Here is a 60,948-nt window from a genome sequence, read left to right as displayed (position 1 = left end):
CTATTTCCATTTCTTCGTGAATCACCTTGTATCTATCTATCTATCTATATATCGGGCGTATTAAAAATCTGGGTATGCGTAAAGATACGAAAATGTAGAGAGAGGAAAATTGTTGGAAATACATGGTTTTGAATTTAAATGATAGAATTTTTCCTATAGCAAAAACAAGTGAAAATACGACATTTCCCATTCAGGAGGCTGTTCGAACGGAACGCAAGGGCGTATTCTTATGTGAGAGAACTTAGAACACCTCGAGCTTCTTTGTCAACAATGGTGTATTGTTGGTATGGTGAGGGCCCAAGGGAACAATCTGCTGAACTAGCAATGTTGCTTTTTCATTTAACATGTGACACCTTACCAGTGTGGTGCCCAAATGGCTTTTTCGATTGGAAAAATTCCTCTATTTTAGACTGAAAACCACCTATTTCCAATTACTCTCCTCCTTCCATTTTTTCTTGTCTTTACCCATTAACAGAATTGGCCTACGGCCTCGGAATTTTGATACACCCGGTATTTATACATATATAATTGAAACGCCGGTTTCTCTAATTCATAAGCATTATATAAACATATTTACACTTAAGTCGATTGACTGAACTATAAGGATAACATTGCTGTTGTACTATTTCTCTTAACTGCTCGCATTTATTAATTGAGAAAGTATTTTATACAGAACTCCTTTACCAAACCAGGTAACTACCTTCTTTGCAATGAAACCTGAATACAAAATAATTTCTACTTAAGTATTAAAAAAGAAATTTCGTCTGTAAAAACACACAGAGCATATTATTTCGTAACTTCGAAGGTAGGAAGAAAAATACTTGTTTACATAGAAATATGTGACAATGTATCAATAAAAATAACAACTAGTCAACACACGTGAAGACTTTTTTTCTTGACCATGTTCAAAATTTAGATCCATTTTGATGTTCCTTTTATAAATAACTTTACTATCTTCTCTAAAGTTACAAAAAAACGCACTAAAATCAAAAAAATATTGTTAAATTTACTGGAAATGTAACAAAAATACGAAAGAACCTCTTTTCAAGATGGATAACATTATTTTTCCAGTGACACATTTCAGTTTATAATGCGAAATTATTCGTCAAAATAAACTTTTAAAAATAATTATCTAATGTTCCTCTCCTTTTTAACATTTAAAGAAAAAAAATACAAAACTCTAAAACCACCTACATAAATGCAGTCATACACCTGATAGCGTGAACAATATTATTTAAAAAAAAAAAAAAAAAAACTGTTCTACGCAGTATTGTTTCCAAGTGATAAATATATAGGGTATTTCGAAATTTCTATTACAATGTCGAGGGGATTATACTCCCTACGAAGAAAAACGAAAATACCTACGTAAAAAATAGTTGGAATCAGTTTCGTTTCTGAGTTCAAAGTAAATATGCACGAAAATAAATTTTGGGACTAATGAAACAAATGAGAAAGTCAAATTCAAATTAGCGAATAGTGAAGCTGGGAGTGATGAGGAAGGAATTTTCACACACATACATATGTTTAATATTTATAACCACATTGTTATAGGTTCTGTTGTAAATTCACAATTATTAATTACGTAAAGAGTGACTTTCTTTAGAATTTCTTCTACAGAGTTTCCTCTTAAGTTGGTAGCGTGTATTCTGTGATCTCCAATCCAATTTCTTCACATATTGACTTATAACTGAGAAAGAAAGCTAAGTTTCGTTTCTTTTTTTTTTTTTTTTTTTTTTCCACATACAATGTTTGGATTTATTGTAAGTAGAACCACCACCTAAACGTTGCAAAAGGAACTTCAAAACACCCTATACTCAGAAACCACAATATGAACATTTAAAACTAAGAGGGAGTTGGAAAAATTCACATAAGGATCATTTATACAAGTTAGGTCATATTCAGTTTTCACTTATTTTCAATCAATGAAATTTGGTGAAATAAATCAGCAAAAAACTTTGAAGTCAAGTACGAATCAATTTACATTTCTTCAACTCTACTAACGCGATATCATAATAAATCGCATCAAGTCGAAACTTTCCAAAGAAACTCCGTTTTAATAACTTACAAGTACAGTAAAGAAATCAGTTAATACATTACACTTTCTAAGAAGTTAACAGATTACTCTCTCAACGTTAGTCGACTCAAACACAGGCCAAAAGTTAATCCCGCACAGGAAACTCTTAAACTAACATCGGTAAACACAAATTTCAATAATCGTGAAAAACATGCACGATGAGACATGTAATCAGTACTTAGCTTTAAGTACTTTCAGTCATTTAATAGAAAAACAATGTTCCGATGATGCAAGTTTAGAAATTCTAAAACGACAAATTTTAAACACAATAATATTCCTAATGGTACTGGACCTACTGGTTTTGAAGAATTATCACTACAGTTCTACCAAAATTTCCAACGGCAACCTCATCAAGTCATAAAATAAAATCTTTAATGTACTTATATGTCTACAATTTTCTCACCCCTATTAATGAAGGTACGCAATCAGATTCATTTATGAAAATTCTGTCATATATATATAGTGTTAGAGATAATAGCTTGCTGAAAAAGATTATGTTTTGAATGATCAAGTGTTCCATGCATGTCTATTTAGAGTTGCTTTTGTTTAGAATATGAATATTCAGTTCAAATGTTTATACCGATGGCACAAATCTATCATATCATAATTACACAGTTAAACACATCTGTAATGGAAATCTATGCTTACCCCGATTTGTTTTTTTCTTTTTGGTTTTCATCTATATATAAACCCTGAATGACTGACTGATCAATGCCCAGACTCATTTAAAATAAGATACGCGTTTCAGCATTTCTTTTATGTTTGATTTAGAAAAGAAGAGGGTGGGTAGAAAAAAGGACAGCGATTACAATTTAATAAAATACGTAACTTGGAATCTCTTAAGCTTATGGAAATGAAATTTGGGGTTTGAATTTTTCATCTGAAAACAATTAAACGCATTTCAGCGTATTTAGATGTTTGAGCTACAATGGAAGAAAAAGCGGTGCTCCCCTAAGATGTTCACACAAGACTTTCGAATTTTATGCAAGACTTTTGAGTTCAGACGAATTCTAAATTAAAGGTATAGAAGGAAACGCGCATCCCGACTTCTATTTAGTGTATATATGAATACCGAAACAACAGTCTGTGAATAAGCACGTGTATTTAATATAAAGTGTTGAAGTAATATAAATATGCAAGTTATAGCACCAGCATCACATTTCTTTCACTCAGATACTTCGTAGGTTATATTAAATTAAAGAAGTTCTATGTAAGATTCCTTATGTGGAACGGGATTCATATAATGTCAATAAATATATATATTTTTTAAAATAATGTAAGTAAAAGGCTAATAGTCACCGCAAGAAACAAACCTTATCTCTAGGAAGTACTTTCGAAGAACGTCTTCATCGTCAGCCTAGGCACACTTCAAAAAGGATTTAAACCATAAAAAGAATTTTAAAAGTGTACGAAGTAAAAATCTTCTTGTCACTATAATTAGACATATGTTAATAGTAATTCACTTGTCACTGTTTACTGTTTTTTCTTTTTTCGTTATCTTCCAGACGACGAAAATGAGTAGCAAAAACATTGTTCCAAATGGCATTTATGTCAACTTTATCTGAATTGAGTGCCGGTTTCTCCTTATGAAAATAATAAGCCTCTTTAATTTTCCGTTCAGTTGCTGTTTTTGCTTTTTCGATCAAACATGAGTTAACAATGCTGTGGTTGTTTTCTTTGAGATGTGATGCCAATCCAGATAACTGTTGTAAGTTACGAGATATGGACGTGTGAATGTGCTCAGCGATTCTGGTATAAATATTAATTTTTGTTTGACCTATATATATATATTTGGTCACAGTGACATTTAATCCTATAGACACCACTATTCTTTTTATGGTTTAAATCCTTTTTGAAGTGTGCCTAGGCTGATGATGAAGACGATGTTCTTCGAAAGTACTTCCTAGAGATAAGGTTTGTTTCTTGCGGTGACTATTAGCCTTTTACTTACATTATTTCTAATCATTATCACCACTCGCAATATAATGATGAAACATTTTTTTTAAAGTCTAACGTCCCACAATTATGGATCGAAGCTAAGAAAAATGTTGATAAACGGATGGTTATGATGAAATAACGAAAGTGGGAGGAAATGGGAGAACTCCAATAGAACCCTGTGATTATCCACCACAAAGCCCACTTGGTGAGGGCTGGGATCGAACCAGGAACAGCTCGTACCTAAGATGAGTGCTCTACTACTAAGTACCAGTAAATATTGCTTAAGATCCGACCGTAGATGTTACTACGAGAGACATAATACAGCACATACTCAAAAACTGAATTGATACTGAATATGTAAAGCGAAGGATCAAAATGGTAAACCAAGATGATCGTTACTAACACGAATACTAAACTTCAGGATTTTATTTTCACATCTAGAACATGATTATTAAGAAGTGAATGTAAGGCACTAACAATTATGGGGATCTTATTTCAACATCTAGAATATAATTTTCAAAGTGTTGAATGTAAAGCACTGATAATTCTAACATGTTATGTTAGTGCTTACTTGCATTTACCAAAACATAACGCATCTACGCTACATTAGCCGTTAGTTTAGATCTAGAGTATTTTATATCCCAAGGTAATATTTAATATATATTGAACAAATGCTGATACTTTTTCTACTGTATCCCTGAACATCTAGTCTCCATTGTATCATTAGTTATTAATTGATAAATTATTAAACGATGGAAAACATTATGAAGTTGATAACGGTATTATATTACATTACATAAGAATATCACTTTTAATTTTATTTCATAACTAGCAGCGTTCACCCCGCTTCGCTGCGGTCACCCCGGAACGCAATAAACTTTGTTACTTAGATAATTTTTACTTTTTCGCTTTCAAGTGATATGATAAAAACCATAGAAGATTGCAGTAAATCTTAACATTATATCGCCTGTCATTTATGTTAACCCGGCCCGCTTCGCTGCGGTCATCCCGGTGCTGGCATATTGTAAAAGTGTCTGTAAAAATAAGCAAATCAATTAAAAAATTTTAAACAGAAGATTCAAGCTATTTTCCGCTGTATATCGCCTGTCATTTATGTTAACCCGCCGAGTGACACGGTCATGCGGGTTGCATATAAATACGTTTATTTTTACCTATGATGAACTAATAACAAAGGATTTGTACGTTATGGACACTTGAATGGTCAATTATCTCAAGACACTGGTAATTAAAAATTAAAGTGATATGATAAAAACCATCTAGGGTCCAAATCCTAATAACCCCCCAAAAATGAAAGAAATTGGTTCAGCCGTATTAGCGTGATGAGCGGACAAAATTTTGTACGTTCTCTTTTATATATATTTCATAATTTGAATCTTGGGATATACAGGGTAGCCCAAAAGTAGGTATACACCCCTGCATTGATCAAGTATAACATTCTAGCTTATAGGTTTATTTACTATGGCTGTTCCGAGCTTAAGATATAAGTAAAAAGACATTAAGAACAAATAATAAACTAAGTCTACCTGATGGATAACAATAAGAAATTACATAAAAAGCAATGGGTTGAGGACTGTATATACCTACTTTTGGGCCACCCTGTATATTGCACTGGGCTACAGCAATATTTTAAAATTAATTTAGTGCCAACCTAATTATTTGTTTTTGCGATCCTCAGAACAGATTGTTTTCATTCGTGAAAGTCCTATAAACATTAACTGAAAATTCTGAAGTGACCAACAGCATCTATTATCGTAGCAGATAGCGACTTTATGCAGGTGTTGATTTCTGAAATGTATTTTACCAAGTTTTGTATTCTACGAAAGCATCATTTGAGACTGTCTGCGTTTCAAATTTAGTTTCTACAAGCACCAATCAAGGAAAATAGTAGTGAATAGGCCTACCTAAATTTCGCGACCCCCTTGTAAATTATGCTGAACAGTGGACTAATATGTTTATACTACTTAATTTTCTTTACGATAGTTAAGGCCTACGAAGTTTCACTCCTTAAATGTTATACTGCTTTCCTGTTTCGTTAAATTTTCTGCTGACTGTAAGCCTGCACTGTGCTTAACTTTATTATAACTCCACTAGAATTTAATAAACTTAGAGAATTGTACCTCTGTTCATACTTGACTTCAAAATTTCACTATCATAAAAAGTATTGTTGGAATAATTCTGCATTCTTATAATCATACTATTTTTCTTTTCTCTTTTTAGGGGTAGATTTTTTATGTACAGTTTTAGGTGTAGTACTGGTAGAACTCTGTGATTCATTTTCAAGTGATTTCAAAATATTTTCAACAGCGAACTGATATAGTTCTTTATTTGCTTTCTTTAACTTATATATTTCCTCTTGAGTTCCAGCATCATTCACTGCTTCCGCTGAAGATGGAGTAGTAACGAATTTAACTGCATAGCCAAACTTATCTTCAATGTATTCTGGTATTTCCTTAACTATCACATCTATAGCATAATCTTTATCATCGTCTTCATTGGAACCCCTTTCGAAACTATGCAAACTAACAGACGGTTTAAATTCATTTAGAAACACATGTCTTGGAGCTATAGTAAAAAATGCATTAGTTATAGGCCCTTTATGTGGAATCGTTCGAATGCACTGTTGACTAGGAATATTCCACACTTTGACTTGCGCATCAGCTGATCCTGAAAGAAGTATACGATCATCGAGTGAAACTGACAAACAGGTGACGCTTTTTGAATGGCCACAAAACATTATTCCCTTGTCCTTCTTTGTCAGGTGATATTCTTGGGTGCGTGGTGCTTCATGTAAGTTAAATTGGTATATGTTCCCGTCGGAACCTCCAACGAACACACGCGATTCTCTCCTGTCCAGGGCCACTGAATGAAGAGCAACATCAAATACTAAGGAAACCAATAATGTTCCAGAACTTAGATCATACAATTTACATGTATGGTCAACTGAAACTGAAGCTAATCGACCATTCGATTGTCCATGACCAATACAGATATCAGTTACAGACAATGAATGGTCAGAGAATATATATCGAGGCTCACTTTGATCACATACGGATGTCATGAAATCGGCCGATTTCGAAATTAAATACGATAGTACCCACACAATAATCATACCATCTTCTCCTGCAGATACAAAGTACGTTCCATTATCAGTGAATCGAATACATGTTACTGGTTGATAATGCCTTCCTGCCACAGCAAGTAACTTTCCTGACGAAATATGCCATATATGAAGTCTGTCCTCAATAGCACCAACACAGTACTCACCAGTGGGAGAAACAGTTAATGCATTAACTCGCCCTGCACATACCATTCGCACTTGAAGTTGTTCATTTCTATTTAAGGCCCACACATGCAGTAAAGGTTTTAGCCTTTCTGCGGCGATTAAATAGTCGTTTCCTATAAATGACAACGTTTGGGGGGCTGAAATTCCTCCTTTGTAAGTCATTAGCATGGTACCAGTCCTGGGATTCCATACACAGGCATTCCATAATTGTCCTGAGGCATCACTGGTAACTGCAACTTCCACAGCATCTGCCATAGCTCAATTTAGTTTTCTCTCTCTCTAATTGTATCAAAGTGATATTTAAATATAATCCTGGAACAAACAAGAAAGAAGTATTTTTAGTCATGGGAAAAAAATTGGTGCTGACAACCTAAGATAACTAATGAATACGTATAAGTTTCAAACAATACCTTTGTTATTAAGATGATGTAGTGAAAGTTCCTGAGAAAATAAACTTAAGACAAATTACAAAGTAATATAATGCGAAACGAAGAAACTATCGATAATAATCTGCACGAAAATATGTAGTACGATACGACTAACGACTACATCTCAACCCAAATACGAACTGTGTTTCTTATGATTAAGTTTCAGCATAAGCTATTTTACTTCAGGATATTTAAACAGTAATACAACAAACTAGATAATTAGTGTGTGGATTATCCGTTTGCGGGTTATTCGTGTAGGATATTGCATTATTATTTACTTCGAAGAAAATGTTTGAAAGCTTGAAACAACAAAAAGTTTCGAATATATATTTCTCTTTGGTAGTTTGTTTATACTGTGAAGAACTTCAGTTACAGATGAATATACGCACAGTATGTACCAGGTAAGTCGGTACATGTGGCACATAAGTTTTCCTAGCGGTTTTATACAGATCTTATGCAAGGTAAATAATACACTGCGAAAAAAATATATAAAAAAAACGTTTTATTTTTCCACGTCTCTTCGAAAAAAAATGCGTCTTCTGCATACGGATAAATTCCATCATTACTGCTTTTCACATCATCGTTGTTTTCAAAGTGCCTTTTCCTGAAAGCTTTCTTCAATGCCGGAAGGAGATAAAGTCGATGGCGTGAGGTCAGGACTTCAGGAATGAGCAAAGCGTTCCCAATCAAAGGTAACAAGATAGTTTTGTGTTGCCCGCACCGACTGCGATCTCACATTATCATCATAAAAGAGAATTCCAGATATCAGAAGGCCAGGTCGCTTCCTGCGAATACCGCACTTCACTCTTGTAAATGTACGATACAGACTACCGTTGCGCATTCATTGTTAAAATTTTCCATACTTGCCGGGCACAAAATTGGCCACTCCTACGAACTTTTTGCTAGCACTGTGATAGCATCGCCTGCAGAATCTTGGTCGTACGTTACGAAATTAATGGCCCTCATATTAAAATAATTTCTTGTTTATCCCACTGCTTTAGGATTTCTTGTGGAAAAGGAGAAGAAATTTATTTTCTGGATTTCCTCTCGCATATGTGTTTATGATTTTCTTACGTAATATTATTGTGGAAAATCAATAAACACTTCCAATTACTTATTCATTTCTTCATTTATTTTATCAGTTTTGTCTGGCGATTGGCACGAATAATCGGGCCTTTGCTGTACACTAGGATGAAGAGGAGTTAACTTTCTAATGCAAGAAATAATTTACTTCGATAGCAAGATTAACCGGGATAATAATATTTAGTGTTGAATATACCTGCACAAACTTTTTTTTTTTTTTTTTTGTCAACTTATTATCTGTTTTCTTTGAAATGAACTGGAATTTTACTGGTTTCGTAAAATCTAGTTAAATGTCAGTTATTTCTTGAAAACTAAATATTAAAATTGTATGTCACAAGATTTAATAAGCAAATTTAAGTAATACGTTCGTTCGAAAAGTAACTATACATCTATAAAAACACTATCACATATTGAGCGAGACTGTATTCTGTGCGCTCCGAATAATATTTTCTGCAAAGTTTGATTGGTATCGCTTAGTTGTGTGCAAGTTTCTAACATGGGCCAGTCAAGCTGCCTAGTATTGGTGATCTTATTATTTTAGCCTCCACGAACGAAGTCCGATGGCTCTCGATTGAGATGTAGCACGAGCTGTCACGTGAGTGCCTCCGCCATTCAGTGTCAGTTGAGTGGGACGCAAAGAACGAAAGGGTGTTCTGTGTAATCGGAAGATTGACAAAAACCATGGTTTTTATTGAAAAAACAAAAAAATTTTTTTTTTTATATTTAAAACTTTTTTTTTGGCGGGGGGTTAAACCAGGTTTTTTGGTTTAAATAATTTGCTCTATATATTTATATCACATATGGACAGAAATAAGCTTGTTTCGCCTTGGTGTTAGTATGCAACAACCGGGTTATGCTGGAAGGGGTCGTCACGTAAGCTTAAAGCGGAATCCAAACCGCTTCTCGGCTGACATCCAAGAGAAACTGTCCTCCATTTGAACTTGAAACCAGGACTAATTGGCCACAAATACGATACGTCTACCGACTCACTCACGAAGGACTGCTGATAAAAATACGTTGTACTGATCATAACATATTTGTTAATATAATCGTCAAGAGTGATTAGGACAGAAGGACAAAAAGATAAACAATTGCACAAGTGGAACCATTATACAGAATTACATATGGACAATTTCAAAGTACTACAGAGTACAGAAGAACTAATTTAGTCCAAGTCAGTTCACTACGATTTTTGTTAGTCTAAGTTAAAGAAATATAACGACTTACTTTGCATCAGTAAGAAAAGTGAAGAACGATACGAATTATTTGAGTCCACTTTGGCTCTGACTCATTTATAGATAAATAGTTACCAAAGACTTGTTATCTCAATAATTGCCTCTCGTGGGGTTTGTATGACTTTCCTTCCCCCTCCCCTCCCAAAAAAATACGGCATTTCTATGTATTTTATCAATAGTAAACATTACTAAAACGAAACAATGTTTAGAATTTTCCTTTGGTTGCATAACAATAATAATAAATTATAAAAAATCACAAAAGAAACATCCATAAAGTTACATAAAAAGTTGCTTTTGTAATATAATATCTTTGAGTAAAGAATGGGGAATTTAGGTCTGAATATAGTACGAATAATATATGGGAGTGAAACGTGGTAACTCACAAATGTGTGTTCATTAAGAGTTTACGAATAGTTACACTGTTACTAACATTTTTTCGTTTTTCAGTTTAAACTTTTTTTTTTTTTTTTTTTTTTTTTTTTTTTTTTTGAAAAACCAGCCTGTTTAAACCACCCAACCCTGGTAATCGGCATTCGTTTTATGTTAATAAATATTTTGTGTTGTATTGTTGAGCATTATAAATGAAATGCGTTCTGTGATATTTTGATATAAAATTATCGCTGAGAGAATATAAAAGAGACAAATACTGCATAAGCAGACGCTGGAATGTCTCTCTTCGATGTAGCTAAGTGTCAAGAACGGACTGTGAAGGCTTGTGGTGAAATTTTAATGACAACTACGGGGCTAGATTATCATTGAACGAATGCAGAAATGTTAAATTCGAATCTCACGAAAAACATCATTAAAAAGGGAGACATAGATGCGTTTGATACGGATGTGCTCCGCAGAAAAGTGTTTGATATGTACGACAAAGTTGAATTTCCCACTGCCAAAAAAGCTCGTTGCTGAAATGCGACAAGCTATGGGTTATGCGAGAGGTGTACGATTCATTTTATAGGATTTCTAAAAAAAAAAAAATGGGTTTAAATATATAAAGTGCAAAAACGGAAAAAAAAAATTGTTGGAACGTAGTAATATCACCGTTGGCGGACAAAGTATCTACAGTATACTACCTAGAGACGTAGACCAACCAAAACTATAGCAGAACATCATGCTGGCAGTTAAGCAACGAGAGGAGGGATCGGGGAGGTTTCCGCTTCCAATAGGGAGAGACAGCGGCTTATTGTGTGTCACGCAGGTTCAGCGGAAACTAGCTTTATCTCAGAAAGTAAACTTTGTATTTATTTCCAAGTCAAAGTCATCAGATGACTATCATGGGTAATGCAAATACCACTCCGCTGTTTTAAATAAGTGTCCAATCACCCAGTCTAAAAAGGGTAACATACCTGAATGGTTAAAAGACAATAAAATTCCCCATGATGTAACATTAACACATGCCGAATTCCTTGAAACAATGACATTACATAAGCCACAAAAAGTACAACATGACTTAGACACAAGAGCTGCTGAATGTGGCCACAACGTTGCTCATTATACCATTCTGAATATAACCCTTGCTAGTTTAGCCTGCCCTCCCTATTTTTTCCTATCCATCCGCCATTTTTTATTCACAGAACAGTTTATTAAGGAAAAATATAAACATAAAACTAACAAGGGACATCACCCAATTGTCCGGCTCCGATTTCAATGAAATTTTTATTGCTGATAGGGGACATGTATTCATTACTTGTGATGTTAGAAATTTTTGCCATGGTGCATGTTTTCTATTTTTTAATAATTTTTAAAGGTTACGATGTGGTTAATAGAGATTACTGCAGAAGTCCCTTACTACCCTTTGTAAACGGAGTGTTAATGAAAGAACAACCATATAGATACGTATAGGGCCTAGGGGGAAGTCGTATGGTACGTATGACCTTGACGGCAGCCATCTTCAGAACCACCATTATGAATTAAGGTCAAGTTTCTTAAATGGGAATAGGGTAATATGATACATAATTTCGGGCTAGAATTTAATCAGAAAGACAATGGTGTAGTTAGTTTTAAGATGCGCCCATTTGGTGAAAAGTTACAAGCATATTAATTGTTTATACTTACTATGTGCTTAAGTCCCTTACCTCCGCTTCTAACCCCCGTATTAATGATAATAAGTGGATAAAGGTTTCGGTAATACATATTATGCGTAGAGGGAAGTGATACGATAAGGATATCATTGACGGCAGAAATTTTGAAATCCGTAATTTTGAATTAAAATGAAGTTTTGAAAACTGAAAACCATAGCATGTGGCACCACATTTTAATAGTAAATTTTCCCCAAAAGCCAATGGTATGCTTATTTTTGTTCTATAGTTAACCAATATGAATTTATGACTCTTCTAATATGCACGAAACGTCCATTATTCGATCTTAAAAATTGGTAACACTCCTAATTTTTATCGCATGTTTTAAGATTCCAACTGGCACTTTGGAATTGTTTCCATGGCTCATGTTTTCTAAATTTATTTCCTTTTTTTAAGAGTTGCGATTTGTCAGTTCATAAATAGTGTTGGGATAAGCATCCAGCAATCTTTCTGACGAAACAAACGAACGAACAAAAAAAAGAATTGTGCCGTCAGGTTATTTGCTTTGTAACCCGCAAGCTTTTTCAAAGGCAAAGACTTTCACTATTAGGTTTGTTGTTTTTTAACAAGCTCCTCTAATTTCCCTAAAGATTTTTAAATTTATTATGAATTTGTACAGGAATTTAAGCTTTACTTTAGCCTATGCAAAGTTTTGAGTTTTTTAATTATTAGACAATTTTATTTAAATTCTCAACCAGGCGAGCACTGAAGAATGTAACTGCCCAAGTTACTCTTTTAGACAGAACCAGTGCTAGCATTAAAATTTAAAGAGCAACTCTCATTATGGGTTACTTTGGCTTATGTTTTGTTTTCTTTCTTTCTTTTTTTTTAAATAATGATTTAGCCATTATTTACGAAAAGCAGATTTTATTACTTAGAAACTTGCTTAAATTATTAGGAGCAGCTTATTTTGCCCGCTCCGTTCAAAAAAATACTTAAAGTAGAAAAAAATAATACCTTATTTATTTATGACTGGACATAGCGTTAACTCTTTTAAAAGAGCAAGAGAGTCCTCGAAGAAATTCTTAAAAGAAGTGAATCCTGGAAGAAGGGGTGGGCTGACTTATATAGTTTTATGCCCTGCACTAAGTAGTTAGCTTTTAATACAATTTCCCCTTTCTTCCCTGTAAAAGAAAGAAAAAAAGCAAAAATAGAAAGCGAAGCTTCCCACGGCGTATAGGGGAGTAAAGTCCAGAGCTCTTTTTGTAACTTTTTAAAACTGTTAAATTAAAAAATATCATAGAAGCATAATAAGAATTTATTTACACAAAATTTAGAATATTTAAAAATTTATAAAAGCAAAGTAAAAAATTAGCACTATATACATAAGTACCTTGGCCAAGGATCTTTTATAACACCATAACAATACTAATATTATATTTAATACTAATTTAATTAGCAACGAAATTTATACAAATAAAATAGCTATACACCAGAGGTGCTACAGCACCCTATCGAAGTGGTGTAGTCACAGGTGAAGGGATATGTTGAACAAAGGAAGAACACATTTAAAATGTCCGATGTCGAGCGGTTGACCCACGAAGCAATAGATTCAATAAGTGCAGCTGCCTGACTGATTGTATTCGTCATGCTGAAAAGCTTCAGGAAGACGATTACCCCAATGAATGTGCTAGAGATGTTATTCTCGAGCCAATCATTAACATACAGGACTCAGACACTGATGATGACTTAAGTAATGTTGAGATTCTGGATTCAATTTCATATTAGACGATAGGTAACTAATGGCAAAACTATTATTATTCAGTTGTTTCTCTGGCTCTAATCCATTTTCTTTGATAATCACGCACATATAAGAAAATAGCCAAGTCCTTCAATGTTGACTGCTTGGCCTACATCAATTCCGACAACACTGCAACCAGTGTGTCTACCTCCCTATCTACTCGGCCATCGGACTTCGTTCGTGGTAACTACTTTAATACATTACGGGTATATAGTTACTTTTCGAACGCAGTGTATTAAATACATATATATACGTAAAAGTTTGAAAAAACCAAGCACATTTAACCGAACTTAAAGAAATCAGTGAAGTCACATTGTTAAAGTTCCTCTTCATTTCAGAGGAAGCAGAAAAATAATTCCAGACATAAACCAGTGTGCTAAAATAATAAAGCTAGAGTACGTGATCAACACAGTTAAAGCATGTTTGCTCCAATATTAGTTACTGACAGAGCTCGAAATGTTCTCATTTCACCTAGGAGCCAAATCAGAATCATTGGTAGGTAAAAATTGGAAATACCAACGTCAATAAATCTACGCCTAGTTGGCGACCTGGCGCCTGAGATTTTTCGAACCCTGGTTATAGAATTCCTATTACAATGCTTAGCAGGTAGTCATATTCACAAACGTACACAAACAAATCTAACTTATGTGCTGAAATCGGCTTCACTTCTGTATGACTAAAGGCTTCAAAAACTATGAAAAAACCAACTCTGAAACTACACAGCACTAACTCCAAAGATTATGGATTGATGATGCTGTAGTGCGTTCCCCCAGGAGATACGAAAAATCGAATAATAGTAATATGCCCAGCAAAAGCATGTTCGCAACATATCAAATGTTCTGAGCTGCATAATTTCAGCGTAGGTTACTCTAAGGTTGTCTAGACATGTTCCGCTAAAGCAATTAGTCTTTTCTATGTAGTGTCAAGATTTGTATTTTCCAATACAGTAAAGAATATCTAACTCAGAGTACATTTCGACTCTTGGCAGGAATATTCTGGCTTACTTTTCTGATGTTAATATCATCTTCCAATCGTTATAACAGGAATCCGGAAATATTCCATATGTTCCACAATAATAATGGACTCTTACTAACTTTTATAACTTTCGACAGGAGTATATATACACAAGTGGTTTCATAGAGTTTCAACATCCTTCTCCAACCCAGCAACTTCTCAAGACAGTCACACCTTATTCAATTACAAAGAAAAGTAGTATATTCTTCTATTAACATACTTTATGCTCAACTTTCTGACGAAATCTCTGCGTAGCCTCATTTTGAGAATAGATTACGGACAAGATTGTTTGATACTAACGCAAAAACGTCCTCATCACTAGTCTAGTGGCTAGCGCATGCACCTCCAATGCATGAGAACACGGCTTCGATTCTTGGTGACAGAGCATTGAACGCATTACGGTGTTTCGGATTCTACCTTAAACTTTAGTAGCCTCGATGCTCAACAGTGACGCTAAACTTCAATAAACAGACAATCAAACAATGCTATCGCGTCACAAAGCCTTTAATAAAAAAATAAAAAAGACGACGATGATGAGTAATGAATGAAATGGTGGAATGAAAAAGTGGGAGGAAACGGGAGAACCCGAGAAAACCCACGCACACGGTGTTTATCCACCACAAAGTTCACTTGGCGGGGCCTGGAATTGAACCCGGGACCCCAAGCACCAGAGGTGAACGCTCTACCACTGAGCCACCGCGGCAACTTAGAAAAATAAAAATTCAACACGAAATAATACATGACCACTCTAAACAACTTTTCAATTTCAGCATTCCCAGTAAGTTATCAACTTTATTTTGTTGATTTTTCTTAAAATAAATTATCATGTCTATTCTTACACACGACTCTACATTTGTGAAGATAATTAAAAAATATTCAGTTCAAAGAAGGAATTCAAACTCAGTTTAGATGTCATGTTCATAATACAAATCATATCGAACTCCACTTGTATGTAAGCCAGCATTATACTACACTGGACACGGAAGTGTTCATTCTAAATTTTTGATTAAATTATTTACTAAATTAACTGAATAGGTAGTAATGAATAATACAAAACAATGTATTCGGAGTTTAATTTTTTCACAGAAAATCAGGGGCAATTTTTGAAAAGTCCTTTAACGACAGGAAAGCAAAGCAGTCGTTCTCGATAATGAAGGAAACTCAAATAATGAAGTCATTTGAAATTTAGAGATCAACTATAGAATAATAGATTACAGAGTGATGTAACACCTTGATGCATTAAGTTGTATCAAGATGTTTTATACCATGATCTGTGGTTAGGTTTTTAACTCTGAAATCAGTTGAGCTATAGCATCTTGAACCCCTTAGCGTGGACAGTGTGGTGTGTTTGACTTTCTGAGCTCAGATTAAGTATAGTAAAATCTCTGTTTAAAAGCTGTAAGTGTTTCACGATAAACTGTTCGCCCAGTAATGCTATAGTAGGGTGGGCGATATTTTTTATGATGGCTACCTACTACCACTTGGCGTAATAGCCCGCTTTGTGGGCCTGAGCCGCTCCACGCCATCTGTTAGCGACTGGTGGAACTATGTTCAACCTAGCGACGAACGCATAGTGACCGCGCCACATCGTCCTACCGCTAACCAGTATCGGGAACTTTCTAGATCTAGTTGCCGTCATGTCTTTTATTCACGCGACTACCCGGTTTTGCCTCACGACACTGGGTGGATGCCAAAAATTGAGGAAGCACCGTCCGAGAATCGAAACCGGGACCACGCGGATATGAATCCAACGCTCTACGGTGTCCTTTTTTGATGATGACTAGTGCGGAAAAAATGACTATTGGTGGCACTAAGTTTACCAAAATAATAATAATACTTGAGACAGTTCTTTGATTTACCTAAAATATCTTAAAGTTCCGCTTAAACAGTTAGTTTTGAAAATTTTTACTCTTTTATTTTATATGTACACATATATTCTTTCATATTTAGTATTCCAAATTAAGTGATTTTTTTATCGCAAAAGTTGTAAGTTTTGTTTCAATCTTCCGCCGGTTTCTTTCTTCTGACTATTTATGTTAATTAGAAGTACATACTAGAGTGGGCCAAAAGAAAAATTCGACTTTCCATAATGGACTGTGCGGAAAAGTGGTCCTTAGTGGCACTAAATTCATTCTCTCTCTCTCTCTCCCCCCCCCCCACACATATATATATATATATATATATATGAGATTTTTAGAACTCCTTGATTTGCTGAAAATGCCTGTAAGTTTCCCTAAAATGCTGATTTCTGAAATTTTTAAACAGTATGTTATATCCTTCTTTCATTTTTGGCTGTATCTACTTGTATATTCAAGTTTAGTGTGCTAAATGTAAGTATTATTTACGTTTATTTACTTTGTTCAGTTTTTACCTTGTTTTGCGTTCGGCAACTGTAAAACAACTCATGACAAGGAGGTAGGTGTACGGACAGTTCCGACCACTCTTTCAACCACTGAATCACTGAATGTTGTTTTGTCTTTTCTTATGTACAAGTCCTTCTTCGAGGTGAGTTTTGGCATTTTTTTTTCTTTCTTTCTTTTTTTTTTTTTTTTTTTTCGTGATTGCAGCTATGATCAAGGCGTCTCTTCCTTCATTTCCACATATCTTTGAATCAACCTCCATTACCATTTTAACAGTTCCTTCTTCAACGCTCACTGAGTGATTTGGAAAGCAAACTAAAATTTCTTTCAACATCGACCCTGAATTTATGTTGTGTTCAATTTCTTTAGAAGACAGACTCCTAATGAAATGACATGCTATATGAGCAGTGTACAAAGTGATCATGAGTAACCGCAGAAGAGTAGCAAAGTTGTACCACGAGCCGTTTTAGGTTAAATCAACACAATTTGAAAACAAAATTTACCTTGCCATCTTAGATTGTCATCAAATTTTGAACAGGGGCACTATTCATATAGACTAAGAACAATACCAAATTTCAACTTTATATATCGACTGATACTGAAGATACGGCTATGTAAAGTTCGGAAAAAATGCCCAAAATAGCATGTTCAATGTATTTTGAAATTGGAACTGCAGCTCTCCTAATTGAGCTATAGAGCTAGTTTGAAGTGTCATTTTACAGCATTTTTCATGCCCTTTTCTGTGGTATGCAACATCATACAGACTATAGAATTTGTTTTCAAAATCAAAATTTTACTTCAAAATTTTTCAAAAAGTACATATTTTAAAATTTTGAAATTCATTTCATGAATAGATACTATTGCTGTAAAGCACTTGGCAAAATATGAATTTGGGATGATAATGGGTTCATCTTTAAAAAAAAAAATTTAAAACTAACACTAAAGTTTTCATTAATACCCTGTACTTCACTGAAAAATACATTTTTTTAACTTGTGGGAATAAATATGAACACTAACATGAAGAGTACAGTAATGGGTCTAAAACATATCATAGTGACTTGTAAACTGCTGGTAATACTCATACTTTAAAAACTAAGTTAAACTGCTGAACTTTAAAATAATATTAATACAAATTTCACAATTTAAAATGTTACTGTAAATAAACGTGGTTTGTAAGAAGTATACATATAGCACTGGTAAAACAGCAGGGGTTGGCTGGTTTGAATCAAGGTGGTTTAATAAACCAGGTGTATTTTTATATAAAAAAAACAACTGGTGTAAAAAAATGCAAAAATGCCACACATCGTGTGAATTTCATAGTAACGTTTTCATATATGTCGAACCATCTGTGTTAGTTGAATCTAATTTTCGCCTTGTAATTAAGGTGTCCCGATGAGCCCACAAAATTTCTCCTAACTGGAAACCGAGTAGTGGTTCAGATGCCACTTCAAGTAATATGTCCAATCCTTCATTACCTCGTTGTTATAAAAGAACGTCAAGCCTAAACCAAACGAACTGAAGCAGCGTTAGCGGGTAGGCATGAGTTCACTGCCAAGCAACAGGGAACCTTCCTTAACTACACAAAAGAAAATCTCGAGAAATCAAAATTTGCTGTCATCTGTGAATTTTCTGAAAATTCTAGCATAGTGCTACAAGATAAAGCACAAGCCTTCCACTAGACAAGCCAACGGGTCACAATCCATCCTTTTGTTATATATTTGAAACAGGAAAACATGTTAGTTATGTAATTGTTTCTGACTGTCTAAAGTACAAAACAGTTGCTGTTTACACCTTTCAAAAAAAGACTCATATCATTTCTGACATTCAAATTTCAAAAACTCCCAAACACGATTTTTATTTTATTTTATTGCCGCGCAATACAAAAATAAGAAAGCTTTTTGAACCTCTGCGTTCATGAAGCAGATTTTAAAGTGAAAGGAGGGTGGCACTTTTCGGCTATAGCACACATGGAAAAGAGCCTTCCGATGGAATATGGGTTCAGTAAAGAGATTAGCAGCTCGTGCTAGTTTGCAAAGACCTATGACAATTAAATTTCCGAGTGGTTAGTAGAAAACATTTCCGAGGTAAATTTTGCCTACTCAACTCAAGAGGAATATACTGAATCTGAAATGCTCCAGGAATGTCGCTTCGATCAAGCATTGACTATCAGAGAAACACAGCAATTATTATGCATTCATTCCAAACCTACATCAACATTACTGGTGAAACACTTTTCAGATGATTTGCAGGGTTGGGAAAAGGTTTGTCAAAATATCCAAATAAATTTCAATTAGAAGACATATCAGGCTATGTCGCCGCTATCTATGAAGGAAATTGGTGGCTCAAGTATGGTTTACTGAAAAATTAACCTGATGAAGTAAAAATAACTTTTTCATTTACCTGGACCATCTCCGTGATTCTCATATCCAAGAAACGCTGATGTTCTGTGGATGTCTGTAGTGGACATTCTGACAAAAGTGAATCCTAAAACTCCCACTGGAAGAAGTTATGTTCTCCTTAAAAGTGACGTATGCCGAACAAATGTGGCTTCTTGAAACTTCAAATTAAAACATGTCCTACTACTTATTCAAAGTTAGAATATGGACTCATCTATACTCTTTCCTCAAGTGTTGATTTTAATTTTCACCAAGTGTAAAACTTAGCATCCTTGTGTTATTACCCTACGTACTGAGTATTCTTGAAAAATCAGGTGTTAGTTTTGAATTTTTTAAATAATGAACCCATTATTACCCCAAATTCATTTTTTTCCAGGTGCTTTACAACAATACTATCTATTCATGCAATTAATTTCAAAATTTTAAAATAAGTACTTTTTGAAAAATTTTGATTTTGCTTTTAAAAACAAATTCTATATTAGCCTATATGATGTTGTATACCACTGAAAAGGGCATGAAAAATGTTGTAAAATGACACCTCAACCACATCCCTAGCTCAATTAGGATGAGCTTGAATTCCAATTTCAAACCTCATTGAACATGCTATTTCGGGCATGTTTTCCAAACTTTACATAGCCCTAACTTTAACACCCACTGATATACCTAGTTATATCATAAATACTGTCACAAAGTTTGGAGCGGCGCTGTAGGCATCCAGAGTGGCAGTGATGCCATCTGTGTATAAAGCGGAAGATGCATGTAGTGTGTGTTTGACTGTTCATGACACACGTCACCATTGTACTGAGTTCTGATTGAATGGGGCGATTACGAAAATCGTGTAGAAGTAATTTCACTACACAAGGTCGGGAAGACAGCAGGTGAGATTTTCAACCTCCTGAAAATCCTACAAATCACCAAGAGATTCGTGTATCACGCCATACAGCGATACACCGAGACTGGAATGGCAGCTGACCACGAACGGTACGAACCCCGCAGGTCCAGAAAGCACTCGCAGCAAGAATTGGAAGAAATCCTGTTCGAACACAAAGTGTAATGGCTGCTGAGATGAACTTAAGCAGAAATTCCATGTCTCGTGTGCTCAGGAGTGACCTACATGTACGGGTGACGGACTGGTCACTTTCTGACCCAAACATTAATGCCGCAGAGGGTCCTTGAATCAAAGAGACTGTTGCGGCGTTACGCCAACAATCTGCACAGAAAGGTTCTGTTCACTGACGAAAAGGTGTTCAAAATTGAGCAGGCCTACAACGCCCAAAATGACCGTGTGTATGCCACGTCATCTACTGCAGCTGCTGTGGCAGCTCCAAGGGTTCAGAGGGCACACCATCCTGCCTCAGTGATGGTTTGGTGGGGAGTGAGCTACTTAGGCACAACCCAACTACATTTTTGCGAACAAGTTGATAAAACATTTGCCAACGTGTACCAGGACACAGTGCTAACACCTATAGTGAAACCACTGTCTGCTACCATGTTCCCTGGAGAAAGGTTGACCTTCCAGCAGGATTCCGCTCCAGGCCACAAAGCAAAACCAACCGAGGAGTGGCTGGCACGGAACGTCCCCGACTTCATTTCTACCGCTGATTGGCCTTCTAGCAGCCCGGACCTTAACCCGTTGGACTACAAAGTTTGAGCAGTCCTTCAGGCAAAGGTCTGCCATAAAGGGCATCCATCTGCCGACAGTCTGAAACAATCCTTGACCCGAGCAGTGAACAATTTTCCCATGGACGTGGTGCGTAATGCCATTGACCAGTGGCCGAACAGACTTCGTGCCTGCATCAAGGCCAAGGAGGCACATTTCGAAAAAATGATTGGTGCGTCAGGTGTAAAATATCAATGTAAAACATGAAAAAAAAAATAAATTGCCGTGGTGTTAATACTCTCTGTGTTATCCACATTCAAACTTGTGACAGTATTTATGATATAACTAGGTATAAAGTTGAAATTAGATATTTTTCTTAGTCTATCTAGAGGGCATCTATGTACCAAATTTCATTAAAATCTAAGGTGGTGAGATTAAAAAATGAAATGAAATGAAATGAAATCTTTGAGTTTTACGTCCCACGTTTATGCCGGTTAGGCTAAAGGAGACGGTGATCATGAGTAATGAATGAAATGGTGGAATGAAGAATGTGGGAGGAAACGGGAGAACCCGAGAAAACCCACGCACACGGTGTTTGTCCACCACAAAGTTCACTTTGCGGGGGCTGGGATCGAACCCGAGACCCCAAGCACCAGAGGTGAACGCTCTACCACTGAGCCACCGCGGCCCCATGGTGAGATTAAGTCACTGTGTTGAAGTGATATGGAATGACCCTTTCATGGAAAGCATATGTTTTTATAGGACTACTATATGAATTTACTTCAACTATCGGTAAAAGTGCACTTTATGCCGAACATTCATTGGAACAGATTCACCTGAACCGATTCCTCGGAACAGTTCAGAGATGAATTCCCAAAAATGATCCAATCAATCAAAGCAATCGAAAAATAAATTTTGGACAAGTTTTGCAGACCACCTAACATTGTGGCATTGAAGGAACGGTGCTAATGCCTAACAACTAATCATAATCTAACTTCGCACCAGCAAACTAAGATGTATGACAACAACGGCAATAGATTCCGATCACTAACAAAATGATCTACCCACTCACCAAGAATTTACTCTTTAATGGGGCAAGGTTCTAGAACACAGGCACAGAAAACAACGTACCCTGCGGGGCTCTAACACGCCTTCGCTCGCTCGACAATATTATTTGAATTCAATATTAACCTCTGGTATAGAAATGAACCAACCTATCTACTAACCTCTATGAGGGGACCTGTGCTCTAGAAATTTCCCCTTCAATTGCTACAAATAATGGAAATATCCTTGAGAACTGACCCTAAACTATTCTGAGAAATCAATTCAGGTGAAACGGTGACTATCAATATTGAGATTTAAATGGGAGAAGGAGGGGGGCTACCGCCCCACAACCGGTAAAAACAACATCCAAAACAACAATAAATAATAAAACCACTACTATAAATCTAACGAAAAACGCAGATAACGATAATAATAACACTCACCAATGGAACAACCAGCGGCAAACCTTCTCTTCCATAAACAGTAAGCGATATGACGCATCAAATTATCAGAACGGTAAGTTAAATTCCTCTCTTAATTAGACCACATTCTACAAACGCGCTATCCTTTATATTACGTATCTACGTACGCTGCATTTATACCTATAACGGGTACGCCCTCCTAAAGAGAATCTTCACTCAGTATTCTCCCTTAAGAAATACTTCTTAGGTAGTCGGAATGAAATTCCTAATGAAAGAAGTAATAATAACAAAAATATGTGTGTGATCGATCCCGGGTTCGATTCTTGGTTAGAAAGGCGCAACAGCGTCTTCAGGCCGGCCATTCTGAGTAAAGTATTGCTTATTTATACCAGACAAATGCCGAAATGATAGCTAACATAATGTACTCCTTTCTTCCTCCACAATTTCCCGGGAGGCATATACACCGAGGAACGTCATTCCTCATACCTGACGGGCTAACATGGACATACATTCTAAAAAAGCCCAGGACTCTAATACTAATCATAACTGTATATATGTTTAACTAAACTGGGACTCCTTATATATGGATCAGTATTGTAAATCTACACTATTTGGTCCTATGACATTTTATGAAGAAATTTGAAGTCTGGTTTCGAAAAAGGAATATAAGAAATTTTAATATATATGTAGATCTTATCTGCAGCATGCACAAAACAGGAGAACATCTCATACAAAGTCTGAACTTGTAAGCACACAAGATTCAGTTATACATGAAAGCCACAATAAACAGTACTATAATTCGTGATTCCTAATGATCGAAGTATCCAAAAGATGTGCAGAAAGTGTCTGACTCGTTCCTGTGAGCGGTATGGAATACGGTACCGGTAATCATGATAGTGTCTGTGAACGGTATAAGGTTTGATTTTTTGGGTAAACTTTACAATACACGCTCCAGCTGCGCATCCATAAGTAGAGCCGCTTTAAAAGGGTAGAGTAAAATAGGGTTAAGTAAGGCTATTTTAGGTTAGGTACATTTCGAACAATTTAAAAAATAGAGAATATTTTTTTGTTTCTAGAGTGAGTATATCAGCTGGAGCGGGCATTGTAAAGTTAACGCGATTTTACATTTCTGTTTAGTGACCCTATAAGCAACGAGATTATATGAGACGTGGACCTACACCTTCACTAGAATCTGAATCAATATGAGCTCCCGCCGGGATTAACAGTGTAAAGGTATGGTGGAAGTGACTGATGTATTCAAATATCACAGGAAATTAAAACAGCAGTTTGAATTACTTAACGTAGGAAAGGTTGAAGCATTAGGATTTCATTCAATTCCTAAAATTCAACTCCTGACATTTCTAAGAAATATTGACGAAAATTACCCTCGCAGGTAAGTTAACCTTGTTACAATAATTTATTTACGCGCAAACCCACCATTGCTAACGCGCATGCTCCCTATGGATGCAGCCCCGTGCTGTCCCCTGCCTTCTATTACATAGCATTCGTGCTTTCCACTAGCTATCTAGCACAAATTGATTCATGATTCGTGTACTGTATATATTCAACCCTTCTTATAACGTAAAACTGCCTCTATTAATGCATTTCCTGCAAAGAGAAGTCGACATTTTATGAATATATGTTATCATATGGTATTATCTCTTCAAGTTTTACGTCCCACGTTTAAGCCGGTTAGACTAAAAAAGGCGGTGATTATGATAAATGAATGCAATGGTGGAATGAAGAAAGTGGAAGGAAACGGGAGAAAACCCACGAGCACGGTGTTTGTCCACCACAGTTCACACAGCGCGAGCTGGCATCGAACAAGGGACCCCAAGCACCGGAGGTGAACGCTCTACCACTGAGCCACCGCGCCCCCTTCCCTTATCAAATGGGGAAGCTCATTTAAAAGTATTTGCTGTAAAATTTAACAGGCTTGAAGAGGATGACGACTCAGTAGCAGACAGTCACCTGATACGAGGAAGACGTGGTTCGATTTCATATCATGAGCTTGTTGACAACATTGTGTCCGTCGGCTTTTTCTAAGTTCTCTATTTTCCTTCTATGTTCTTACTTCTCCAATCCTTTCACAATTATTAAACATCAGCGATCATCCGCCTGCTTTGGCTTAGAGTATTAAATTATGGTAACATTCCTGGCCAAGCGAATACAATTTCTGTTTTTGGAAAAAATGTCAACCGAACAACTTATAATTTACTGGGAAAACGTTCATTACCAAACTTAATCCTTACTGTCTCATAGAAAAGTCCTCGAACAACCTTAATATCATAATTCCAGAAAACCCACGTGCATGTACTCACATGTCCCTCTGTGGCTGTTCCGCATAACTACAACCGGCAGTGTTGCCAAGTTCACTGGAATAATTACGTATTGTAACATTTCGATAGTACTTAAACGTGTTTTATTATTTGCACGGATTTACTTTATAAATACCTTCAAGCGTATTACTATTATCGTAAATAGTTTTATTTTTATTTGTTAAGTAAATAAAACGCCAAACCAGAATCCTTCTTATTAAGGATTCTGCTAGTGATTTGTTCGAATTGAAGAAGAAGAAGATGCATGCTATGTTTCCAACCGCGCTGATTTTTTCGGTGGATTTACTAAAAAGCCTTTTGCTCAAGGTGATGCCTTTTGATCAAGGTGACCAGACGTCCCGTATTAGCCGGGACAGTCCCTTTTTTTCAATCACTGTCCCGTTTTTATCTTATTCACAAACGGGACGCCTAAATGTCCCGTTTTTAAGCAAAAGTGACCCAGCTATCCCGTAATTATTATTCAAAATATAAATGGTCAATGCAGATTCTACACTCTTCCGTACCAACACTCATTGGGAAGGTTCAGCTGTGTCTGGAACTTCTGAATGTTCCAAGCATTGCTTTTGCTTCATCAGCCATCAACTTTCCATTCCACAGTAGCAAAATACAAGGTCAAACATTTACAGTTTTTGAGGTAAGGCGGATTTTCATGCCCGCGTTAGAACGGAAGCATCACATGTAGCGTATTCACCGTAAATGATTTTCGTTTTCATACATCCGTGCGTGTATTGCGCCAAATTACTACTCCCTAGCTAATGCGCATGCGTAAAATAGAAAGTTTGCGACTTCCGCCATGTTAGTCAGTGAATACAATAGTGTACGCGCGCTACTTCCGTCAGAATTGAACAAATTTCTACTCTGACGCGAGTGTAGCGCGCCATCTCCGATGCGTGATTTCATTGGCTGTTTAGCACAATCGCTCGCAACTCACGGAGGTAAAGGACACATGAAAATCCGCCTTAAAGGCGGATTTTCATGCCCGCGTTAGAACGGAAGCATCACATGTAGCGTATTCACCGTAAATTATTTTCGTTTTCATACATCCGTGCGTGTATTGCGCCAAATTACTACTCCCTAGCTAATGCGCATGCGTAAAATAGAAAGTTTGCGACTTCCGCCATGTTAGTCAGTGAATACAATAGTGTACGCGCGCTACTTCCGTCAGAATTGAACAAATTTCTACTCTGACGCGAGTGTAGCGCGCCATCTCCGATGCGTGATTTCATTGGCTGTTTAGCACAATCGCTCGCAACTCACGGAGGTAAAGGACACATGAAAATCCGCCTTTAGAGAAAAATTAGCTTCAAATTTCAAGGTTGCTTCATTTCAGTAGCTGCGAGGAAAACTTGAGAATTTGAGTAGGGGGAGTTTTATTTCTGAAGGAGCTAAGATTCGCCAGTATGTTTATACTTTCTATCAAACTGCAGTTGAATATTTAGATAAGTGAAAAAGCCCTTGAAACTTTTGAAGCAATTTAGTTAGATTACGCTTAAAGGTGTACCATGTTGGCAGAATATACAAAAACTGTAGACTTTATTCAGGAAAATAATCCTTTCGTTCAGATTGATGATACTGCTCTTTACGACGACTGCGTGTATTTAAAAGAATACTTGACACCAGAAATATTGACTAAGTGGATCTCAAATAGAGTATCTCCTGACAAGTTATGGGTAGAAGTATTTTCTCATTTCTGTTCTAACGTACCGTACTCAAATCTTCTAAAAGTCGTGGAGTTCCTTCTCTGTTTACCCGGGACTAATGATCCAACTGATCGTGTATTTTCGCACATGAATGTTTTGTGGACAAATGAGAAAATCCAACTGTTTATAGATACTTTCAAAGCTGTGCTGTTCAGTAAGATTAATTTTGATCAGTCTTGTATTAATTTCTACAAGCGGTTGAATGCAAACAAAGAACTGTTAAAGAGGATCCAGTCATCCGAAAAATACCAGTGAAAGTTACGCTAGATGATATAGTAAACAATAACGGATGTTCAATAATGAGGTGAGTAGTTTATTAGTTGTTAAAGGTACTGTTGCATAGTACTTAAGTTAGAAACGATATTCTTACTTGTGTATTTTATAATTGAAAACACAAGTGAGTCCCAAATGCAACCTGGAAGTCAGATATTTACCCCCGTCACCGATTCGTATGCGTCCCGTTTTTGCAAGTAAAAGTTCTGGTCACCTTGCTTTTGATGTATTCATGGATTTTCTTTTAAAAATATATTAAATTTCCTTCTATTTATGCTAGCTCCATGATAAGTAAGTAGATATGTTCATCTACATCAAAATGCTCCGGAGCGAATCTTTTGGTACTACGAAATGAACAATTTCGAGTTCCTATACGATTCTTCAATTGTATGGAAAATACACAATCCACTTTTATTGCAAAGTAGATATTTTTCCAGTAGGAAAGGATAGTGTCGGCCTCAGCGTAGGGTGACCAGACGCAGTACTGTTTTTCAATGAGCTGTCCTGCGTGTTGCAAAGACGCATAGAAATTCGAGAAATGTCCTTCTTTATTAAAATATCCTGCAAAATGTCCTAACTTAATTTATTTGCAATACTTCAATGTTTCATTCTTTATTTACAACATTTTGAATTAGAGACACTATATTCTGAATGATAGACCATTGTGTTTTTCAACCTCTTCAAAAGATTATTTTCATGTTTCATTAATATGTTTATGCTTCAACATATCTGTTTTCCATTACAGTGACTCTTCTATGTTATTCCATCAAATTGTTTTAAATTATTTCATCAATCTTGTAGTGTATTTATCGTTCATGAAAGTATTTGGTGCAATGTGGAATTATTTAATAAATAGCATCAACCATTACTGTAAAAGAAATTTCCTACTTTATTAATCAATCAAATGTGTATATGTATCTATAAACGAGAGAGGGGGCCTATCTAAAATTGAAATACTAAAGTTGCCCCTGGGAAACGACTAAGGAGATTTAACTAGGTCGAAGTTATATAAGGGAAATATGTATGAAGGAATTGCCATATTTCGAATATATACTATATTTTTGAAAACGGTCAAGCGTATATCTGCCGTTATGGGGCGTTTACACTTAGTCGATTTGCGTTCGATTCAGTTGAATTGACGTCACTTTCAACTTAATCGACCGTGTAAACGGGGCTTCAACTTAATCGCTTGTTGATGGAAGGCGACTAATCGACTGGCAACTGAATTTAAAAACGTTCTATTTTCTGTGGTTGAATTAATTGAACACATCCATCAATCTGATTCGGCCTAGTTGCTTCGATTTAGTGGCAAATGCAGCGAGTCGATTTAGTCGTGCGACTAAATCGACTAAGTGTAAACGCCCCATTACGTCACTGGTTTCTATGTACAAGCTCAATGAGAAAAATGGTAAACGTTAACTAATACGATAATGAGAAAGAGATGGAACGATTATTAAACAAGTAGCAGCAATGATTAAGAATGAATGGGAGAGAAGTGATGATAAAGTTCTCGATACAACAAGATGACTCTCAGTGGGTGGTATTTGGATCTGTTCGAACAGTTGTATCCTCTTGTTAGTAACATTGTAACTTGTGTCCAAAGACGTTGCTATATTTTTGCTCCCCTTTTAACTGTGGTTAATGACTTAAATATGTGGTTTTGGGAGGACACTTTGTTTTTTCTTCTTCCCACCCTCGCCAACGAAAGGTAGATGCTCCGAAAATGAACACGCTAACCAACTGCTTGCATATGGTCCATTTCTTCTCAGCGGAAGAAGAAAGATTTTCTGCTGAAAGTGTCAAATAACAAAACAACACAGACCATTTGAGTTTCCATGCTACTTTTTTCTTCGCCAAAACATTTAAGACATTGCATTCCTTTCTCAAATGAGGGGGGCGCGGTGGCTTAGTGGTAGAGCGTTTACCTCTGGTGCTTGGGGTCCCGGGTTCGATCCCAGCCCCCGCCAAGTGAACTTTGTGGTGGACAAACATCGTGCTCGTGGGTTTTCTCGGGGTTCTCCCGTTTCCTCCCACTTTCTTCATTCCACCATTTCACTCATCTCTCACCATCACCGTCTCCTTTAGCCTAACCGGCATAACCGTGGGACGTAAAACTTAAAGATTTCATTTCATTTTCCTTTCTCAAATGACAGAGAAGATTTTACTCACCCCTATTCTGTCCGAGTACTATCAAACAGTTCGAATTTCTTAGCAACACCGGATTTCGGAGAAAATATTTGCTTCACTAACGTGTAGTGGAAGGAGAGGACTAATGGGTCAACTTTCTATACCACTCAATAAGGCTTTTAAGCTTTTGCATGAAGATTAATGACACAAACAAATAAGACAATCTATTTTCCATAAAACTTCATCCTACAACCTATATTACCCATTAACAAACGGGGTATATGGCTTTTAGTTTAGAATAAAACATAAAGATAGGATATTGTTTAAATTTTGGAAATTTCTTTAACTAAACAGCTCAGAAAATACAATAATAACCCTATTGGTTGCTCAATGTTTACAAATTTTTAACGCATCTACTGAAATTTTCGAGCGTTAGCTATTGGTATTATGGATGTGTAGGTTGGCAACGTTGAACGCATGTTTTAGGAAGAAACAGACGGGGATTAAGATGTTTAAAAAGTGAGTGTATAAATTTCATTTAATTACTTGAATTTTATAAATTGGTGAATATTAATATTCAATCTAAGTGCTACAATTGCCATTAACCGACTTATGCTTATATATATGTAACATTCACTTAGAATACTATCTGAAAATACTCGTTGACGGTTTTTCATAAAGTCCATGCGATCATTAAAGGACTTTCCGAGCCTCAGAATGCCGTATTCAGCATTTGAAATTCGGTAGTAAATTACCAACACTCAATTTTACACTTCTGTAATTTCTGTTTCGAACTTGGCAGAATGCTCATAATTAATTTTTCATGTCTTCCTAAAATTTCTCGTTTTATATCTATGTTTAGTAAGTTCTATGTTTGAGTTGATTGAGCCATCTATAACGAGGTAATGGTATTTATAATAATCGAAAATGGACCGGGAACCCTAAATTTTTACTGACTTCTCCGTAAATTTTCACAGTAGGCTTGCAAGTGAGCTATAACATGGTGATGCACTATAGTATGGTTGTATCCCCCCCCCTCTAAATTTTTGGGTTGGCTAGGGGCCTGCAATGCACCTTTACTGCACCGAATTGTCACCTATCATTATGTTGATGTCATATCTTTGTAGCGGGATAATGTTTAGCAGGACGGGTCGGCAAGGTTCTAGATTACTGGTCCCCCTTCCCATTCAGCAGTAATAAAGACAGAAAACAACGTGCCCTGCGGGGCTCTAACCCGCCTTCACTCGCTAACGCTCGCTCGGCAATACTGTGTAAATTAAATGTTTAAACTTTAGTACAAAAAGAAACCATCCCAGCTACTAACCTACATGGGGGACCAGTAATCTAGAACCTTCCCGGAGGGGTCCAGCAATTGTTTCTAAAATATTACAATTTCGGGAATTTCTGTTCACATTAGGTTAGTTTAGTTTAGTTTGTTATATTATGTTAGTGTAGGGATCTAGAATGATTGTCCAACAAATGATAGAATATCGCTTATTTCTACTAATATTAGGTTAATTTAGGTTAATACAGATTAGGTTACATTTGGTTACGTTATGTTAGGACTAAGTCAAGTATCTATTTTTCCTGTAATGTTTAGGCTTTTTACGTGCTTCTGGACCTACTTCTGCTAAATATAACCCAGTTTACTCGGGGACTAATACTTTATCTCTTTTCAATATTTTTTTTCTTTCTTTCTTCAAACACTTGACCATTTCATTCCGAATACACAAATTCAATCGAATGATTTACTTTAAGGTGTCTATATAACAGGGGCGTCATTTAGGGGAAGTCAGGGAGAGGCATTTGCCCCCCCCCTGAGTTTGAAATGTATATAGATTTTATCAATATAGTAGTAGTAAGTCAGTGAAAAACGCGAAATTTTACTTACATCAATTGATCTTGCCCCCTCCCCCCAAACCAAATCTGAAATGACGCTACTGCTATATAACCTTCGTCATTAGGCAGTCATATGCTTTCCACCAAGCTGACATGATCGTTGTTCAGATAGAATCTATTATAATTCCCAACATTGTTTCTTTAAACACTTTTTTTTTTTTTTTTTTTTTTTTTGTACAGCTGCAAGAGAAAAAAAAAGTTGTTATCACGTTTAACTCCTTCATAAATGCACTGACCTACTCTTCGTCCTTTATTCTATTTTCTCTTTCCAAATTTAGACTCGTCTATTTCTTTCACCACACCTTGGCCTCGTATTTATGTGGAATGTTTGTACACCCAATCAATGCAAACTTCAGGACAATAGCTGCAGCAGTCCACGAATGCTTCTCTCTCAAGCTCATGACAAAATGAAAACATTCTGTCTTTGTGTATTTTGCGCAAATAAATAATAAATAACATAATTTTCTCAATTTTGCCTCCTGGAAGAATGTTCCTTTAACAGCAGATTTCTTCCAGCGACATTTCTTACCATTTACGAGATGTTGATAACGAAATATATATGCACTCCCTCGTTTCGTTATTTTCATTTGTCTATTATACTTTCTATATTCGGTTCTTAATTTGATTAATCCATGCCTTTCAAGGAAGTCCAATATTTCCCTTTTATTTCCTACATAAGTACGTATGAAATTAAGAATTGATAATGTCTCAATCTATGCAGGATCCCGCCATACTTAAAATTATGGCAAACAGTTTACTTTTATATTTTTATACTTTGACGCACTCTTCCGCTAAATGAAAGTACTACCCGCGATAATTAACCTTCACATAGTATTTACCTTTACGTAACATCAACTCATTTATTCTGTAAACATAATTTCGGCCCCCCATTTCCAAAATTATCCCCATGCCAATTCAATAGAGGATAAATGTGCGACTGGGCTAAGAATCGAATCCATAACTCCGACATTCTTTGTCGACAGGGTAGGCGTCTCTAAACCGGTGCTTCTGCAGACAACCCTTGCATTCCCTCTCTCAAGAGCGATATTTTACGTTTGAGATTATGCAGTTTATATCACAACTGGCTTCTGTTGTGTTTGGAAAAATCCAGTTAATTTTTGCAAGTATAAATTCCGTTAACTTTCATCAGCTTATAAAACACAGGTTAGATTAAATTAGATTAAGTTACGTTAAATTGTATTTGGTTTATCATGATACAAGTAATCTCTGCAGAGCTTAATGGGACTATCCGTTGTACCCGATTAATGGCCACCGCAGTCAAAATCTTGAGTTACAAATTATTGTAGATGTTTCAACTGAAGCAGTTTTTGGTTGGTTAATTTGATTCGAGTTAGAGTCCTTTTCAGAATCCATGTTTTATGAGACTTGGACCTACAGGTTAAGGTGCGTACTTACAAGGCTATCCCATGGTGTCAATGGGTTTTCTCGGGGTAGTCCCGTTTCCTTCCACACTGTCATTTCACCAATTCTTTTATTTCATTCGCATGCCCTAATTATCCGTTTCGCGTAGCCTAAAGTGTATAAATGTTGGACGTTAAACTAAAAGATTTCATTTTTCAAGGCTGAAAAATCGAGGGTATGATTTACTTTCTCCCCAAATCATTTGGCTAACTTAGTAGTGATTACGGTTCGGTATTTTGAACTGTGATGACTATAAATACAGCGTGGATATACGTCATAAAAAGTACAGTGCATAAAACAGGAACCAACTTGTGCTAGGTGGCGTCTAAAAAGCACAGATCTATCTAATCGAATAAAGGCCAGGAGCGCAGCAGGACCCGAGCGGCAGCGAGTGGGTCCTTTGGGTGAGATATTAAATGCCATCCGAAAATCGAACCAGGGACCCTTTGCAACAAAGGCGCGCAGCTGGATATTAAACCAAAGAGAAAGACGTGGAAATTTATTTTTGATCCTGATTACAATGTGAATGTTTAGACATCGTTTGCATTGATCAGTTCTTGAATGGAACGAATATTATAGCTGTATTATCGAGTAAATCCCATAAAACAAGCTGCTTTACTTATTTCTCGACACGTTTGTTTCTTATTTATTTATTTATTTTAATTGTAACGATAATTTTCAGTGGAAATCGACTGCTATTTAAATTTGTGGAGTTGCTAATAGGCCTATTTGGGAAAAGTTACGAAATATGATTTCGGTCAAGTAAATTCTTGAAGGACCTTGAAAAAACTGTCTGAGCTAGATAAATTTGCTATTATTAAAAACACACGTTAGTAAAGTTGAGTTACCGCTATTTTTTTGACACCTTTTTTAAGGGTAATTTCAGTTTCTTTCTTTTTTCCCCTTTCGGACATTTACAGTTGTCCCATAACATTGTATAGCTTGTACAGTTGTCAAATAACCTAAACCAGAGTATCTATCGGTCACGAATGTTACGAAGAAATAACGAAATCAGAAAACGGTTCTGAATGTCAAGAAATTTAGTTTTTGGGTCACGATTCTTTTTATTTGTACAAGTATAAGTACAGATTAGAAAATTTTGTTCTATAAAACGTCAAAATTCACCACCAAAAATGTATATGGTCGGCTTTAAATGCTACCAAATCGCAGGCAAAGCACACTTCTACCGCATGGATGATAATTCGCCTAATTCACACCCAAATTCGCTCTTGAGAATGTTACGAAATTTTATGATTTGCTAAATGAAAAGTCACGAAATTTCATTTTGGAATTTTAGTAGACATCCTGTAAACGATTCTAAACTTACCGATGTGAATTTTCGTAATTGGTGTATCTATTTAATAAGGAATTGAGAAGTATATTTCGGGACATCTTAGCCTGTCACGTATGAGAGGCGACTTCTCTCGGCAAGCACACTACCCAGGCAAATGGGGGAAGTGGCCTGGGACTTTTTATGTTAGATTCCATCCCAGCATTAGCCTGGTGTGGATGAGGGAAACTGAAGAAAAATTTGACTCGGGATGGCTGGTTCGAAAGGCTTTTACAACTTTTCGTCCCTATTCCCACTGAGAATGTAACGCAGGACCATTCGCACCAAAGGGAATTTTTCTTTGAAAATTAACGCTATTATTACTATATAGTTAGGAAAGTTTTAACGTTCTTCTATATTTTATAGCATACCAGACAGAACTTCTCATAATCATCTTCTTTTATTGTTTATAGATTTGATGAGAAAGAAAGTGTTTCCAGTGTTCAACAGTTGAAGTCTTCAGTTCAGAAGGGAATTCGCAGTAAACTCCAGGATCAATATCCTTTCCTTGAAGGGTTCTTGGATAGTATTCTTCCAAAAAAGGATACCGTTCGAATTGTTAAATGGTATGTAATCTGTGTGTGTCTGGATACATAAACTTAAAATAATTAGCATGTAAATAGCTCAAACCCGTGTATTATTATAAGCATAAATCTATATTTCTAAAGTAGGGGCGTTAGAGCAGCTGTTTGGTTAGCGTGTGTTCTCTGTGCATGTAGGATAAAATCGAATATTTTTATTGTCATTAAACAGCATTTGTTGCAATAGACGCATCTCAATTTACACTTTTCTTTAAATTACTTTATATAGAGTTACTTCAAGAAAAGATTCACTGTGCTTTTAAAATCGTTAATACACATCATTCGTATATCTACTGGTATTGTACAGTTTTGTGACAGTATATTTAAAACTTTCTTGTGTTTTGCTTAACCTAATATAAGAAGTATTTAAATCATCTGTATATTTAGTATTAGGCCTATATGAATGAATACTGTCATGGTACCTAACCAATACTATCCTGATTTTCTTTAACATGCGCAAGACAACTATAAATATACATAAGGGAACTTTCATGATCTACAGGTCCTTAAAAATGGTCTATACTATATAGTATCAGGGAATTCCGTTATTACTCTTATGGCTTTCTTCTGCTATTGAAGGATATTTTGGGCGCCAAATAATTTACCCCACAATATTACATATCTCGACTAGCGAACTACTGCAGGCGGCCGGTTTTGTAACGAAAATGTTAAACAATAGTGTCTCCAACCGGCGTACTTGTAATTGATCTATTAAAGTTCTTTTTGTCCTGTTCGTAATGATCCATTTTACGTATATGTTCAGTATATATATTTTTTTAACCACCAAATCTTTTGCAACCATAGCACATTTTAGTACTTAGACTTGAAATAAATATACAACTCGCTAAATATGATTGTTTTTATCATTGAATTCCGTATGTGGATAACAGTACAGAGTCTTCCATAGAAAGTCGGAAAGGGTGAGGGCAGGTTTCATTAAACAAGTCCGTACATCTAATACGCTGTAGCTATAGGCAGCTTGTGTTTCCAGGCTAACTTCAATCCTCGCAAGTCAGTCGACAAATGTCATTAAATAGAATAAGGCGTTCAATAGAATAGCCATATTATGTCTTACACAAAGGTAACACTAGAGTCAAAAGTTTCAAAATTGTGCTGTGTGTGGAAACAGGAGGTGGAATTATTTCTTTGTCATCTGAGTGCTAGAACCAGAGAGAAAGTCCAGGGAAAATTTTATGTCCTAAAAATCAATAAATAAATAAAAGTTGTGAATTTATTATATGCTGAAGCAATGATACTGACGCTTACAATATCCATATGCTTGTGTTTTTATACTTCCATTAAAACTCTGCGAAAGGGCTGGATTTCGATAATGATCCTGAAAGAAAGGTGTACTGTAATCAAATTTTACAAGTCAATCCCGAAAGGCAAGTTATCCAATCCCATCCTTTAAAAAGTACAGGGAAAAACTTCTTCACCTCCTTCCCCCCTCCGCAAAGGGTTCACATTCCTGGAAAAAATCAAATGATTTTTAGTGTAACATCCCATGATTATGCCCTTTAGGCTAAAGGAGATAGATAAATGAAAGAGAAGGATTGTAAAATTAAGTTTTTGTGCTCATCGGGAATCGAACATGGGACCACGTGCATCGAAAGAGCACGCACTAGCTATTAGATCAACAGAGAGGACTTCCACATGTCTCGAGTGAAAACGTATATAAATTCTTTCCTGGCTGAAACCTGAGAAAATAGTTTGAGTCTCAACCGATAAATATACATTTACAAATTGCCCTGTTTTATGACGACATCGATCCCCTTAATGCATGGTTGAAGCTTACTGAATTGTCAATTGTGCTATGTTATTCTTGCGTTGCTAATATCCATGCATATATTGGTATCCACAGTACGTATCCATTACTGCAAGAATGAGGAACAGTTCTTACATTCCATAAGAACTATACTGGGTAACTTTGGCGTTCTTCATTAAACGCAAACAGATTAGAACTAACATCTGAACTGCAACTTCGAAAAATCGTTGGGTACATTACAGCAGTGACACACTCCGCTCCACTCATCCCAAAATAATGTGGCTTATTTCAGATTGTTCGAGAAGATTCTGTTGCAGTCTGCAATAATCTAGGTGGGTCCACATTGTTCCAGAAGACTTCATGATTTGGAGGGTTCTTCGTGACAGAAGAATAAAAACATTTCACCAGTTCCAACTTTTTTTTTTTTTTAATCGTTCTTTTCCCATCATATTGAGCACATTGGTTCGAGATTGGATTTTACCATTATAAAAAATCCTAGAACCAAAGATCCATATTCTTTTCAGGATATGTAGTGCTATCAGGGTGTCTATCAGTGACGAAAGACACGAAAGTCATGAAAACGTCACGAAATCAGAAAACAATCATGAAAGTCAAGAAAAAGTCACGAAATATAGCTTTTGGGTCACATTTTTTTAAAATCTCTACAAATATAAGTGTAGATCGGAAATTTTTGTTCTATAAAACGTCAAAATTCACCATTAAAAATGTCTATGGTCGGCTTTAGACGCTACCAAATCACAAGCAAAGCACGCTTCTATCGCATGTATGAAGATTCGGCCCAATTCGTACCTAAATTCACTCTTGAAAATGTTACTAAATTTTATTGTTTGAGAAAGAAAAGGTCATGGAAAAGTCACGAAATTTCGTTTTGAAATTTTAGTAGACACCCTCTACTAGTTAAGTGATAAAACTCGAGTATAGTTCTCAGATTTTGTGTGTGTGTGTGTGAGAAAATAATAATAGTAATAATAATAAAATATTGTAATCAAGACGTTACCTATGGAAATTAGAACATGACACATTGTACTCTATTTGAACTTTAAATATTGCATTTGTGTTGCCCTTATCAAGTTTATTTATTGTTTAACATTTTATTTTAACTATGAACTTCTTATAATCTTTATTAATAATAAATATCTAGTGTATTATATGTTAGTACATAATTTACATTAGGACATAATTTACAAGAAATGAATTTTTAGTAGTATATCCAACAGTATGACATTTGACTTAGTAAACACCAGGGTGGATTGATTTAAATCAGTCAGGTTTAAATCACTTGATTTTTAAAATAAAAATCGTTGGTTTAAATCAAACTCCGAAATAAATTAATTTAAAGTAAAAATAAGTAAAATCCCGTTTCTGTTCTGTTATTTCGATTATGGAAGATAATAATCATAATACAATGAGACTCAAATGTATGTGAGCACAGTATGAAAACCAGTGTCATGCAGAGGAAGATTAGGAAAAATCCCGTTTTGAACGAGCAACGGGACAATACTGCTTTCTTCTCTTCGTAACATAGGGTTTGTAAATCGTTAGTTATTCCAACCGGGAAATCACGATAAACATTTAAAACGACAATTCTTTGTGTGCACGTCTGTTTCTTTGTTCCCAGATAATAGGGGCGTATTTAGAGGGATCCGATCCCCTCTCCGAAACTTAATTTTTTTTATATAGATTTTATAACTTAGGGAAATTGATATATATATATATATATATATATATATATATATATATATATATATATATATATATATTATAGAGTTTATAACTTAGATGCAATTTTATATTTCGTGCCGCAAACTAGTTCCGATTTTTTTTAAAAATATATCCCTGCCAAATATCAGTAACTTTTGTGGAGGGAAGGGGGAGTGTTATGTTGATAAACGTTGCTGTACTTTTCCCTTAATGCTTAAGAAACATTGTTTGGGATTGAAGTAGGTTAACGATGGGGGATTAATTCAAACTTCAACCCTAATACTTTCACTTACATGGCATAACTAATATTTAATGCCTGATTCCTAATGTTTTTTCTTCACTTCGCGACTTGTATTATACGAGGAGAAAGATGTGATTTAATTTTTTTTTTTTAAAATGAACAAAAATGATTTTTAAAAAAATCATGATTTTGTCCACCCTGGTAAACACTTTTACTTGGATAGTACATAGAATGATTATACATTGGTAATGTAAGGAGTGGTTAATTTCTTCTATAAGTTAAAGATTACCTTACAAGAGGTTAAAACAACTTAGTTTCAACTTATTATTATTTTTTTCTTAATATGAAATAATTATTTTACTTAGCAACACGTAGCTCTTTGTCACTGAATTACGACACTGTTCGTTCATTTTCTTTAATACGAACATTTAATTAAATGTATTTATGTCGTTCCAGTCACGATCATATTGAAATACTTGTTAATAGTTCTGGAGAATTATTGTTCTTTCGCCAGAGAGAAGGACCATGGATTCCAACTCTGAGGCTGTTGCATAAATGTGAGTATAGAGTACTATGTCCTTTTTAATGTTGTTATATTTCATTTGGGATTTCGTAACATACTGTTACCTATCTTACCGTAATTTGATGTGCTATTCGGAGTTTACGTTAAGAAATCATTCCCGATTACCTGTTAGGTGGACATTTTTTTTTTAGTTTAACGTCCCTCGGCTGTGCACCAAGGCTAAGGGAGACGGTGATGATGATGAACGAAATGGTGGGATGAAGAAACAGGGAGAACACCGAGAAAAGCCACACACATCATGTTTGTCCACCACAAAACTTTACTTTGCGGAAATTAATGTAGGAAAGTAAGAAACAAGGTCCAACAGTTGTTAGGAAACAAGGTGGAGGAGGACTTAAAATTTCAAGTCAACTTTTGTAACATGGCAATTTCTGTGGAATGATCTGATAAATTGAGCTCATGATCGTTGGAACGCATGGCCGAATGTTAAAAATAACTAATTAGATTATTTTCCTTTTATACTCTGATGACATGATTGTCTTCTAAGCTTAAAATTAACGTTTTCATAATACTTTTGTCCATAACTATTATGTACATACCTTCTCTGGTATTTTTTTTTTTTATTTTTTTTTTTTTATTTCTTTACATATGGATATAACTGTAAAAACTGTTCATTACGAAAAGAAAATACACCAACTTTCCATTCAAAATCACCAAATTAGCTACATTTTGTTTCGAATGGTCCTTTGGCTTGTGTTAAATTAAAAAAAATAACATTGCCGGATAAAAGGATTAGGAGACAAGATAACATTACCGGATAAAAAGATTAGGAAACTATCAAATATTTAAATTTAACCGGTTTTCTTCTTGATGAGCCGCGTCACACAATATTTAACTTCTTTTTGATTCAGGTGACCCAAGAAAGAAAACACTGGGTTTAAATTTGCGAGCTAGGCCATATGTTTTTTTGTTTTTGTTTTTAACCACCCGAAGGAGCTAGAACTGCTTCGAAACGCAATGCATATAAACTGATACTGAATGATAAATAAGTATTCTTGAGATTATCTTCAAGTAAGTTCCTTATGAGTTTGGTAGTATTCGTAAATTTTATGAGATTCTAGCATATTGAAATATTAACCCTGCTACTACCGGAATTTTTTCATTACACTGAATACCTTTGGGGTCACTGGTGACCCCATTTCATTTATTGAAGAAAGACAGCCTTCTTTGTTTAAAAAACTTCTAATGGTGCCTACTTTTACATTCTATCGTGTTTGTTTATACATTGTTATTAACTTAGCTTTTCTGGTCACGTAATATGCTTAATGTGTTGATAAATTGGTAACATAGTGCAATTATATAAATTAAGTACAAATATACACATAGGGAAATTTAATAATTTGGGTGATGATTAGTAGTATAGTTGAATTTTTCAGCCTAATTGCCTATTTTAGACATACAATTCGATTCTAAAACAGTTCTCTAAATTTTCGTTTATCTGCGAAGTAAAGTTTTTTCAATTCAGGAAATGTTGATCTCCAAGAAACAAACTACTCACAAAAGAACTTGTACAAAATTATACTGTCGTTTTAGTCGTCACAGTTTACACAAAGAATAGCTGAGTGTTGCTTATACACGTATGTTTCGCATCTTTGCATATGTCTTGCATCACATACCGCTCATAGAAATGACAACGACCACGTTTTCGATATTCATTGGCTTCTGAAGATATACACGGGAACTCGGAACGCAGAAGTCGGTTTTGTGTAGTTAGAGACTTAGCTAGTTCAAGAAGAAATATTTTCCATCTGTAATTACTTCTGCTGTTGCATTCAGGATTGAGTGAAAACCAAATGATTAAAACGTCGAGAGCACTGAAGCCAATGACCAATGGGTCTGCGTCCTCAAAATGACACTAATTGTTCATCAATAGTAATGTTACCCGCTATATATGCGTACTGTAACGTACGTCCACATGCATCAAAAGAGTCTCTAATTGGGAATAATTTGTCCGAACTATGATTTGTGCCTCTTTGTTTAGTGTCATTAAGCGGAAGCATCGAGATAGCTGTGTAAATCTATTTCTCCACATTGATTTGTTGGAAATAGGCCTGAAATCTTCTTTATTCCACAAATGTGTAATAATTCATTGTGTGCTTTTCATACTTCCGCCGGTATAAGAAGCAATATGAAACACTGAAGTTCACCCTTATCAACATACGCCCATTTATATCCATATGTAATATAGCCTTCCTTGTTTGTCCATTTCAAAAAAGTTTCTAGAATATTAGGTCTCATAAAGTGCTCGAAAGGAGATTGAACCGTATCCACATTCCTGATACTATGACGTGTAAGCCCTGTTTCCAGTCTTGATAATATTGCGAAACGGAGTCTTAGAGACGGAAACTGAGTCCTGGGAAATCTTTAGTGGAATACTACTGTATATTTATTGTCCATTCTCCGACTTGAATAGAAAATGCGGATTCATAAGATGAAAGAAAGGGAAAATCAACATCGCAATAACATAACATGACTAACAGAAATCAGAATCAAAATCAGAACAAGGATATAAATATGTTTATCATCGTAGTTGATCGTGCTCATTGGGAAAAATTTTAGTGGATTATTCAGAAGCACAACATAGAATAATGTTCCGCGGTGGTTCATTGATAGCACCTTCATCTCTGGTGCATGTGATTCCTCGTTCAATCCTTGCTCGCGCCAAGTGTAATTTGTGGTGAATAAACACAGTGTGCATAGGTTTTCTTGGGATTCAACCGTTTTCTCCCACTTTCTTCTATCAGCCATTTAATTTATTCTCATTATCGTCGTCACCTTTAGCCTAGGTGGAATAACCGTGGACTCTTTCGCAATTCCTTTTCCTACAATATTGAATAAGGATGGGAAAAAGGAAATAACGAAAAATCGGAATCATATTATCAAATGAAAGAACAATTTTGAATTGTGTCTTTCATGAAAGTTCAGAAAACTAATAGATCAGGACAAGAAATACAGAAGATATTGCAATGCTACGATTTCAACTAGGAGCTTTTTCTCATTATTTTCAGGACCCCGCTGGATTTAAAAGCTAGCACGCTTACCTTCGACCCAGAGCCGGGTTCTATTCCTGGTAGGAGTACAATTGAAGGAAGAAATTGGTTCGGATTCCCCTACACTCAGTACTCCTACGTCTCCTCTAGTCTACACAGCATAATCGAGTGACGTCAAACTCAAAACAAAGCAGATCATTATTTTATATTTTTATACTACATAAAAGTATATCGGACTGTATGTTACCATTTCCATAAAATAATAAAATCAACTAACAACAATGATTGACAAAAATACAAATGCAAAAAAGTAGAAGTCCATTAGAATATACTTGCTTGTAAGTGCAGATGTTGAGGTATCATTTTTGCTTCTTTCAACAATATACTCATCTTTAGAAGCTAGATATTAATCTGAATCATATTCATCTATATCATTATAGTCCAAAATTTCATCTATTTCAGAATCGGCACTAGATGAAACGTCATCACTTGCAGGATCTTCTGGCGAAAAGTCAGAATCGATGATTTCTTCATGCAATTTTCTTTCTACGTCTTCGCAAGATAGATTTTTTGATGCCATAGTGCTTCTCATACATTCGAGAAAACAATTGAAGAGTGACGTGTCAAATTTCACTCCTAATAATTAGTGGCATGTATCGGAAAAATACGAAAGTTATTAATAATTGCCGGGGTTCTATATGACCCCAATGGTACTCGGTCCAGGAAGTAGAGAAACTTGCGCTCAAATACACACAAAAAATATCACAATGTACCAAAGTGAAGTTCCAAAGCAAACATGAAAATCCAATAGTTTTCATTTTGTAATGTAATATATTACGCGCGTTATACCCTGTTAAACTTAGCTTGGGGTCATATAGGACCCCACGGTAGTAGGAAGGTTAAATTGGTTTACTCCATATCCATAAATGAAACATATTTCTGCCTTACATTAGGCCTACGATTTTAAATTCTTTAGTTGAATGATGAAAGTTCGGCCTCTCCAAACAATTCTGCTTATCTTATAGATTGTAATACATTTTTTCTTTCTCTATATTTGTTAACCAACAGTTAACTGTATTGTAATACGGTTTGTAACTCGTGAGACGAACAAGACAATTAAATTTTCAATTTATAGTTAAGTACTCTCTTCTAGCCTAATACAAAGTGTGCTTGCTTTTAGTCGTATGATCTCAGCCTCAAAACCCTATTGGATGTGCAAGTGCAAACTACTTTCTTCTGTTAGCTAAAATCTCGACTAGTGGTTCGGATCCCGATCATTAATAGTAAATCACGTCCTTCATAATTTCTGTGTTTCGTGAGAAATCTCCAGTCTGGTCCTTTTCATCATTTAGCAAATCGTAAGTAGATATTTAATCATAAAATCTTAAGGGGAAACAAAATCTAGGCAGTACTTTTTTTTTTTTTTTTTTTTTTTTTTTCATATGTGAAAAATTAAAGAACTTCATGAATCAACGCTCGGTACGTTGAATTTGCACCCTCTGAATGGTGTACTTCAACAGAAGAGAGCTTTATTTTTAGGTTTGAAATGAATAATGATCTTTCTATGAATCATTCTGATTTTTTAAAAGTATAATCAGGTACTTTCAAGCAATATTTACCATACTGTTCTGATATACGTATTTAGAACATTGTTTTTGTTCTCGTTTTGAGATTTACAAAAATTTCGGAATCACAGTTGAAAGTAATGGGAAATTAAAATGTAAGATACATTATAAGACTCCTTCTTATACGTGGTAATTAGAAAATATAGGAAAATTTTCGATAGATAGTTGTATCTTTTGTAGCATTGTGTTCAGTTGCTTGGAGGTATTATTCTCTAATGTAAAGAAATCTATGATTGAGAGTTCAGTTCTCTCTCCCCACTTTCAATAATAATAATTTAGTTAGTTATTTGCGTGCAAGTAATTAAGGGCAGTTCCACGATCAAGTCAATCTTCAGTCAAATTATTCAATGTTTTAATGTTAACCTTTAAACGACCATAGACGCATCTGCTGCGTCGAGGGTTTAAACCTCAATAGCTCAGTCCCTTCTTAAGCTAGGAAGATAATTTTGGTATCAATGTGATTCTGAAAAATGAATCTCCGCCGATATTCATTTCATGTGTGTGGGGAGGTACCACGGTGGAGGGAGGGAGGGTCAAGTTCGCATTATTATTATTATTATTATTATTATTATTATTATTATTTACCAAGATTTTTTGGAAAGCTATTCCTCCTCTCCTTGGGAACACACAAAAATTGGTATGTGAAGCAATGAAGTAGTCCACTACGTGGTAATAGCATGTATGTTTACTTGTTGCTTATATTGGGGGGGAGGGGCAAAATTGTCCAATCTTTTGAGTCGCAGTTTTTTTTAAACGTAAATTACATTTATTTTGTTTCTTCATTTCTTCTTCTTTTACAAATATGGCGGAATTGCATAAATGTTACCTCGTTGAAATTTGTGTTCCATAAGTTTTCCAACGATCTACAAATCCTGACTGCGATAATTAGGGTGGTCACCAGAGCCGCCAACGCGAAGATCTGCAACAGCATTTCGAAAATGATATATAGGGTGTTTTTATGGGTTTCATTTCAATTTTTATCTCGCTTTGTATTGGAGCAATGGCTACCATTTTTATATTATTGTCACAAATGTATTGCCTACACATTATTTTGCCAGCGTAAGGTGACTGCAACGGTTGCCATCTCCCCCCCCCCCCATCAATTCTATTTTTCAATTGTTTTTAGGACTTTGTTTCTTCTTCTTCTACGAATAGGGCGGAAATTGCAGAAATGTTACCTCGTTGGAATCTGTGCTTCGTAATCTTTCCAACGATGTATCAATCATGGCTGTGGTTATTAAGGTTCACCAGAGCCTCCAACGTGAGACTCCACGATTTCGTTCAAATCCCTGGCAGGCGAAGAAAGGTTAATATGAAAATGAGAACGTTAAGTAAAATAATAATTTAATCTTAATTTTTAACTTCTGTCATTAAAGGACATAATTTTGTTGTATTCTGTTTTTTGAAATGTCATTGTAATTGAATGTGCTGTACATAAAACATACTTGAACAAACAATAATTTGCTTACATGTTTTGAATTATCAATAGTAAAAAGTACATCTTCCCAGTTGTTATTTCGTACGAGAAAGAATTAGTAAACCATTTGCATTAAAGTTATCTAAGTTCATGATACAGAAATTAGAAAATAATGCGTTAATAATCATCTTTAAAAATTTCCTTTTTTTAAAAAAAACAGTTAATTGTATTTGATTGAACATGAGTATGTGTGCATGGAGTATTGCTGAAATTAGCGGAAAATGTAATACGATTATTTTCGCAAACTTAATGTGGAAAGGAATTTATCATATTTGCAGTTAACAGTTTTAATTTCTTTTATTATTCCAGATCCATTTCTTCTACCATGGGAGCAAGTTGACAAAGGAGCAATTAGATTTGTTCTTAGTGGGGCTAATATTATGTGTCCAGGGCTGACCTCACCCGGAGCAAAAATGACTCCGGTACCAAAAGGAACTGTTGTTGTATCCTTTAATTACTTAGAGTTTTAGTAGAAAATTGTGCTACTATCTTTGAACGCCGTAAGGTTCATGAAGACATGCTTTCTTGTGTGCCTCACCAAAAATGAATTAAGAATTATGTCTCTCTGAAATGCGTACTGCAGTAAACGGAGATCGTGTATCTTGCAAAATTTGCAGAAGGCCGAATTAATAACTTGTTTCAATGCATGTATGTATCTCAAAACTGGCAAATATTTCTATTTGACGACAAAAGAGCTCATAACTCTTAAATTGAATTAAAGACTTAATAAGAGATATACCCTTTTTACACTCCGTTATAATCAGGAGGTTATAGTGAAATTGATACGTGCAATGAAAGATATATATATATATATATATATATATATATATATATATATATATATATATATATATATATATGTCGTGTCCGTAGATTCTCGGGTTACTTCCGTTTCCTCCCACATTCTCATTCTACCGATTCTTCCGTCATCATTCACTTGCCTTAGTCATCCGTCTCCCTTAATCGTGGGTTCTTAAACTGAAAGATTTCATTTCATTTACCTCCATAATATATTGTCGCGGCAAAAATATATGCATCATTAAGGATAGAAACCTTCCTTTTACGGACAATCTTCTTTCTTACAACGATTTAGCAATATGTGCGTAATGAGCAGGAATTATTCGCAATTTATATAAATTTAGCACAGAAAATACTTCGTGAAATTTGAAAGTTGATGTATAATACAGTATAGTAGAGAATTTTCTCCCACAAAATGTATTTTGTTATAAGTAGGTCCCGGATTTCTATGGCCTAAAAACTTTGAAAATATGCGTGCATTTATGCTCTAAAAATGGCAAAATATGACCAGAAAAATAAAGACGTTTTTGGGGCTGCAGGAATGGGAGCAGATGCTCCCTTGAATTTATTTCATTCTGAATTATGAATTTAATATATGTGTTTCAGTTAATACTGTAATAATATGCTAATGAAAATCGTGAAACTAATAATATCGGAGAGTCTTCCCCAGGCAGATAGTGAGATAACGCTACTACTAAAGGCACACACTTAATACTACCAGAGCACTTGACTTTAGGCATCTTGAAACTCAGTAATGCAAGTTCTGTGAAAAAAATAGCTCTGAAGTTTGTCAGATATCCCTCACATTCGAAAATTATCTGTACAATCAGTGTAAAGGGGTACAAAGATGAATCTTATCGTAAATACCAGTGAAGATTTCACGAGGTACCTGGAAAGAATATATCACCGGTTGTGTTCAACGTGGATTACCAGTATTTTCACAGTACTACTTTCTTCTCTCGTGTGTTTAAAGTCTCGCCCGGATGTGAATAGAAATGTTTTCCACCAGTATGCAACAAAGAATATTGGCTTCAGATATTCTTGCAGGGAAGAAGAGAGAGAGAGAGACAGACAGAAGCAGAGGTGGCGATTTCTCTTCAAAGTGATTGATACCACATCAAGTAAACCACTTTGAACCCCTCGCACATTCCTTCAAGTCCTGTTACACAAGGCCAAATATTTGTAAGAAAAGAAGTTCTAAATCATCTTGATGCCAATACTGGTAAATATATTTCTGAGCAATAAGTGAAATTTGTGTAATACATTATCAAAAATATTTTTATCATTTGGGCCCAATTATGTACTTAAGCTAAAATGTGGTTCAAATATTCACTTTATCACCACATCACGTGCAGGATGAATAAAAACAATATTTTTGTATTCGTAAGGGTCAGAAATGTGTTCATATTTAATTAGGCATGTAAAAGGATGCCAAGATAAAAATATTACAAGTCATAGAAAGATGAGCGTTAGTTATGTAACTGACTCGGCGAACTACCTCACAGAACAATTACAACTTCTTTTTGCAGTTTCAAAGATATAAAGAATAAATACTAACTTTTCGATAAATTTTCAACAACCAATTTTGCAGTCTCCCTTTGTTTCCACCCCCACTTTTCCCCCATAATTTGAATATGAAATATGGTATTTTTATATTAATCTGTGTTTACATTTATATCTTACGTATTTATTGTATGCTGCATACGGTTGCTTAATGAACAGTGAGTAGTAATTGACTTCTTTAATTTACAGACACATAGTCATATAGCATTGATGTCCGTAATTCAGACGTTTCATTGTATACAGAAGGTTAATCATTTTCTATCTAACCGATTTGACAATGCTGCTTTCATTCATATAGTTGCGCCAGAACATGAAGCCAGCGTAATTATCAGTGTGGTATCACAGATTGCAGGTGACGGAGGGTCGTGTTAGCGGTAGTGAAATGTCATCGAAAGGGAACCGTTGTTGGGAATAGATCATCATCTTTTCCATGTGAGGTCGCGGTGGCTCAGTGGTAGAGCGTTTACCTTTAATGCATGGGTCCCTGGTTCAATTCCAGGTCGCGCCAAGTGAACTTTGTGGTGGACAAACACTGTGTGCGTAGGTTTCCTCGAGGATCTCCCGTTTTCTCCCACTTTCTTCATTCCACCATTTCATTCATTTCTCATCATCACCGTGTCCTTTAGCCTAGCCGGTATAACCGTGGGACGTAAAACTCAAATATTTCATTTGAGTTCATCGTTTCCATGCACATTTTTCGTAGAACCGAATAATGAGACAGTGTTGTGACGATGGTTTAACCATTGAAATGACCACAGCCCGCGATATCGTGCCAGGCAAACACAAATGGAGCCTGTTCGAAGTTTCCAAGCGGAAGTATCGCCTGAGGTGCTTCATGAAATTCATTGATTGACAACCCAGGAGAATCCTCCACCCCAACTTAGCATGGTCAAGTGATTAAATCTGGCGCAGTCCATTATCAGCCTCATCAATTGTCCTGGTGTGCGTACAAAATTGCCAGGTCAGCAGCCTCCCGCACCACATTACTTAAGGTAAAATAAACTGCCGCGTACCATACGAAAGATACCAGGCGGATGAATGGCGCCTGTCACATTGGACTAGCTCTATATTTATGTCTCGTATAATTAATGAGAACATTTGAGCAATTACGTAACGTGATATGTTTGGCAAGGTACGTATCGAGTTTTCTTGCGAGTGCTGAGAAAGTTTCCTGCTTGAAAACTTGATTGTTGAGAGATATGGTTACAAGCGGGAGGTGGAGGTACTTAAAGTGGACAAAAACATAAAAGTGAATGCTGCCTGCTTGCAGGAGTACGTTATGACCCCAATATATCGGAAAGCAACCCGTTATTTATACAGAAGCAACAAGGACTAGATGCGGATTCACTTGGACGAAGTATTCAGCCATACTATTTATATCCAGTTTCTTCATGCCATGAGAACTAGACTGAGTTCGTGGTATCACGCTTTATGATATTTCTATGAATAGCCCTGTCAACAACGACGTCTTCACTGGCTCTGGAAATCCTGCAGAGATGAATGGAATAGAATTCTTTTGGCTCTGCTCCAACGTATTTTTATTGTAGTGGAAATTGCGATGTGTGGCAATAGTCCATAATGCTGGTAGTCCGGTAGAACACAATCGGTTGTGGGGGCATTGCTTTTTATAAAGTAAGCACACTTAAAATCAATTAAACGAAATTCGATCCGCCTTCTGTACTAGTTATTATTACTACCAAACTGGAAAATAGCGAATATAGGAATCCCATCTCGATATTTTCATCTGTCGTAGTAATCACTGGCTTATTTGTCACATCAAAATCCAGTGTAATTCTTATCAACGTACATCACATGTTTGAAATCCTGTACCAGATATTTGAGATTCTCCTGTTTTCTTCCCCTTTCGTCATTCCACCATTATCATTCATATCATCATCATCGTCTTCCTGTCTCTCGGTGTATAATCGTGGAAAGTTTAAATAATAAATAAATAAAAACTTGTACCTCATATTCACTCGAACGTCGAACAAAGATCTCTTCAACGTTGTGACTGAGGCACAGCATAAATGCACTCAGGCCTCTCCTCACCCTCTTCTGTCTTACTCTGGTACGGCTTGGGTGGCCTTTGGTTAATATGCAGCTGCAGCCTCCTGTAAACCTCTGAATGCTTAGAACAAAGGAATCCGAAACAAGACTGGAAGATAACCTACCAGAAAATAATGATGATAACCACACACGCTTGAAGAGGGAAGGATAGCGCTAACTGCTTCATCGGATACAAAAGGTGAAAAAGTAGAATGAAAGAGAATCAAAAGTAAATATGAAAATAGCTGTGAACCGTCCAGATGGGCTCCATGTTGGAAAATAAAACAGAGAGAGAGAAAGTTTACTCACATTTTAGTATTGATAATATGTCATTTTAAAGTTATTTTCCTTAACTTCCTGTAGGCTGTAATGGCTGAAGGAAAACAGCATGCACTAGCTGTAGGAATTACGCTACTTTCAACTGATGAAATGTAAGTATTTTCTATTATGTAAGAAAGTAACATAAAAAGTATTTATTCTGTATATCTATTTGATGTAAAATTTTATTATATTTCAATGTGGGATGAATGTTGGAACAATCGTTCTGTGATCATAAGTTTGAATGTGTGAGAATAAGTGAATATCTAGTTCAAAAACGGTTACCGATAACATTTTACACTTATAGCGTTTTCTAAACCGTATCAGCACTATTGTCTATATGACTACACTGTGTTTGGTTGAATATCTTATATATAAAGATGAGTACTTCGTCTTTACTCACACAGTTAGTTTGACACACTTTTAGGTAACTATGTCGAAGAGTTAGAATATTTTATGAATATCCTAAGAGGAAGGGGGTTCGATGGAAATAAGGTGGTGTAGGATGTATGTGAAAAGTACCGTATCTCGGAAGCTACCTAAGTTATGGATATATATATAACGCGGCTTATAAACTTTTCATTCAAAATAATTGGAATCATGTCCCAGCGTTTTTGAAAATTCGTCTTCTAAGGCACGATTTTTATAAAAGACTATTGTTTGTATTATATTAGTAAACGAAGGAGAAAACCTACTTTTAACATACCAATCTTCTGTAGGTGCACAAAGAGTGAAACAATGCATGACTGGAACGGGATTCGAATCCGTGATCTTTGATGTATCGTGCCGATGCATTAACCACTATACTACCCAGTCCGCTCCCTAAATGTGGCCCCGCGTAGCGTAGTCGCTAACGATCTCGCTTTCGGTTCGAGCGGTCCCGGGTTCGATTCCCGGTGGGGACATTCGATCGAAAAAGTGTAAAAAGATATTTCAGTCCAGCCATCCTGAATGAGGTTTTCCCCATTCACACCAGGCAAATGCCGGGATAATATCTAACATATAGGTCCCAGGCCACTTCTTTCCCCAATCCTTTCTTCCATCCCTTTCCTCGGACAGTGCTCACCGAGGGGCGTCATCTCTCAAACATGACGGGCTAACATGGACATAGATGTGCCGAAAGCCCACCCTACATGCTCCTTCCAGTCCCTAAACACCCATACATTCTCTTACTGTTGAAGTCGGTGTTCATTCACTCAGACCACATGGTTTTTACTACAACTCCTGTTGTGCGTATTCAATCCAGTTTCCACATTTAAAACCGTCCTGCCGGTTGTTTTATGCAATACATTGAATTCATCATCGAACTCACACCTACAGTTTTGCAGATAGTTGTCACATGACTTTGGTAAAAAAATAATATAAACCATAAATAACTTACTACTTGTATTGATAGAAAATTTGAATAACGAAAATAGAAATTAATAAAAAGTCAACTATGTCCCAAATTCAGAATCATTGGGAGTTTCTTACAATTTCGTAGCACATTGCATTTAAACTCATTGTGGTGAAATTAAATTGCTGACAAGTGTTCTTCACTGTGTTCGTAAAGTACTATAAATCAACAAGCCTCTTACCGTAAATCTTACTGTTAGCTTTTAACTGTTCCACAAAGAGGATACAAATGGTATCAGGTTTTGACTTTCAATACCTCTTCCATTAGTCAGCAGAGAATTCAGTCATGGCTGCTGTAAGGTTAGCGTACGGGCCTTCGACGCGGGAGATCCCCGGTTGAAACTCGTTCGGATTCCACGTTCAGCTATATGTCCATGTCTCATATAGCTTCGGTGCTAAACAGGACGCTTAAGTCAAAATCAATCAGTCAGTAAAAACCTTTCTAGAATCAGCTTTATCTACTTGGAGAAGGATGAAAATAAAATAATTTATTATCATGCTAGATTTTTATGAAATCGAAATATGCAAGTACGTTAAAATATAGAAGCTCTTAATATTGAAACAGTGTGTTTATCATTGTAGTCCAGAAGAGCTCCTCTAATAATGACAGATGCTTTTTTCTTTAATTTAGGTAAATGAACCAAGATTCGATTTGATAACTTGCCCAGTTAAATGATGAACAGTGCTTATAGAGAAGCGATATTGGATTGGAATGATTTGAGTCTGCTTCTTTTTAGCACAGGCTGTATGAGACGGAATCTACTGTTTAGAACTTTCGGGAATCGAACCCGGCAACACTTGCATAAATAGCATGCGTATTTGCCACTCGGTCACCAGAAGGGTCAAGCGGTGATGGAAATTTGTTTTATAAATTAACTTTTTTTTCTTTCTTTTTTTTATTTTTATTTTATAGTACTACCTATAGATATATTGTCAGTGATGTTTCGTAAGTTGGGAAACATGAAATTCTACACATGCAATAAGAATTCATCTTCGTTATATTTTCCGTTGTATCTTGTTTGGATTTTGTATATGTTCGAAATGTGTGTGTGAGAGAGATTTGCGATGAAAATGGATTTATACGTATGCCTTCAGTAAGTTTAATTCCCAGGGATACAGTTGGAATGACTAGAAATAGGTTTTGAGGAAAATCTGATCTATATATATAAAATTGAAAATCATTATGTTTGTGATTAAATATCCTGAACCGCCCGACCGATCTCGATCAAATTTTCAACATAGATGAGGTTCAGGCCTGGTATCGTTTTTATGATTTAAACTTCGAGCAACGTAGTGGAGGAGAAGGAGAGGAGATATATATATATATATATATATATATATATATATATATATATATATATATATATATATATATATATATATATATATATATATATATATATATATATATATATATATATATATAAATCAATTTATATAAGGCTGAAAGTGACTATTTTTGTAACTTAATAACTCTTGAATTTGTGACCAATCTCAATCAAATTTTTAAGATACATGAGGTTCGAATTTGGAAACATTTTTGTAATTTCATTTTAACGATAGATCCAAGGATTGGAGGAGGGGAGGGGGACGTATAAATAAAAACTAATAAAACCTAATAACTTTTGAAGTATCCAACCAATTTCGATCAAATTTTCAACATATGTGATTTTCGGGCCTTGGGTGTTTTTTATCGTTTCACTTTAACGAGCCAACCAAGGGGAGGGGGGAGATATATGTTTAAAATTTAAAATTAAAATGACTGCATTTGTGACTTCTTCACTCTTGAACCACCCGACCGATCTCAATGAAATGTTCAACATACATGAGTTTAGGGACAGGGATTACTTTAAGCTATTCACTTTGACGATGCAACGTAGGGAAGGGGGAGAGAAATGTAAAAATGATCGAAAAGACATATTAGTGTTGGATCCGTAGTTTTGGAGTCGATGAGAGAAACAGTGACACTTCTGATGCTGTTTCAATCCAAATCTAGCCCTGAAAGTTGGGGAGGGGGAGGGTAAACATTTAAAATGGTCGAAAATGACTAATATTAGTGTCGAATCCATAGTTTTAGGAGTAGCTGCGATTAAAAGTGACAATTCTGATGCCGTGTGCCGCAGCACGGAGGGGGAGGGGAAGCTTTATATATACCGTAGGGGAAAAGGGAGCGGGGAGAAATTTAAAAATTATCAAAAACGACCGATATTAGTGTTGAATCCATAGCTTTCGGGCTCAATGAGAGAAACAGTGACACTTCTGATGCTGTTTCAATCTAAGTTCAGCCCTGATAGTTGGGCACGGGGAGGGAAGTGGGATAAAGATTTAAAAATGATAAAAAATGACTAATATTAGTGTCGAATCCATAGTGTTAGGAGTAGCTGAGGTTAACAGTAACAATTCTGATGCCGTGTGCCGCAACACGGAGGAGGGGAGCTATATATAATAATAATCAAAAATGACCAATATTAGTGTCTAATCCATAGTTTTCGGGATCATTCAGATGAGCAGTGATATTTCCGATCCGGTTTAAATCCAAAATCAGCCCCGCCATTTGGGAGAGGGAAGAAAGAGATATTTAAAACTGATTCTAAATGGCCACTATCAGTGTCGAATTTATAGTTTTCTGGGTCGCTTAGATGAACAGAAATACTTTCGATCCCGTTTAAATTCAAATTTAACCCCGCAACTTGGGGGAGGGGGAGGAAGAGAGATTTAAAACTGATGGAAAATGACCGATATTAGTGCTGAATCCAGATTTTTTGGGGTCTCTGAGATGAACGGTGACACTTTCGATGCCATGGCCCGCAACATGGGGAAGGGGGAAATATATATATTATATATAGAAAGAGAGAGAGAGAGATAGATAGTAAGCATGTATGTATGTAAGTATATATGTTTGTAATGTATGTATGTATGTATGTAAGTATATATATATATGTATGTATGTAATGTATGTAACCAATAATAGTGTCGAATCCATGGTTTTCGGGGCGCCGAGATGATGAATGATCTTTCCGATGCTGTTTAAATCGATGCCATTAAAAACGAAAACAGCATATTTCACGGGTAATAAACACATGAGATTTAAATTTTCATTTCAACCCAGCGAAGCGGGTAATATATGCTAGTAGTAAATAAAGTGTTCGAACAATGCTGAAAGTTTGCTAAATGGTACAATTGTGCTTAATACGATTTAAACGGGTACCTGAGCATAAAAGTGATGATTATAAGCACTGCACAACCGCTGAAATGACAGAATGGATATGTTTAAACTTTTGTGAAGCATTTGAAAATCAAACAGTGTTTTAAATATAGATAAAAACATTTGTTTAGGTATAGAGTAGTAGTTGCAAATAGTATATTAAGGTTATGCATATTTTGGGGTAGTCGTAAAAGAAACTGCTAAGATTCTATCAGTTGCAGAAATTCACACTTGTTGCCCTTGTTAATACAAAACTTACAGTGCTGTTCTTACAAAAGTAGTGTAATCACTGGAACAAAATCTTTTTTTTTTTTTTTTTTGTGGGGGGGGAATGGGGAGGGGTCACGGTGGCTCAGAGTTAGAGCGCTTACGTCTGGTGCGTAAGGTCTCTGATTCGATCCCCGGCCAAGTAACTTTGTTGTGACAAGAACAACGGCACCGATTTCTTTGTAAATGGAAAGGGGGGGGGGCATTCAGATGCAGAAGGCATATATATGAGGATTTTAAGACAAATTGCAAAAATATGTCCGTGGGTGTACTCGGGGTATTCCCGTTTCCTTCGACGTTGTCATTCTACGAATCATTCCGTCATTATTTACTTCCCTTAATTATCCATCTCCCTTAGTCTAAACAACATAACCGATGGGACATTAAACTGAAAGATTTCCTGTCGTTTCATTTTGGTTTTGTGTGTGTCATACTGAGTAAAGAAAAAACAAAAATATGCACTTATTATATTACGTTTGCACCATTTCCTTGCTGTAATTAACCAATTTGCATCCAATAGAATGTTAGTGTAATGTAAAGTAGGTATAAGTATATGAACGAAACATGACTATAAAAGCAGAGCAGAGTTTGTTGCAAAGATAACTGGTATATAACAGCAGTTCATTCCGTGTGATGTGTTGAAAAACACTAATCTTCATGTCGAAGCGCTGTGTTGAAAATACGAATTCAGATAGATAATCTATCCAATGAAATATTAATTAGTGTAATGTTTTGCATATCCATATGTTCTTTCATACATCTTATTTTCTTCCATTTATATTCTCAGTTCGTGTAAGAAAAAGCTTTCTCCACTGGTCTAGTTGCTTGCGCGTGCCCTTTGGGCACGAGTTCCCGGGTTCGATTCCCGATAGAAGAGCTTTGAAATTAAACGCTTTGTGGTGAGTCAGATTCCACCGTAAGTGACTGGTTCCAGTGAATAACCGGCTAAGTCGACGTTTTTTGAAAATTGAGATTTTACAGGTGTAAGCTTCTTTTAGTGAATTCTACATTGTGTAGAAGCGGCTAAGACGAAATCATAAAATTGAGGAAGTTACAGCATTTGGTTATGCCAAAATTAGCCAGGTAACTATTGTAAAATTTACTTTAAAGTGCTCTCCTGTAAAATTTACTTTTCCCGACTTAGCCGGTTATTCAATGGAACCAGCCAAATAGTAGGTCCACTGGCTCTGTGCTGAAAGGTGCGCTCAACTCCAATCAATCGTTAGTAATAAGGGAGATAAGGGGAATCGATTACTTAATTTGCGTTTGTATTTAATTGTCTGTAAATACTTGTTTCTGTGCATAGATACTTCCGTATTCGTATGTTCATTCAAAAACTTGTACACATATATAATTGTCCAGGATTGTTATTTTTTATTTTTTATTTGTTGTTATTATTTTTTTTTTTCATCGCTCTATTCTGCTGTTGTTCTGTGCGTAATTACAAGACAAATGAGATTTAGGCTTAATAAGTGGAGTAAACTTAAAAGTAATTTAGATGACAGTGTCGGTTGTTTGATTTGGAGTTCAGCACCGAGATTAAATGAGATGTGGACATACAGTTTAAAGTTGAATCCAAATCATCATAATGCATGCAGATTTCAAGGTTTTCCCACTCGGAATCCAGCTTAGGACCCCGTATGTCAAAGCATACCCTAGCCACCAAACCAATGGGGGAATAGTACAAAAGTTTCTGTCATACATAATTGGCTCATACAGCATATGAAATACATCTCTCATAAAATTTGTAATTATTTTGTCTGAAGAGGTTTATTGACATTTTATATATCTGAAAACAAACAAAACAAAACAAAACAAAAAAAAAAAAAGACGCCAGACAGTGATTAGCGATATATATTGATGTAATCCGAGGTGCACGTTTCACAAAACTTACATGATCTACAATGTTTTATCAAATCATAAAATAATATGAATTAGAAACAGTAGAGTAACAGTAATTAATTTTTAAAAGCTAGTGCTATTTCTCGAAGTTTATAGTGTGTATAGTTCGGAAAATTATTAATTGTACACTAGCGATACAAAACTAAAAAGTTTTGTGAAACAGGCCGCCCCGAAGAAGTTAGTTTCGCAATAAACACGTTCATGTTTTTATTCATTTATAATTTTGTTTTTATTTTTCGTAATTTGATGTATTCTGTTTTTCGTTTCAGATTGAAAGTCAATAAGGGAGTTGGAGTAGAAAATTGTCACTATTTAAATGATGGATTATGGCAAATGAAACCTGTAAAATGATTTACAGTTTTGTTTATTATTTTTATTTGACATATCGTTGAACTTTTCTGTTCGTAAATATGTTTTATATGCGCTCTATTGTATCGAGTCAGAAAACTGGACTTTGTATTTCAGTGATGTATTTAAGATATATATCAATCATGATAAAAGAAGTTCAATTTGAAACTAAATTCAGAAAATAAGTGCATTCAGGAGCTAGCATATCAAAATGCAATTCCAGCAAGTCAAAATAAAATACCTATATCAGGATCTTTGGCATTATTTGTAAATGTGAATGTTACAATCACTGCCGCAGATAATTGAATTCAGTAATACACATCAAAATTAAAAATATGAACATACGTTGTAACTTATTTGATACCTTACCTTTAACTGTTTAGACATAAGGGAACTCATCAAATTGACCATCAATAAGGAAAATAGTACAAAATCTCGTTGAAACAAGTAAGCTCCTTTCAAAAGTTGCCATTCTTTTCCGTGCAGAATCAAAATTATCATATCTTGACAGAAAATTATAGTGTGTGTACTAATTGCTAAAATGTATCTCATTGCTAATATATATACCTCATTTATATATATATAACGACCAACAGTTGTGGCAAAATAAAACACTGAAAATGATAAAATAAATTTTAAAAATGGCAGTTACAGAAATGAATATATTCTTTGTATTTTTGTCATTAATTTATGTAGAGCCCACATTAATGCTGTAAGCTACATTAAGGATCGTAAATAGCACTAATTCATTAGCATGGTTGAAAGTATGATTGAACAAGAACCCTTCAGAACGAAGAAAGAGAAAGAAAATTACAAACATAGAAATATTGGAATCATAAACATAAAACTGAAGGGAAAATACCAAATGACTGCCGTGAGCGTTTCCTTTGGATTGTTCACATACAAGTTAGGTCGTCTGTTCTTCAAATGCGCTTAACCTTTACTTTACCGCCGGCCAGCAGGGTGTACGCTTCTCCGTACCGCGGGAAATTTAAATGATTTTTAACAGTTTGTAGTGTATGAAAGAAAAGCTTCTAAAATAACTACTATTGCGTATAGAGACATAAAGTAAAAAGCATTTTGTTGCCAAAGGTCTCTGCTATAATTTTGGGGGTCATTTGAGATACTTGGTACAAACCGAGCAGCGCCACGGGGCGCCAAAGATCAAAAAATCTAGAAAAAATGCTAAATTTGGGGTGAAAACACCCCCAACTCCCTTCGTTTCAATTTTGTTTGTAAAGAATTGTATTGAAAATGTACGTACATCCTTCCGAATGCGAAATCTTTTTGGTTGAGGTCTTAGAATGAAATAGTAATGTTTCTATAAATTATTTTCTGACACCTTGCAAATGCGAAAAAAATGTGTAAAATTTATGTCATTGCAGTGTACCAGAAAACATTTTTTTCTGACGTTACGAAATGCGACTAAGTTATGAAATCACTTTTGTATTCATAAGGAAGGTCCCTGGTATAATGTTTGAGTCCTTTGACATACTTGGTAGAAACTCAGGGGGCGCCACGGGGCGCCAAAGATAAAAAAATCTAGAAAAAATGCTAAATTTGGGGGTGAAAACACCCCCAACCCCCTTCTTTTCAATTTTGTTTGTAACGAATTGCATTGAAAATGTACGTACATCCTTCCGAATGCGAAATCTTTTTGGTTGAGGTCTTAGAATGAAATAGTAATGTTTCTATAAATTATTTTCTGACACCTTGCAAATGCGAAAAAAATGTGTAAAATTTATGTCATTGCAGTGTACCAGAAAACATTTTTTTCTGACGTTACGAAATGCGACTAAGTTATGAAATCACTTTTGTATTCTTAAGGAAGGTCCCTGGTATAATGTTTGAGTCCTTTGACATACTTGGTAGAAACTCAGGGGGCGCCACGGGGCGCCAAAGATAAAAAAATCTAAAAAAAATGCTAAATTTGGGGGTGAAAACACCCCCAACCCCCTTCTTTTCAATTTTGTTTGTAAAGAATTGCATTGAAAATGTACGTACATCCTTCCGAATGCGAAATCTTTTTGGTTGAGGTCTTAGAATGAAATAGTAATGTTTCTATAAATTATTTTCTGACACCTTGCAAATGCGAAAAAAATGTGTAAAATTTATGTCATTGCAGTGTACCAGAAAACATTTTTTTCTGACGTTACGAAATGCGACTAAGTTATGAAATCACTTTTTTATTCTTAAGGAAGGTCCCTGGTATAATGTTTGAGTCCTTTGACATACTTGGTAGAAACTCAGGGGGCGCCACGGGGCGCCAAAGATAAAAAAATCTTAAAAAAATGCTAAATTTGGGGGTGAAAACACCCCCAACCCCCTTCTTTTCAATTTTGTTTGTAAAGAATTGCATTGAAAATGTACGTACATCCTTCCGAATGCGAAATCTTTTTGGTTGAGGTCTTAGAATGAAATAGTAATGTTTCTATAAATTATTTTCTGACACCTTGCAAATGCGAAAAAAATGTGTAAAATTTATGTCATTGCAGTGTACCAGAAAACATTTTTTTCTGACGTTACGAAATGCGACTAAGTTATGAAATCACTTTTGTATTCTTAAGGAAGGTCCCTGGTATAATGTTTGAGTCCTTTGACATACTTGGTAGAAACTCAGGGGGCGCCACGGGGCGCCAAAGATAAAAAAATCTAAAAAAAATGCTAAATTTGGGGGTGAAAACACCCCCAACCCCCTTCTTTTCAATATTGTTTGTAAAGAATTGTATTGAAAATGTACGTACATCCTTCCGAATGCGAAATCTTTTTGGTTTAGGTCTTAAAATCAAATAGTATTTTCACTATAAATATTTCTTCTGAAACATTGCACATATCTCCAGTAACAATCCAATGCCTTTTTTTTATTATAGACATTGACAAAGAAGTAAAATTATGCAATATAAATGAAAGTTAGTACTTGTACTTACCAACAGCCTGGTCACAGCTTGTGTACAATGCACTCAGGTCCCTTAGGGTCACGTGGGTCACTGTCGCGTGTGGTACACCCCGAAGCATGGATCAACGCACAGGTGAACCTTACACTCCGAGCACACATAATTTGATCTCTTCCTTTTTTTACTATTGGAGCACACCACACAGTCCTTGCATTCGTGAACTTTCTTGGGCCAATGTTTAGAATTGGCAGCTTCCAACCTTTGTATTTTTAGAGGTGGAGGTCGACTTATTATGTGCGACGGTCCTGGAACTGGTGGTGTCCCCAGAGCCACCAGTTCGTAAATCAGTTGTAGTCTATAGTCTCGTAAGGCAGGGGAAGGTCGAAAGAAACGTAACAGAATGAAAGAGTTTAAAATAGTTTGGTCAAGAAGGTAGAAGAAAACCTTCTTTGTCCATTTCATTGTCCGTCTTCGCACGTTATACGTGTTCGTCATCTTGTCAGCATTGTCAACGTAACCCATGTGTTTATTGTATTCCAGAACAATGTGCGGCTTGATCGCGTTTTTATGTTCGTCAAGGAAGTTACCGTCGACAGGAAAGTTGTGAAAGTTTGTCAGAAGAAAAACGTCTCGTTTATCTCTCCAACAAACCGCACATAAGTCATCCCTGGTCCGTACATGTATGTCCCCTCGTGTTGTTTTGAAAAAGCGGTCTTTGAAGTCGTCAGGCATCGAACGTCTGTTCTTGTTGACGGTCCCGCAACATTGCGTACGCTTTGTTGCAAGATCGTCAAAAAGATCAGGAGAGGAAAAGAAGTTGTCCATAAAAATTTTATGGCCAACTCCTTGAACTTTCTGTGTCAGTTCAATGACCAATGCGTGTGTTGAAGTCATTTCTGTTGTCTGTCTGGTCTTATCTTTGCCAAGGTAAACGATCTGATCGACAACATACCCCTTAGAATCACAAAGCATGTAGAGTTTCACCCCAAATCGTTTGCGTTTCTTCGGGATATATTGCTTGAAAATCACTTTACCTTTGTACAGAATCATGGCTTCGTCAAGCGATAAGTTTTCTGTCGGTTGGTACAGTTTATCATATTTGTCACGTAGATATTCGAAAACGTCCCTCAGTTTCCAGAAGCGGTCATAGGACTGGTCGTTCACGTTAGGTGGTCTGCTATTGTCAGAGAAGTGAAGAAAGCGTAAAATGTGAAAGAAACGATTTCTGGAAAGATTTTCGCCGTACCAAGGAGAGAACATGATGCCGGACCGATTCCAATAGTCTGAGTACCTGTCTCGTCTGTTGTGTCCCATACTAAGGTGGATAGCAAAAAAACGATACAGTTCCTCCAGCGTAATGGGTGGCTCTATTTTGGATGGCTTGTGTCTTGCAACATGTTGTTGATAATACCTATTCGATT

The 60,948-nt window shown here is 35.7% G+C and overlaps 2 protein-coding genes across 6 annotated transcripts; one reads left to right on the top strand and one right to left on the bottom strand.

Moving 5' to 3' along the window:
* Positions 1–625: 625 nt before the first annotated feature.
* LOC145670257 (WD repeat-containing protein 18) lies at positions 626–25,176 on the bottom strand. Of its 5 annotated transcripts, none has more exons than XM_081738672.1 (2): positions 25,039–25,176; positions 626–7,628 (listed from the first exon to the last, which is right to left on the bottom strand). In XM_081738672.1, the coding sequence occupies exon 2, from the start codon at positions 7,569–7,571 to the stop codon at positions 6,228–6,230; it is 1,344 nt and encodes a 447-aa protein (XP_081594798.1). In that variant the 5' UTR covers positions 7,572–7,628; positions 25,039–25,176; the 3' UTR covers positions 626–6,227. The 5 variants fall into 5 exon arrangements, with proteins under 5 accessions (XP_081594798.1, XP_081594796.1, XP_081594797.1 ...); XM_081738670.1 differs by having other exon boundaries at positions 24,954–25,082; XM_081738671.1 differs by having other exon boundaries at positions 24,970–25,081.
* A 4,346-nt stretch (positions 25,177–29,522) lies between these two features.
* Positions 29,523–56,973, top strand: MCTS1 (malignant T-cell-amplified sequence 1 homolog). The gene is made up of 6 exons (XM_081738669.1): positions 29,523–29,675; positions 34,221–34,373; positions 38,573–38,673; positions 45,101–45,234; positions 49,562–49,629; positions 56,555–56,973. The coding sequence occupies exons 1-6, from the start codon at positions 29,608–29,610 to the stop codon at positions 56,634–56,636; spliced, it is 606 nt and encodes a 201-aa protein (XP_081594795.1). The 5' UTR covers positions 29,523–29,607; the 3' UTR covers positions 56,637–56,973.
* The last annotated feature ends 3,975 nt before the right edge of the window (positions 56,974–60,948 follow it).

Source organism: Thermobia domestica, chromosome 14 (assembly GCF_964235325.1).
Source record: "Thermobia domestica chromosome 14, izTheDome1.hap1.1, whole genome shotgun sequence".
Lineage (NCBI taxonomy): Eukaryota > Metazoa > Arthropoda > Insecta > Zygentoma > Lepismatidae > Thermobia > Thermobia domestica.
The sequence above is the reverse complement of the archived record's forward strand: the minus strand, read 5'-3'. Positions and strand labels throughout refer to the sequence as shown.

Bases quoted from the DNA above. Each gene is read 5' to 3' on its own strand.
- LOC145670257 (XM_081738672.1), bottom strand. From the start codon at position 7,571: ATGGCAGATGCTGTGGAAGTTGCAGTTACCAGTGATGCCTCAGGACAA.
- MCTS1 (XM_081738669.1), top strand. From the start codon at position 29,608: ATGTGTAGGTTGGCAACGTTGAACGCATGTTTTAGGAAGAAACAGACG. The intron at 29,676-34,220 runs GTGAGTGTATAA...TATTGTTTATAG, and splicing joins GGGATTAAGATGTTTAAAAA to ATTTGATGAGAAAGAAAGTG. The intron at 45,235-49,561 runs GTATCCTTTAAT...AACTTCCTGTAG, and splicing joins TACCAAAAGGAACTGTTGTT to GCTGTAATGGCTGAAGGAAA.